General features: G+C 36.2%; 2 long non-coding RNA genes across 2 annotated transcripts; one reads left to right on the forward strand and one right to left on the reverse strand.

Annotated features, from left to right (window-relative positions):
• Nucleotides 1–36,229: 36,229 nt before the first annotated feature.
• LOC133228599 (uncharacterized) lies at nt 36,230–47,465 on the reverse strand. The gene is made up of 3 exons (XR_009730283.1): nt 47,183–47,465; nt 39,696–39,820; nt 36,230–37,156 (listed from the first exon to the last, which is right to left on the reverse strand). It is a non-coding gene; the product is annotated as an uncharacterized LOC133228599 (long non-coding RNA).
• LOC133228600 (uncharacterized) lies at nt 41,549–49,796 on the forward strand. Its single transcript, XR_009730284.1, has 3 exons — nt 41,549–41,849; nt 44,939–45,035; nt 49,637–49,796. It is a non-coding gene; the product is annotated as an uncharacterized LOC133228600 (long non-coding RNA).
• Nucleotides 49,797–72,089: the final 22,293 nt, after the last annotated feature.

Here is a 72,089-nt window from a genome sequence, read left to right on the forward strand (position 1 = left end):
TTCAATAATTTAGATAAAATATATTTTGAAAAGAATAGATCAAATTCAACTGTGGACATATTTGCTATGGTTTTAATGTCAATGTTAATCACTTTATCCATATGGTCCATGACATTTCAAATTTTGGTAGTTTATATTTAGGTAAACAATTTATTTAGATATTTCAATTATTTTTGTGTAGAATTGCATTATTTTTCTCTTATAATCCCTGGATTTCCATTTATTTTTAGCTTACCTTTATTTTCAATTTTGTAATTTTACCTACATTTTCTCATTTTTTACTACTGTTAGCTCATGAGGGCTTTACCTATTATAGTGATTGATTTAAAGAACATTTACTTTTGCAATAGTTGTGTTTTCTTTCTGTTACTTTTTAATTATCAATTTCAAGCTGTAGGACCTTCATCAAAATATTCAACAACTGAGCCCTGTCTCTTTATATTGAAATGGAAATAACAATGTTAAAACAAACAAATGTAGAAGCTAGAAAATACCTCTGCAATGTAGGATACAAAATAAGAACTCAACATTTGCTATTCCTTCCAACTTTTCTCATAAATACAAGGGATGTGATACAAATTTGGGAATATGTTATGTCACCAAAATTATCTCTATGTAAATTAAGCGAGAAGGAAGAATCACAGCAGATTAACAAACTATTTCAACAGTGTGATAACTATAACTCTCCCTAGTTTAGTTGTCTCTTATGTAGCACTCTTTGTCAAAATCTGAAATTGAACATAGAGAATATCATTTCTGTAAATCCTCTACATGACTATAAGCATCTTTTTCTATACTTTTGTTTTCAAAAAACTCCTTTACACACTATCTTCTGTATTTGCATACTATAAAATTTTACTTTGCTTGTGAATTTCCTTGAATACATATTTTATTGAATTTATGTACATGTCATATTTTCCTATTGCCCTCTTAAATTCTAAACCCCCCAGCTACCATAGCCACAACTGTGGCACGACCTCTGTACAATCCCTGTAAATAACACAAATGTTATGCGTGAATAGACCCAATCTTTTCTGAAGCAGATTCATGCTGCAGTTTTGCCCTACCCTGCGTAAGTGTAACTATCACTTTCATTACTTGTGTTAGGTAGGAAGTTAGGCACTAGACAAGGGGTGACCTAGCAAAAAAGATTCACACTGATCTCTAAACTCCACCCCAGACACACCCCAAAGCTGCCCAGGAGAGCTCAGGGATATGCTACAAAATAACCAGAGACTTCTCCAACTCCAGAACATGTGCTCTTGATGTACAGCCCTGTCCTCAAGCGATATTAGGCAGCCAAGAGCCCATTAAAGGTTCATAAATATTCTATATATACATACATCTGATTATAATAGACTGACTTATGGGAAAGGCATGTGCAATAGAGCCTGTTGTTATGTAACTTGCAGCTGTCAATCAAAACTGTCAATCCTCGACCACCTAAATGGATATGTAAAAGCTTTGTCTTTAAAAACCCCCATTCCTCATCATTCTGGCGCCAGTGCCTCTCTTGGCTCAGTCCACATCTCCCTTGAAGTGTTCTTTCTGTTCTTTCTTTAATACACTTGTTTTTGCCACAAGTAAGACCTCAGATTCTTCTTTGTGTCCTTACCAAGAACCGAGGCCCACAAGAGAGGATCCTCTTCTACCCTCCCCAGTTCGGTAGCACGAGGACACAGTCATTATTCATACAAGATATTTCAGCTGAGGGAGGGGAGATGTTTATACTCTTTTTTAAAACTAATTCAAAAATCTTCATTTATTCCTTCTTTGACACTCTTTATTCTTTATGTAGATCCAAATTTCTGACCTATATAATTTTCCTTCTCACTGACCTTCAACATTTCTGATAGGGCAATAAATCTCTCTCAATTTTTGTATGAGAAAGTCATTATTTCTCTTTCACTTACAAAGGAAAACTTTTCTGGATATAGAAGGCTCTACTGATTTTTGAAAATTTACACACTAATATTTATTCTCTTCTTGCTTGCATGGTTTCAAATGAGAAGTCTTTTGTAATTCTTATCCTTCTTCCTATATTAATAACGTTCTAGCCATCATTATCCATTCTTCCCCTTATTTCAGTAATTTCTCTTTTTACTCTTTTTCTACTCTTGGACTATTATATGCTTAGGTGTATTTTTGATGGTGTTGTACTTCCTGGTGTTCCTAAATTTTAGTGGATATTTGGTTTGGTGTCTGTTACTTCTTTGGGGAAGTTCTCAGCCCTGGTGGCTCAGGTGGTAAAGAATCCGCCTGCAATGTGGAAGACCAGTGTTCAGTCCTTGGGTGGGGAAGATACCCTGGAGGAGGACATCGCAACCCACTCCAGCATTCTTGCCTGGAGAATCCCATGGACCAAGGAGCCTGGCGGGCTACAGTCTTGGGGTCGCAAAGAGTCAGACACAACAGAGCAACTAAGAACACACAGCCATTACTACATCAGTACCTCTTCTTATCCATTCTTTCTTTCTTCTATTATTGCGTTCTATTTACATATGTGAATACTTTAAAAAAAATTCCCTAATTTCTTGGGTGTTCTATTCTGGTTTTCTCTTCATATTTTTTTCTCTTTTCATTTCAGAAATGTCTATTAACCTATGTTTAAGTTCACTGATTCATATTTTGACTGTGTGCAATCTATTGCCAAACCCATCAAAAGCATTCTTCATTTCTATTACAGGAAAACAATCTCTAGCACTTCCTTTTTAATTTTTAGGGTTTCCCACACTCTGCTTGCATTATTTATCTGATCTTACATATTGTCTACTATTTCCATTAGAGTCCTTAACATATTAATCAGAGTCATTTTAAGCCCTGTGTGATAACTCCAAAATCTCTGCCATATCTGAGTCTAGTTCTTATGCACATTTTGTCTCTGCAGACTGTGTTTTGTTTTGCCTTTTAGCATACTTGGTAACTTTTATTAGAAGTCAGATGTGTTGAGCAGGTATTAAAATTTTTAGTAAATAGGACTTTGGTGAGAAAAGTTAATATGGCAGAGAGTTAGATTGTTTTTAATACTGCTATAGTTGTAGGTACCTGAGGTTTCTATTTCCTCTAATGTGTTTGTGTATGCCTCCCTTGGTGACTCTGAGTTTGCTCAAGAATTCCTCCTTCAGGAGAGTCTGTGTCTTGTAGTTCTTCTGTCATACTGGGAGCCTGCTGGTGTGGTGCTAAGGATTGAGGAGCGAAAGTGTTTTACAGTCTTAAATTTCTCAGTCTTGTAGCGGGTCTATCTCCCTGGACTGCAAATTCACAAGTTTTTCTTAGCTTTCCTCTTCAGTGCTTCAAGTGAGGCCTGGAAAGGAACAAATGCCCTTTCCCACATGGGATAGGCTCTAGTAAAGTCTTTACCACTCAAGAGTAAGTTATTATTAGGGCAAATGTGCAAAGATTACTTCTGTCCTTCCACTTCTGGATTCAGGACAGGGTCTTTCTTTCATTAGGACTCTACTTGGTAGAGTACCTGGAGGTAAAAATCATAAAACTGTGCTTCTGCTGCTGCTAAGTCACTTCAGTCATGTCCGACTTTGTGGGACCCCATAGACGGCAGCCCACCAGGCTCCTCTGTCCCTGGGATTTTCCAGGCAAGAACACTAGAGTGGGTTGCCATTTCCTTTTCCAATGCATGCATGCATGCTAAGTCGCTTCAACTGTAGGACTTGTATAAAACAGTGGCCTCAGGAGTTTCTCACTCTCACATTAGTCTACATCCAGACCACAGCAGTTCTTCAAAATGACAATTTAATTATTCCTTCCTGTTTAATGGTACTGATGTCCTCTTTACCAGGCTTCCCCAAGTAGTGCCAGTGGTAAAGAATCCACCTGCCAACGCAGGAGACATGAGAGATGAGGCTGCAATCCCTGGATCAGGAAGATCCCCTGGAGGAGGTCATGGCAATCCACTCCTGTATTCTTGCCTGGAGAATCCCATGGACAGAGGAGCCTGGCGGACTACACAGTCCATGGGATCTCAAAGAGTTGGACACAGCTGAAGCAACCTAGCACTTACTCACACAACTTCTTTACCTAATAAACAGTTCTCAACTGTGACTCCCTGGATTCTTCTGTCTCCAGGATTCAGAGCCCTGATTTGTTCTGAAACCTCTATTTTTTGATGGATCCAAGACAAATCATCGATTTTCAGTTTGTTCAGATTTCTCTTGTGTGATTAGGAGTGACAGTCTCCAAGCTCTTTTATGAAAAGATGAGCCTGGAGAGTCCCTATACATTTTTGAAAACTAAATTTCTACATAAAAGAAATGTTTTGAAATTAAATGCATACGATATTTCGATATTTTAATCTATATTTAAAGGACAGTACTGCTATTCTACAAAAGTAATAATTACTTAAATTTATATCTATAACTGAAATAATTTTTTGGTAATTACATTTAGAAAAAAATAATTTTGTTCTCTTCATGAAACTTTTCAGATTAAGACTTTGGGCTTTGGAATAGTATGTCTATATATGTGAAAAGATATATATTTTATGTAATGTTTGTAAATTAAAGTTATGTTATAATCAAATATCATTATTCACTTATTTAGTTAGTCAACATTAATTTATGTGGCAGGGTAGAACTCCTCCCTGCTTCCCTAGCTGGTTTCAACTTTATCTCTTATATGCAAAAGGTAAGTGTGTACATGTGTACATGCATCTGGATGTGTGCATGCTTTAGCATGATGTGGCATCTATTAAGCCATGAGTTGTGCTGTGCTTAGTTACTCAGTCTTGTCCGATTCTGCAACCCCATGGACTGTAGCCCACCAGGCTCCTCTGTCCATGGGATTCTCCAGGCAAGACTACTGGAGTGGGTTGTTATGCCCTCCTCTAGGGGATCTTTTCAACCCAAGGACTGAATCCAGGTCTCCCAAATTGGAGGATTCTTTACTGACTGAGCCACCAGGGAAGCCATGAGTGGTAATATTATTATGAGAATGTCTTCTTTTTCACTTAGTAAAAAGTAAGAATTGTCCCTGACTTCCCAGGATAGAGCTAAGACACAGTTTTGGCACTTAGACACAAGAGGTTACTGGACCTCTTTGGCAAAAGCTGGAAACGGGGCTGCTCAGAGCCAGAACCTACAGGTTAGGCATCAAGGAAAGAGCAAGGGTAATAAGAAGAAACTCATTAGCATCCAAACAAGGAAACTAAAGCAAGGAAAAAAGATACATATTTTGTCCAGCATTGAATGCCCAGTGTACCTGTGATTAGGCAAGAGTAATGATGAGATTTTTAAAGAAAATATTTGTACTATAATACCATTTGAATTTGTAGCATGCAACAAAAAAGTGAAATTCACAGTGTTTAAAATGTCTCAGAACTGGGAATATATAGTATCTATTGACCAAGATGATTAAACATTCTCTCAGCTATACTAAACTTTAGACAGTTTTCTTCATGACTTTAGGACCCTTGACGTACCAAAGAACTGGAGTTTCAGCTTTAGCATCATTCCCTCCAAAGAAATCCCAGGGCTGATCTCCTTCAGAATGCACTGGTTGGATCTAATTGCAGTCCAAGGGACTCTCAAGAGTCTTCTCCAACACCACAGTTCAAAAGCATCAATTCTTTGGCACTCAGCCTTCTTCACAGTCCAACTCTCACATCCATACATGACCACAGGAAAAACCAGAGCCTTGACTAGACGAACCTTTGTTGGCAAAGTAATGTCTCTGCTTTTGAACATGCTATCTAGGTTGGTCATAACTTTCCTTCCAAGGAGTAAGCATCTTTTAATTTCATGGCTGCAGTCACCATCTGTAGTGATTTTGGAGCCCAGAAAAATTAACTCTGACACTGTTTCCACTGTTTCCCCATCTATTTCCCATGAAGTGATGGGACCGGATGCCATGATCTTCGTTTTCTGAATGTTGAGCTTTAAGCCAACTTTTTCACTCTCCACTTTCACTTTCATCAAGAGGTTTTTTAGTTCCTCTTCACTTTCTACCATAAGGGTGGTGTCATCTGCATATCTGAGGTTATTTATATTTCTCCCAGCAATCTTGATTCCAATTTGTGTTTCTTCCAGTCCAGCGTTTCTCATGATGTACTCTGCATATAAGTTAAATAAACAGGGTGACAATATAGAGCCGTGACGTACTCCTTTTCCTATTTGGAACCATTCTGTTGTTCCATGTCCAGTTCTAACTGTTGCTTCCTGACCTGCATACAAATTTCTCAAGAGGCAGATCAGGTGGTCTGGTATTCCCATCTCTTTCAGAATTTTCCACAGTTTATTGTGATCCACACAGTCAAAGGCTTTGGCATACTCAATAAAGCAGATAGATGTTTTTCTGGAACTCTCTTGCTTTTTCGATGATCCAGAGGATGTTGGCAATTTGATCTCTGGTTCCTCTGCCTTTTCTAAAACCAACTTGAACATCAGGAAGTTCACGGTTCAAATATTGCTGAAGCCTGGCTTGGAGAATTTTGAGCATTATTTTACTAGCATGTGAGATGAGTGCAATTGTACAGTAGTTTGAGCATTCTTTGGCATTTCCTTTCTTTGAGATTGGAATGAAAACTGACCTTTTCCTGTCCTGTGGCCACTGCTGAGTTTTCTAAATTTGCTGGCATATTGAGTGCAGCACTTTCACAGCATCATCTTTCAGGATTTGGAATAGCTCAACTGGAATTCTATCACCTCTACTAGCTTTGTTCGTAGTGATGCTTTCTAAGGCTCACTTGACTTCACATTCCAGGATGTCTGGCTCTAGGTCAGTGATTACACCATCGTGATTATCTGGGTCGTGAAGATCTTTTTTGTATAGTTCTTCTGTGTATTCTTGCCATCTCTTCTTAATATCTTCTGCTTCTGTTAGGTCCATACCATTTCTGTCCTCTATCGAGCCCATCTTTGCATGAAATGTTCCTTTGGTATCTCTGATTTTCTTGAACAGATCTCTATTCTTTCCCATTCTGTTGTTTTCCTCTATTTCTTTGCATTGATCGCTGAAGAAGGCTTTCTTATCTCTTCTTGCTCTTCTTTGGAACTCTGCATTCAGATGTTTATATCTTTCCTTTTCTCCTTTGCTTTTTGCTTCTCTTCTTTTCACAGCTATTTGGAAGGCCTCCTCAGACAGCCATTTTGCTTTTTTGCATTTCTTTTCCATGAGGATGGTCTTGATCCCTGTCTCCTGTACAATGTCACGAATCTCATTCCATAGTTCATTAGGCACTCTATCTATCAGATCTAGGCCCTTAAATCTATTTCTCACTTCCACTGTATAATCATAAGGGATTTGATTTAGGTCATACCTGAATGGTCTAGTGGTTTTCCCTACTTTCTTCAATTTAAGTCTGAATTTGGCAATAAGGAATTCATGGTCTGAACCACAGTCAGCTCCTGGTCTTGTTTTTGCTGACTGTATAGAGCTTCTCCATCTTTGGTTGCAAAGAATATAATCAGTCTGATTTCGGTGTTGACCATCTGGTGATGTCCATGTATAGAGTCTTCTCTTGTGTTGTTGGAAGAGGGTGTTTGTTATGACCAGTGCATTTTCTTGGCAAAACTCTATTAGTCTTTGCCCTGCTTCATTCCGTATTCCAAGGCCAAATTTGCCTGTTACTCCAGGTGTTTCTTGACTTCCTACTTTTGCATTCCAGTCCCCTATAATGAAAAGGACATTTTTTGGGGGTGTTAGTTCTAAAAGGTCTTGTAGGTCTTCATAGAACCATTCAACTTCAGCTTCTTCAGCATTACTGGTTGGGGCATAGACTTGGATTACTGTGATATTGAATGGTTTGCCTTGGAAATGAACAGAGATCATTCTGTTGTTTTTGAGATTGCATCCGAGTACTGCATTTCAGACTCTTTTGTTGACCATGATGGCCACTCCATTTCTTCTGAGGGATTCCTGCCCACAGTAGTAGATATAATGGTCATCTGAGTTAAATTCACCCATTCCAGTCCATTTCAGTTTGCTGATTCCTAGAATGTCGACATTCACTCTTGCCATCTCTTGTTTGACCACTTCCAATTTGCCTTGATTCATGGACCTGACATTCCAGGTTCCTATGCAATATTGCTCTTTACAGCATCGGACCTTGCTTCTATCACCAGTCACATCCACAGCTGGGTATTCTTTTTACTTTGGCTCCATCCCTTCATTCTTTCTGGAGTTATTTCTCCACCAATCTCCAGTAGCATATTGGGCACCTACTGACCTGGAGAGTTTCTCTTTCAGTATCCTATCATTTTGCCTTTTCATACTGTTCATGGGGTTCTCAAGGCAAGAATACTGAAGTGGTTTGCCATTCCCTTCTCCAGTGGACCACATTCTGTCAGATCTCTCCACCATGACCCGCCCATATTGGGTTGCCCCACGGGCATGGCTTAGTTTCATTGAGTTAGACAAGGCTGTGGTCCTAGTGTGATTAGATTGACTAGTTTTCTGTGAGTATGGTTTCAGTGTGTTTGCCCTCTGATGCCCTCTTGCAACACCTACGGTCTTACTCGGGTTTCTCTTACCTTGGGCGTGCGGTATCTCTTCACGGATGCTCCAGCAAAGCACAGCTATTGCTCCTTGTCTTGAATAAAGGTTATTTGCCTGTTTAACTTCATCTGGTATAATTTTTCTTTGACACTTTTAACTAGTTTTATATATAACCATCTCTGAAGGAAAAATATTTGACAGAAAAAAAAAGATGGAAATCTCATAATTATAAAACAATGAAATAAGCATAATCATAATGACATATACTGTATGTTATGGGAACACAGAAGGAGAATACCAATCATTGGTATGAATAATGAATGAAAGCTTTCTGGAAGTGAGATTAAAGTCAAGTTTCAAAAGGTAAATAGAGTATGACCATTCTAGCAGAGAAAAAAGCATAAGCAAAGACCTATGGGTGTTATGTGTAGTCAAGAAATTAGAAATTCATACTCATTTGAGATTAATATGCTAGCTCAAAATGGATGTTGAAAGGAACATAGAGACATATATAGGTAAGGTGGAGAATAAATTTAAGGAGGAAGCATTAGAGACAAAGGATTAGCCAAAAATTCCCAAGGAATAATGTAAGCCTGAATTAGAAAAATGTCATTTATATGGAAATTTGTGGATAGATTCAAACAATATAATAGAGATAAATCAGTGTGTAGTGTATAAATTTAATGAATTTGGTCATTAACAAAATAATAGAAAACAAAAAAAGCATATTTCACTTTCCTTTTCATGTTCTTTTATTGCATGACTGGTAAATAGTCATGTTAAAGAATTCTGACACAGCCCTCTGTTTTTTTCCTTTGTGCTCTCCCAACATTTCAGTGTTCTTAAATATCATCTATAGGTATTCAAAAGCATGAAAGCTGAAATAAATGTGAGAAAAAAATGAGTCACCGACAGTAATTTTTAGATTAATGAGTGCCCAGATGAGGAATAATAAGCATTAGAATTATGACAGTGGGGTCTGGCTTTAACAGGTGCATAAAACTAAAAGCTGTTTTAAGAATAAAAACTGATGGCATTTGATGTTGGAGAAAAGACTAAAACATTTATTAGATAGCTAATTGGAGAGGTAAGTCTTAAGCATATACTCTCATAACCAAAATCAGGGAAGTTATTATCAAGGCGATATTAAAAGCATGGTAATTGAAGGCCAATGAGTCACACACTGGACTATAAATGCCCAGTCGTCCACATAGTAACTGTGAAACTTTGGGTAGGCCACTTTATCTATTTCATGCCAAAGGCTTTTCCTCCACTCTGTATTATGTAATTTCCTTTTTCTGTATCTCCATAACTTCCTTTTCTGTTAATATGAGCTCTGGGCATAAAAAAAAAAAGATGTGCACTTAGAAAATTTGACCTGGCAGCTTAAGTAATTTGCCCAAGGTCATTTAGTGAATCAGAATAGATATAAGGGTAAGAAGCTATAATTCCTACTCCAATTTCCTGCCTGAACCATTAGATAGCTCCATCTGTTTTGATTCCATCATTAATATGAAGTCATATTTCTGTCTCTTAATAGAAATGAACTGATCAACTGGCTAAAAGTGGGGTGTGAAAAAGAATTCCCATAGCTTTAAATGTATTTTTATTCTTCACAAGTATAATTTCGAAGGTGGTCCTGTTAAATATTTAATTTTTAAAAGCCTTTATAAATAATACCTGTCTTTAATTATACCTGTGACAAAAGAAAGAAAAAAAAAAAAAAACTAAAGTTCTCATTAACATGAGTATCAAATGAACCTTTTTATGCCAAACATTAAGTTAAGCATTTGATATTTTAATAATATGTCATGACAACATTTTGAAATGATGAAATGTTCATTAAAGCCTTCTTCAGATAAAAGTAACACTACATTAATTTGATCCATTTAATGTTAGCACAATGCACAATGATACATTGATAATGACTGGCCACTTGTCTTAAGTGTTAACCACTAAATTATTATATAGTAAATGAATTGGATAGCTCCTGTAATGCCAATGATCATTATTAATTCAGTTAATTAAATGTGTGTTATACAAGCCATTAATAACTTGATAATTCCCCTCTCTTAGATATTATAAAATACATACAATACAATAAAACAGAAATTAAATTCACACATTTAAATGTTTCATGTCTGTGATACCTGTTTTCCATGACTAGGCAAAACAAAATTTCCTAATTTGTTTAGTGTATTGGGATAGGATGTATTTTAGATATTTGCAAAATTTTTAAATATTTTGAGTTTGCATTATTAACATTTGATATGTTAATCTTATTTACATAGTACTATTGTCAGACTTTTTCTGACAATTTTGGTCAAATCTTATCTTTCAATTTTGTGTGATGTACATAGGTCATCAAAACCAATTTCAATCTTGTTTCTCCAAATTGCTTAAATACACTGATAACATATTCCCCACATCATTATTTAATCTACCAATTGCCTGTAAATGTTACAAAAGTACCAGTGATATATGGATAGAAACTTTCAGAAAAACAAAATATAAAGATTTGCATTGTTTTCCAAAAATGGACTTCAAAATAGGCCATTGGAATCACGTCCATATTCCAGTAAAACTTACTTTAATTAAACAAATATTTATTGAGTTGCCTGCGATGTTTCAGGTACTTTTCTAGTTTTTTGGTGTTAATAAATCAGTAAAGCCCTTATCCTCATCAAACTTAAAAACTGAGGTGGGGGTGGCAAAATAGACTACAAACAACAAAGATTATAATCCCAAATGCCCTTTCACTGATAGAATGAATAAATAAATTGTCATATGTTGTACAATAAAAATTACACAACAGTGAAAAGTAAAACACTACCACTGCATCCAGCAACAGGGATGAGTTTCCCAAAAATACTACTGAGAAAAAGAAAGCACAGACACATTTACATGCATGCGCACACCTGCGTGCACACACACACACACACTTCTGTATATAAAGTTCAAAACCCACAAAATTTAAAGCATGAGAAATCAAGGCAGTAACAACATTTTCAGAGGAAAGAGAGAAGAGCAGTTGGAGAGGGCGTGAGAGTACTTCTGGACTGTTTGCAATGCTGATTTCTTAACCTCGGTGGCAATTACACAGCTTTGGGCTTGTGACCATTCTTTGAGCTGTACGTGTGTATTTATGTACTACTTCTTAAAATAGCGTGTTTCCATAGATGAATAAATAATTCAGACAATTTTATATTTGGTTGATGGCCATAATAGCTATGTAAAAAGAAAATGTAGAGTGGCAATGGGGCTCACAGTGTCTATGGTGGGTGATGATGAGAGTTTCAAAGCAGGTTGCAATACAAAATGGGAAAAATGTGTTGTTTGTTGTTTTAGTCGCTAAGTCATATCCAACTCTTTTGCAACCCCATGGACTGTAGCCTGCCAGGTTCCTCTGTCCATGGGATTTCCTAGGCAAGAATTCTGGTGTGGGTGGCCATTTCCTTCTCCCAGAGATCTTCCTGACCCTCTCCTGCCTTGGCAGGCATATTCTTTACCACTGCACCACCAGGGAAGCCCTAAATGGGATGAATACAGTAGAACTAATTATAGAAGCGAGATTTGAACAAAGACTGGGAAGGAGTGAGATAGTTAACCATGTGTACTTTGGAATACAAAACAAGAGGGAATACTTAGAGCAAAGACCTTAAGACTGTGCCTGGCAAGTTCAGAGGAGGAGAGAAAAAACTGATATGGCTGAAGGAGAGGGATAGATATGGTGGAGGAGAGGGATAGATTGCAGGGAAGACTTTGGAGACCTTACTAGGGCCAGGTCACATAAGGTCTTACAAGTCAACTTCAGTATTCTGAAATAGCATAAATGAAATAAGAATTCATTATAGAATTTAAGAAAGGGAGTGATGTATTCTCAGTTATAGCTTCCTCCAGTTTCTGTGTTTAAGAGTAAAATACAAGGAACAGTGGTAGAAAATCATTTTCAGAGGCTATTAAAGCAAACTAGGGAAGTGATGAAGGCCTGGATCAGTTTGGTAGCTGTGAAGTAGTGAAATGAAATTGGAAATAGTATATATTTTGAAAGCAGAGTCAATAGGATTTCTTAGATTATATGTAAATATGAGAAAGAGAGAAAAGTCCTCAAATACAAAAATATACTTTGGATTCTGAGCTTACGAAAGAGTTGGAAAATTTGTCACTTGATAAAGATAGGCACAATAAAGGACCTAACATTTTTTTGGCAAGGACCTAACAGAAGCAGAAGGGATTAAGAAAAGTTGGCAAGAATGCACAGAGAGAAAAGCTGGTAATAACCCAGATAATGATGATAGAGATAGCTTATGGTGAACAATGTCGGATTTGTGATCTCCAAAGAAGAAAATTTAGCTTCAGGACCAGGGACCAGGCTTGATCACTCAAGAGCTTTTGTGTAGCAGAGTTTTATTAAAGTATAAAAAGGGACAGAGAAAGCTTGTGACAGAGACATCAGAAGGGGGATGGAGAGTGTCCCACTCTCCAGTCTTAGCATGGCCTTATATACTTTTATCAGACCCACTCATACAACAAGCATCTTAAATTAGCATGATTAGAACTAACACTAGAAAGGTCTTACCAGACCCACTCCCACAGTATACAAGTTTTAAGATAACAGGATTAGACAGAAGGTTCTTGTTAAGGAGAAACATGTCCTTAAGCAAGATACATTGTTATATTAACTAAAACAAAGCAATGTAGAAAACAAAGTAGTCCTTTACTCCTTGAGAAACCCAGGCTCTTTTCTCCTCCTCAGTGACCCTGGACTTCTTATCAACCTGCCTAGGAACTGACTCTTTCAATAGCGTGGTCAGTCACCTAGAGCCAGACATCTTGGAGTGTGAAGTCAAGTGGGCCTTAGGAAGCATTACTATGAACAAAGCTAGTGTAGGTGATAGAATTATAGCTGAAATATTGAAAATCCTAAAAGATGATGCTGTGAAAGTGCTGTACTCATCATAGCAATACATTTGGAAAACTCAGCAGTGGCCACAGGACTGGAAAAGTTCTGTTTTTCATTTCAATCCCAAAGAAAGGCAATGCCAAAGAGTGTTCAAGTTATCATAAAATTGTACTAATTTCACATGCCAGCAAGATTATGCTCAAAATCCTTCAAGAAAGGCTTCAACAGTATGTGAACTAAGAATTTCTAGTTGTATAAGCTGGATTTAGAAAAGGCAGAGGAACCAGAGATCAAATTGCCAACATCTGCTGGATCATAGAAAAAGCAAGAGAATTCCAAAGAAAACATCTACTTCTGCTTCACTGACTATACTAAGGCCTTTGACTGTGTGGATCACAACAAACTGTGGAATATTCTTAATGATATGGGAATACTGGACCACATTACCTGTCTCCTGAGAAGCCTGAATGCAGGACAAGAAGCAACAGTTAGAGCTGGACATGGAATGATGGACTGGTTAAAAATCGGGGAAGGAGTATGACAAGGCTGTATGTATATTGTCACCCTGCTTATTTAACTTATATGCAGAGTACATCATGTGAAATGCCAGGCTGGATAAATCACAAGCTGGAATCAAGTTTTCCAGGAGAAATATCAACAACCTCAGATATCACTTTAATGGTAGAAAGTGAAGAGGAACTAAAGAGCCTCTTGATGATGGTGAAAGAGGAGAGAGAAAAAGTTGGTTCAAAACTCAATATTCAAGAAACTAAGATCATGGATTCCAGGCCTATCACTTCATGGCAAATTAATGGGGAAAATGTGGCAATGGTGTCAGATTTCATTTTCTTGGGCTCCAGAATCACTGCAGATGGTGATGGCAGCCATGATATGAAAAGACACTTGCTCCTTGGAATAATAGCTATCATAAACGTAGACAGTGTATTCAAAAGCAGAGACATCACTTTGCCAACAAAGTCTGTATAGTCAAAGCTATAGTTTTTCCAGTAGTCATGTGTGCACGTGAGAGTTGGACTATAAAGGAGACTGAGTGCTGAAGAATTACTGTTTTCAAACTGTGGTGTTGGAGAAGACTCTTGAGAACCCCTGGACATCAAGGAGATCAAGGAGATCAAACCAGTCAATCCAAAAGGAAATCAACCCTGAATATTCATTGGAAAGACTGGTGCTGAATCTGACACTCCAATACTTTGGCCACGTGATGCGAAGAGCTGACTCATTGGAAAAGACTGTTATGCTGGGAAGGACTGAGGACAAGAGGAGTAGGGGGCAACAGAGGATGAGATGATTGGATGGCATCACTGATTCAAGGGACATGAGTTTGAGCAAACTCTGGGAGATGGTGAAGGACAGGGAAACCTGGTGTGCTGCTGTCCAAGGGATCACAATGTGTCAGACATGACTTAGCAACTGAACAACAGCATGGGGAAGTCTGTTGAAAGAATATATTTGGTTGTGGGAAGATCAGGAATTTAGTTTGGTATAAGTTGAACTGAACTTGAGATGCCTAGTTAGACTTTCAAATGGGAAATCTACAGCAGGTAGATATATAAATCAGGAGCATGGTGGAGAAGTAGGTCTGAGCTGGATATTTAGATCTTGCCAGTATATACTTGGTGTGAGTGTGTCGTGTCACTTCAGTTGTGTCTGATTCTTTGAGACCCCGTGGACCCTGCCAGGCTCCTCTGTCCATGGGATTCTCCAGGCAAGAATACTGGAGTGGGTTGTCGTGACCCCTTCAGAGGCTCTTCCCAACCCAGGGATCTAACCCGCCTCTCTTACATCTTCTACGTTGGCAGGTGAGATCTTTACCATTAGCGCCACCTGGGAAGCCCATATACTACAGCCTATTCATGTTAGAATACACTGCGCTCATGTTTCATTAATAATTGCATCCTTCTCATATTCTTGGAAACTAATGTCTATTAGATGAACTCCAAGAAGGATGTATTGACAGACAGTATCATAATATGTAAGGTGAACTATAATACCTCTAGAGTTCACCACTCATAACTCTGTGTCCTCTTCAGAAGAGAGAGCAGAACAAACTTCATGATTCCTCTAATGTATTTCTATCACCATTGTAATTTTTTCTTTCTTTTTTTCTTTTTTGCTAAAAATACATTTCCTTCCAAAATGCAATCCCAGTTTGTTTGCAAACATACCTCTTTGGATTGGATTACTAGATGCAAAATACTCATGTTACAGATTACTAAATAAATCATGAACTCACTGCTTGAACATGCTTAAAATGTAGGCCCCCATCATGCAGTGTCAGTCAAAAGCATGCAACTTTTTAAGAATCAAACTTGACTTCATGTTCCATATTTTTTTTCTATGTAATATGAAATTGGTATGTATTTTATTGGTGTATAATTAATAAAAATTAGTACTAAATAGTAGGGAGAAAAAAAGCAGGTATACAAGACTCACCTTACACAGTGAAATGTGAGTAAAAGCTCTGGATCCTGAATTGAAATGATAATTGAATATACTCCATAGAGTAATTATTAGATGATTGCTAAGTGATTGGGGGGGATTACTCCAAATCTACTACAGCAGAATTTTTATTGATGTCTTTGAGGTTCTACACTTTTAACTATTTTATCAAGTGATCATCAAGCATGATAAAATTTGAGAATGACCATTCTAGAGATGTCTATGATAGTGTGATCACAAGCAGTATGATTAATTAAATGATACTCATGAAAATTACACTTGAAATTAATCAGTCAGCTTTCTGCTTGTTCTAGTGTCATACTTGATGAGGCTCAACTGCTTCTTCATTAATGAATGGGTTAAACAAATTCTTATTCTGTGCTTATTATGGGCTTCCCTGGTGACTCAGATGTTAAAGAATCCTCCTGTAATGCGGGAGATCTGGGTTTGATCCCTGGGTTGGGAAGGTACCCTGAAGGAGGGCATGGCAGCCCCACTCCAGTATTGTTGCCTGGAGAATCCCATGGACAGAGGAGCCTGGCGGGCTACAGTCCATGAGGTTGTAAAGAGGCAACAACTGGGCGACTAAGCACAGCATGACAGAGTACGGATAATAAATATATGCAAATATTACTAGATCTTGATAGACAGTGATGAGTTATTAAAAATGTGAAAAATAGGAAGCCAGACCCTTTACTAGAAATGCTTACTACCAAAAAATAAATAAATAAATAAAATAGAAGGCCAAAAAAAATACTCATTAGCTTGATCACATATATTCAGAATCCTACCTTGATTCCCAAAGTTATTCTCAGTCTCAAGGAAAAGAAGATACCTTTATAAGAGTGTGGGTTAAGAGATAATTTTACAGAGGGGATAAAAAAAAAAAATATTGTAAATATTCACAGAGAACTAGATGATACAGTTTTTGTCCCAGCAGCAAACCTTACAAGTTTTGAAATTTTGGGTTGACCTCACTTTCTTCATCTAAAACATGGAATCAATATTTCCTGTTTTGTTTATAGTTGTGGGTAATATAATTTATTTTTAAGCCAAATCTCAGTTAAGTAAATGTAAGAATTGAATAAGAATAAGTAAGACTACTTTTCTATAACTTCAGTTCTAACTCAAGTCATTATATAACTGTTAGCTAGTTAATATAAACTTAATATTTACACTGAATAGTTTTCATAGCCTTTTATAATTTTCTAACTCTCTGCTTCCTTGTCTATCTACTAGTATTGATGAAATGAAAATTCACACTTAAAGGCATGGAAAAGCTAAACATAAAAAATTTTCTCTACCCTTTGGCCTCCTCCTCTCCCTGTGTGAATGTATTTATACATATGTATATGTATGTGTGTATATATATGTGTGTGTGTGTATGATAGTCAGTCATGTCCATCTCTTTATGACCCCAGGGACTGTAGCCTGCCATGTTCCTTTGTCTATGGAATTCTCCAGGCAAGAATACTGGAGTGGGTTGCCATTCCCTTCTCCAGGGGATCTTCCTAACCCAGGTATCATACCAGGGTCTCCTGCATTGCAGGCAGATTCTTTATAGTCTGAGCCACCAGGCAAGCTTTGTTTTTATTTAGCTGCTAAGTCGTGTCCAACTCTTGTGCAATCCCAATGACTATAGCCTGAGAGGCTCCTCTGTCCATAGGCTTTCCCACTGGAGTGAGGGAGTGGGTTGCCATTTTCTCTGCCATATGTATGCATTTCCCTGTGCATTGCATTATTGTTAACCATCCTCCCCAGAGGCAGAAATACCTGCTCAACTCTAAAGATCAATGTTTCTTCTTCTGATGCTAGCCATATAATTCCTTAGAAGGTAATATTACTTTCCCAATTCTCTAAGGGGTTTGGTTCTTGCTTTACCAAATATGTGACTGATCCTCTGATAAAATTAATGATGATCTAAGTGACTTGAAACAATTGATCCAAAATATGGTTTTATAAGATGTCTGTTCCCTGTGACCAGCAGCAACCTTACACTGCCATGTGTGCTTGTTTGCACATATCTCCTTCAGCAAAATCACATATACACTGGCCTCCCCCTCAGAACAATTTTCAGAACTCTCTGAAAGACTGTCTCCTGGGTTATAATCCTCAGATTAGCTCAAATAAAATTTTCTGTTTCTTTCTTAGATTGACTATTAATTTTTTGTTGAGAAGATATAGGAATCTTTGGATCTATGTAGTTATTTTCTGTCCAATGGTGTTATATTTTAAGATGTCTATGCTCCCTCCATAAGCTTCCATTAAGAGTATCTGTTCCTTCTGGCATCTAGTAAGATACCCATAGACCCAACATCACATATATTCTATTTTGTGCCATCTGTGATTTGATCCTGCATCCTCTGGTTCTCTCCAGGAATACTTAGGCTCCTCTGTAGGATGACTATATGTTCTGTTTTTCCTGAACTGTATGGTTTATTCTGGCTTAATAATCATGCATGTTTTTTTTTTTTTCTTAGATGTTTCCCAGTCTGAATGATAAATGCTATCTTCTCATTTGAGTATTCTCCATAATTTGAGCCATAGGGACTGGGAGTTTTTTTTCAGGACTTCACTTAAATTTTTCCGGACACTGAGTCAACAACCCTACTGTTAGGGGGAACATAATGACTGAAACTGCCCACCATGGCCAGGTACCATAGTAACCATTTGCCTGAGTTATTTTATGACAAGAGATCCTATTAAGGAAAACGGAGCTAATAAGCCACCACCAATCAGAAGAGTTCAGGAAAGGTCAAAAGGAGACACCACATGTCCTACCACCTCCCAGAATCCTCCTCCCTGGAATCCATTTTGGCTGAACAATGCCTGCACCACTAGGAAGGACCCTGAGTCAAAATGATTGGCCAGAGACAATCCAGAAATTAATCCCATTACCAAAAGACCTGAGACTGCAATCCACATGGCAGAACAGTTCTCCGGGTTTCCCTTACCCTCCTGCCCTCTACCTGGTCACCCTTTCCTAATAAAGTCTCTGGCTTTGTCAGCACGTGTGTCTTCTCAGACAATTCATTTCCAAGTGTTAGACAAGAGTGCAGTCTTGGGCTTGGGAAGGGGTCCCTGTTCCTGCAACACTACCTCCACAGGATGTTGGCATGTGAGATTTTTCTACAAGTCTCTCCATTTCTCAGGCTATGAATGGCAAGTGAGATACAGCGCATTAGCAACTCTTTATTCAAACCAAACCCTATCTGCAGTTTTACTGTTTCCCACTGCCTAGGGAAGGAGTGTCTGATAGGTTTGAATCAATTTCTGAATTCATGTCAGCCAATGACTAATTGCTTTCCCCTATCTTTCTAGTTTTGCTTAGTAAGGAAATGGGGAGATTTGCTTTTCTTAAAAAAAGAAAAAAAACTATAGTGGCAGAAGCCCTAAGCCTTGATTCCTTTAAGGCTTTGCTTTTGATATGCAAAAACGAGCTTTCTAAATTCCAAAACCTTTTCTCTCTCAAAAAGATTTGCCCTTGCAAATCAAAACCCTGCTATTCAAGGCTATTTAGATACTTATAAGTATGTAATTTGACACTATTCTTTGTATCTTGCTACAGAATTCTCCATCTGAGGCAATAGCCCCAGACACTTTAGCCCAGAGGAATGTTTTATAGGGACCAATGCAACAGATTAAAACACACAAACACACACATCACATCCTATATGTGCATGTACACATGTGTATTTTTTTCTTTTCTTAACATATCAGATGAAGATTAAGTAGCTGAAAAAGCAGTCTGCATAAAACTAGTCATGAAGGGATTAAACAGCAGATCCAGAGCCATCATTATTGATGAAGGGTTATTTAATTTATTAGAAAGGACATGCTGTGGAGCTGGGTAAGAACTGGGTAATTATTTTCAGCTCTTAAGCTAAATAAAGACTTGCTTCCAGCACAAAGGATTAAAAATATTGCTCACACATTCATAAAAAGCAGAAGGCAAGTTGTGGATGTAAGAATGCAGCTGGCAGATAAAATTCCATCAATCACTATGATTTAGAATGTTCAGGTTAGAGACAGAGGCTGAGATACAGCCTCACCATTGAATAGTCAAACAGGAAGCCAGCATTGTGTGGACTCTATTGGGAGGAAGCAAAGTTGTCTACAGAAGACAACTGAAAAAGATGTCTTTAAAGACCATACTTTGACCGTTGTATAAAACAAGGATGGAGATCCCTGAGTCAGACATTCAGCCTTGATAGCAAAGCACAAGAACTTTACTTGAATTTTCACAAAAGAATCCTCCAAACTTGAAAAAAAAGTATCAAGAACAAATTAGAAATTAAATTATTCAGATAGTTACACCAGAATATTAGGGAGAAAAATTGGAGCAGGGTACCAGAACATACTGAATACCTTTTTCATTAAAAAAAAAAAAGATATTTAAAAATGTGTGTTTCACATTACAAATAGTTCAGTCACTTCAATAAATTATTTTGCAGTTTTTCTGAAAATTAACAGCATTCAGCTAATACTACGCATAGATATTTGGGTGAAGGGATTTTTCCTGGCTCTAATAATAAAGACTTTTTTTCACCTAACATAGGCAATGTCCACTAATTAGCAATTGCTATCTAAAGCAGATTATATATTTTCTGTGCTTTACTGCTGTAAGTATAAAATACTAAAGAAATAATAATCTAATAGCATAAAATGATAATCACATTCAAATATCTCAATATGGCCCCGTTTAATGTATGCAACAAATTTTACTTCCAAATCCTACTTCACAGAGTCCCTTCCAAAACTGTTCAATGGCACAAACCTTATTAGAGCAAAATCCATGAAACCTATGCCAGCGGAGCATTCTTCTTTCTTCCATTCAGTCCCCCTGCATTTTGAGTATCCTATGATGAAGCTCTAACTAGACTACCCTTCTTCCTGAACTCTCGACCTCATATCCTTTAAGTGAATACCGTATTAGTGCATCAATATTTTATTGAAATCCTATAATAACCAACATATGCATTACATTTCTAGGATAAGAAGAAGATCATTTTAGTAACAGGAATTAGCACTCTATTGGATAGGAGATGACATTTGACTCCTTGGGTCATTCTTCATAAGTCAAAATTCATTTAGTAATAGTAAAGGAGAAGAATGTGGGTAAGAGATCAATAAATAATGTACTCTATTCTGGCTATAGGAGACACAAATAGGATTAAATCAATCACAATGAAGTTTATGTTTATAATATATTCTAATTTATTTTTAAAATGCAATACCTGAAATGTTAATGGTAGTAGTGTGGCAGGAAAGCTCAAGAGGTGATGTGACTTCACTGGGTATGACTTTGCATATCTATGACTGTGGATGGCAGAGGTGATGTTACTTTTTAAAACTAGGGGATTTGCAATGCTTTAATAATTCTGTAGACATCGTCCAGGAATACCATCCTCCTTGTCCTTTACAGAACATATTCAGTTTTCAGGAAAAAGCTCAAGTCCTGCTTCCTTCAAGACATTATATTTGTTTTGTCTCTTCTGACCTCTAGTGATCACATTGTTCTTTAAGCTCCTATGTTTCAGGATCAACCATTTGTTCTTTGTTTCTACAATTTTAATTTTTGGCCAAAATAGCATAACATAAATTTGCAGTCTCATGTACATAACCATAGGATTTTGAAATCTGTAAACAGGTCTTACATGGTCTTTTATCCTACAAAACAATGAGTGCTCCAAAGAAGTTGAACAATAAATATGTAACAGAAATAGCTCAGATGGTAAAGAATCCGCCTGAATGAGGGATACCTGGGTCTGACCCCTGGGTTGGGAAGATGCCCTGGAAGAGGGCATGGTAACCCACTCCAGTACGCCTGCCTGGAGAATCCCCATGGGCAGAGGGGCCTGGTGGGCTATAGTCCATGGTGTTGCAAAGAGTCGGACACGACTGAGCAACTAAGCCTAGCACAGAAATTATTAGACTGTATAAAACAAATTATATATGACTAGAAGTTAGGAGAACATTGGGTTAAAGTTCGGTTTCACAGATGCCCCTGGCAATACTTTTTACCTTTTTGAGGAAGATAATTGTCTCCTTGATTAGCATTAATATAAGAAATAGCACTAGATCAACCTTGTCAATAATGTCATTTCTTTGATGACATAGCTCAAACACAGCTAGTGGTAAGACGCCTCCTGAAAGGGAAAGTTGCCCAGTCGTGTCTGACTTTTTGCAACCGCATTGACTATATAGTCCATGGAATTCTCCAGGCCAGAATACTGGAAGGGGTACCTGTTCCCTTCTGCAGGGGACATTCCCCACCCAGGGATTGAACACAGGTCTCCTGTATTGCAGGCGGATTCTTTACAAGCTGAACCACCAATCAGGGAAGCCCAAGAATACTGGAGTGAGGAGCCTATCCCTTCTCCAGGAGATCTTCCCAATCCAGCAACTGAACAGGATCTCCTGCATTGCATGTGAAACCCAAGAAACCCCTTGAAGTATATTAATTCAGGAGCCCTACAACTTCATAAATAGCTCATGAGGAGCAACCACAAATGGGGAGCCATATTTTGTGCAAGGTATTTAAAATGGTATCCATAAAGGGTACATTTATGGCTATCACAGTTTACTGAGGACTAAATATATTAAATAATTGCTATGAGCAAAGTGTATATAATTCAGTGAAAAAATCAGTGGACCTATTTCTAAATTTTTTGTCCAAGAATATCTCTAGGAGAAAACAACATTTAAACCACGGCTTGAAGAAATAGATGGAGCTGGACAAAAAGGAGAAATGAAAAGTAATATGCAAAGAAAGGGTTTTCCAAATTTGCTGGCATATTGAGTGCAGCACTTTCACAGCATCATCTTTCAGGATTTGAAATAGCTCAACTGGAATTATGCGAGGGTACAATAAAGGAGTTGTCTTAAATTGGAAGATCAGTAAAAGTTTCCCTAAGAGAAATTCTTAAACTGAGCTTGAAATTAAAAAGGAGACCTAGTATGAAAAGGGAGATACAGAGGAAAAAGGACTTGTAAGCATATTCAAGTGGTCAGGAAGACTCCCTGGTGAAGGTAATGGCTACCCCTTCTGGTATTCTGGCCTAGAGAATTCTGTGGACAGAGGAGCCTGGCGGGCTACAGTTCACGGGGTCACAAAGAGTCAGACATGACTGAGCGACTAATAGCATAACATTTCCAAGAAATCATTAGGTCAGTGTGGCTGAGTGTAGCAAATAAGGGAAAGGACGCCCTGGGAGCCAGACTATGCAAAAGATTTATATATGTATGACATATATTCATATAATTTATATGTATTACATAATCCTTGGAATAGAGGGAAGTCATAGGAGTATTTTAAGCAGGAGCAATGATATGATCAAATGTGCATTTTGAAAAGAGCATTAGAACTTTCTATGACAAGCAGAGAGGAAAAAATGCTCTGAGCTTATTGGAGCTTTACCACCAGAGTGGCACAGAAGGACAAGAGGGAAAAAATGTGACCAAAAAACCATATTTTATATGAAGTCTGCCTGAGGTAAAGAAGGATATGAAGGAGATTCGTTTTAGAAGTGGGGTTGATCTCAGAGAGGAAACTCTGTCATTGGCTTCCTCCATCCCAGGAGTTCAATGAGCAAGGGATTAGTACTGCTTTTAAAATTCAGGACTAGGATGGGAACTCAGTCACCTTCAAAAATGGGGATAATTTTTAAGGTGATGGTACAAGGGTATGTCTTTACTAGTGTGCATAAAAAAACAACATTTCCAGTATCAGTGAAATTTAAACAACATTGCCAGTTTAAGAAAATGAAGAGACTCACTTCTATGTGACAAGTTCTGGGGTAGGGGGTGAGGGGGCGGACAAAAATTCACAGAGTCTCGGAAGAAAACCAAATAAAGAGTATACTTGCTTAGCTTCTTGAAAGATGAAAGAGAAGAGGTAGTCTAAGAGAACCCAAGAGTTCAGTGTCCCAAGGTCCCAGGAAGTGTAGGAGGAAATAAGGAATGTGCTTAATTTGTATTCCTTCATGAAAGGAACAAAAGGGTTGAGAGAAAAACTGATGCCTGAAATAACATGTAAAATGAGGATACTGTATATATGAATCAGTAACTGGATGCCACAGTGGGATCCCAGATAATCCAGTGCCACATGCAAGAAATGCAAGAGCTTGTTGATGCCATGGACATCATCCCAGAGAGGACTTTTTCTAGAGAATAATCACAGACCAGATGCCTTACCCTGACGATATGATGTGGCTGCTCCTAGAATATAGTAGACATTCTCTAAAAAAGGAAATCCTGAATAAAACAAAAGAAATTTGGAAAAAGTTTCTATTTTTTTTTTCACAACTAAAAACATGATTGAATGATTATAATTATTATCTGTAAGAGCCTAAGGGGATGTATAGCATTTTCGTATGAACAAACATTTTTCCCAGTGATTTCCTATCATATTAACCCTTCACCTTTCAGGCAGCATGAGGACTTTCTTCAAACGGAAAAAGGATATCACTCTTTGTTATTGTCCAGTTGCTCAGTCACGTCTGAATCTTTGTGATCCCATGAAGTGCAGCATGCCAGACTTCCCTAACCTTCGCTATCTCCCAAAGTTTACTCAAACTCATTCCGTTGAGTCAGTGATGCTCACTGACTCAATGAAATAATGCTCACCAACCCTCAATCTTTCCCAGTATCAGGGTCTTTTCCAAACAGTAGGCTCTGCACATCAGGTGGCCAAAGGGTTGGAGCTGCAGCTTCAACATCACTCCTTCCAGTGAATATTCAGGGTTGATTTCATTTAGGATTGACTGGTTTAATCTCCTTGTAGTCCAAGGGACTCTTGAGTCTTCTCCAGCACCACAATTGAAAAGCATCAATTCTTCGGTGCTCAGCCTTCTCCATTGTCCGGCTCTCATATCTGTATATGACATTGGAAAAACCATAGCTTTGAATACAAGATGTCACTCTTGAAGAATAAAAAATACGAGTGGATTTATTTTAAGAACTAAATATGTACAGAGGAGAAAGTATGCCAGTATTACCAAGAAGTAATAAAGTAACATGTAGTTTAGTTGCAGCTTTGCAAGTAAGCAGTTAGCACGCTAAGTGAAAAGCAAGGAGGATGGGTGCACTCCCTGGGATCTGGAAGGGAGTTTGTGGAGACAGTTTGTGTCCTTGGGAGAGCAGTGTCTTAGATCACAGCTAGCCTGAGACAACCCCACAGAGACAGAGCTAGGTGGAAATATCCTGATCTCTCATACCTATTCCCTCTACCCTTCTGTTGCAACTCCCTCTTAGGGAGTTCAACAGGAAACCAGAAGGCATGGGAAATAGTACATATGTAACCTAGAGGTCATCCTTCTGGACAAAGCTGGGAGAGGAAATTGGGGAAATTTTCTACAGGGGCAAACTCACAGGCATACTCGGCTTTGTTCATCTCTTGATGGCCAAAGGGAAAGATCCAGCACAAACTGCCTGCATCAGTAGTTGACAGAGCATGTATGCCAAGCATCTTAACATAGAGATCTCTAAATAGGAATCTTTGAAGTTTTGTGCAGAAACAACAAGTTGAGGGATAACAAAATCTGGCTTTGAATGCCGAAGAAATGTTTATGCCATAAACAATAGATATGGGAAGAATGTTTGACCATATGAAATAATCTTCACATTCTAGACTTGATAAAGCATCTATGTACTAAGGATGATAAAGAGGATTTGACATTATGACAGACCCTGTACCTTCCACATCTTAACAACCATTAAGCAGGAATATCGGTGTACCTTTTTAATCTCAGGGATCCATGAGTGCCCTAATGCTGCCCTTTAGAACTGGAAGTATCAGAGGGTGGCTACTGCCACAGGCAACATTGTGTGCAGGCAAGAGAATAGTGAGAGATGCACCTGAAGTCAGCCAGGGAGGGAATGATGTTGTTATTGTTCAGTCACCAGGGCTTGTCTGACTGTTTGCAACCCCACGGACTGCAGCACACTAGGCTTCCCTGTCCTTCACTCTCTCTCAGAATTTGTTCTGATTTATGTCCATTGAATCAGTAATGATTCCTAATCATCTCATCCTCTACTGTCCCTTCTCCTTTTGTCTTCACTCTTTCCCAGCATCAGGGTCTTTTCCAATGAGTCGGCTCTTTGCATCAGTGGCCTAAGCATTGGAGTTTCATCTTTAACATCAGTCCTTCCAATGAATATTCAGGAGTGATTTCCTTTAGGATTGACTGGTTTGATCTCCCTAAAGTGCAAGGGACTCTCAAGAATCTTCTCCAGCACCACAATTCAAAAGCACCAATTCTTTGGCACTCAACCTTCTTTATGGTCCAACATCCATACATGACTACAGGAAAAACTATAGTTTTGACTATACGGACCTTTGTCAGCAAAGGGATGTCTCTCCTTTTTAATATGCTGTCTAGGTTTGCCATAGCTTCCCCTTGAAGCAGCAAGTGTCTTTTACTTTCATGGCTACAGTCACTGTAGCAATTTTGGAATCCAAGAAAATGAAATCTGACACTGTTTCCACTTTTTTCCCCATCTATTTGCCATTAAGTGATGGGACCAGATGCCATGATCTTAGTGTTTTGAATGTTGAGTTTTAAGCCAGCTTTTCCACTTTCCTTTTTCACCTTCATCAAGAGGCTCTTTAGTTCTTCTTCATTTTCTGTCATAGAGTGGTATTATCTGCACTTCTGAGGTTGTTGATATTTCTCCCAGCAGTCTGGATTCCAGATTGTGATTCTACCAGCATGGCATTTCGCATGATGTATTCTGCATATAAATTAAATAAGCAGGGTGATAACATACAACCTTGTTTTACTCCCTTCCCAATTTGGAAACAGTCTATTTTTCAATGTCCAGTTCTAACTATTGCTTCTTGACCTTCATACAGGTTTCTCAGAAGACAGGTAAGGTGGTCTAGTAATCCTAAATCTTTAAAAATATTCCACAATTTGTTGTGATCCACACTGCCAAAGGCTTTTGTATAGTCAATGAAGAAGAAGTAGATGTTTTTTCTGGAATTCCCTGGAGTTTTTCTGGAATTCTCCATGATCCAATGAATGTTGGCAATTTGATCTCTGGTTCTTCTGCCCTTTCTAAATCCAACTTGTACATCTGGAAGTTCTCAGTTCAGGTACTGCTGAAGCCTAGCTTGAAGGATTATGAGCTTTACCTGTGAGCATGTGAAATGAGTACAACTGTGCGGTAGTTTGGACATTCTTTGGCACTGCTCTTCTTTGGGATTGGAATGAAAACTAGCCTTTTCCAGTCTTGTGGCCACTCCTGAGTTTTCCAAATTTATTGGCATAATAAGTGCAGCACTTTATCAGGATCATCTTTCAGGATTTGAAATAGCTCAGCTGGAATTCCATCACTTCCATTAACTTTGTTCATAGCAATGCTTCTTAAGGCCCACTTGATATGACCTAAAACCTTTTGGAAAACTAAGAGTTTTGCCAACATACTAAATTTCAAAGCTAATCTAGAGGATTTTAGAGAAATTATACGGAAATACAAGAAAAGATAAAAAAGAAAAAGAAACCTACAAATCACACAAAAATTAGAATATTTTATCTAACACACAAAAATTCTGTAGAAGTGTAGGTACTCAGTGATTTTTAGGTGAAAAATACTTAAAAGTTGGTCATGAATAATATTAAGTTGTATACTACCTTGGGCTTCTCAGCTGGCACTAGTGGTAAAGAACCTGCCTGCCAGTGCAGGAGACATAAGAGACGTGGGTTCAGTCCCTGGGTTGGGAGGATCCTCTGGAGGAGGGCATGGCAACCTACTCCAGTATTCTGGCCTAGAGAATCCCATGGACAGAGGAGCCTGGAAGTCTACAGTCCATTGGGTCACAAAGAGTCATACACACGTAAGCAACTTAACATGCACACAAGCATATACTGCCTTAGAATATAATGACTACAAATGTAAATTTGAAATCAATTTCAACATAAACATAAAAATTTTATTTCTCCTAAATAAAATTTAGGAGAAAGCATTAAGATTTGAAGACATAAATTTTCTCATGAGAAGAAAGCAAAGGAATTATGTGGTTTGTTTAAGAAACAAACACCCTTGTCAATAGGAAAACAGGGTTGTTGAAATGCCTGACATTAAGTATATGATAAAGGCAACCATCCACTATATAATACAGATGTATGGTGAAAATTAAAAGGAAGAAATAAATGAAATTGGAGAGATACTTCTGGATTCATTTCTTCTCTCAACTTCTATGACTCAGTAAGTAAGCTTTTTTGTTGTAGCAAAACATTATTTGCCCTATTAATCATGGTCACCTCTTAAAATGAAGTAGTTCTGTTCATGTTGTTATTGTTAAAAAGATTTAATTCTAACACTATTGGTGATGTGGAGACAAAACAACTTTGAGAGAAACAGAAAATATTTCTACGTAAGTAAAAAATATTTGATGAGGTAGTAACTTAGGCATAGTCAAGCATGATCTTAGACACCTTTACTTTCAACTTTTGACTGACTAGCAAGACAAAATAGAAATTGAAATATCTTCACTGATGAGAAATTAGAATCTTTACAGCCACAAAATTCACAGATAATTGTAATTTAACACATTTTAAAAAATAAAATATGGACTTTTATATATTTATTCATTTAAATATATTCATACACTTCTCACATTGTAAAGATTTTTTGCATATTCAGCATTATACTGAATAATAACACACTGTTGGTAAGTATTGTTGAGACTACAGCTTGCTTTCTGATTAAGGAATTACAAAAGCATAAGTATGGCAATGCCTCACTTTGTAAGAGTTCCTTAGAGGGTAAATTTTGAGAGAGGACTATTTTACGTTAAAGAATTTAAGTGTTTTTCTAATTATAGTCATTTAATTACTTTTTAAATTTATAATTTAATTATAAAGTAGATAATCAAATAATTTCAGGCTGTTTGAGTTCAATATGCATACACCAAAAAGATTTAACTGACATTCAACCAATCCATTTGCTTTGTTCTACATATTGTTGTGAGCCTGATAGTTCCTTCTTACATGAAGCTAGAACTCTAGTAAGAGAAGGTGGACAATGAACAAGCAAATGAAGATAATATGTAGGAAGTGATGAAACTATGGAAATATAATGAAAGAAGGCAACAGAGAAACAGGATATGAGTCATGGGAGACCTTTCTATGAAGGCATTTTGAGCACAGACCATCAGAAAGAGGGAAAAATCTTGCACATATATGTGGTGGAAAATTCTAGGGATAAGGCAGAGTAAAACAAAAAATGTAGGTGCAGTCACATCCAGGGACTTACGCCAGAAAGTGTGAAGGTCATTATGGTGGGAGTGAGCTTTGAAATGAATAGTAAAAATGATTCAAAAATATATACTCATATTCCATATGGATATTATATATATGGGGTGGAGAGGGGCATGGGAGGGTGTTGGTTTCAGGATTGAGGGGACACATGTATAGCTGCGGTCAATTTACAATGGTGTATGGCAAAAGCCATTAGAATACTGTAAAGCAATTATCCTCCAATTAAAATAAATAAATAAAATTTTAAAAAAGATTACCCATAAATGCAATCTATATGTTTAATATCCAAATTTAGTTTGGCAACTAATCATATGACAAAGACAATTAACTAGTAGACATGAAGGATATTGTAAAATTGTAATACGTGAACTTAAAAATCCAGAGAAATAAATGCTCTCAGTCTTAAGAAAAGAAAAGTAAATAAATAAATAAAAACATGGAGAACCATTGCTTTGATGCCAAGAATTCAGCCCAACAGCAAAAAAGGAACTGAGCCACAATGACTAGTATTAAAATGTTCTTTACTATTATAGCCTTGGTGTGTCTCACATGGACTGTTCTTCTTATAGACGGGATTCAAAATATTTTCTTTTCCTTTTGGAAAGAGCAACTCATGATATATGAATTTCAGAAAATATTTCAAAGTCATTCAATTCCATTTATTTCAAATACCACTGCCTCGAGAGTAATAAATATGCAACTGCCCATAGACACAATGAAGTATTTAATCTTGAGCAGAAGGTTGTTGAGTTGTTAAACATGAAAGCCACAGAATGTGTTTCTCTGCTCTGAGGAAAATAAAATTTTATTCTGGATATCTGTGTCCAAAAATGAACAAGGAGATTAAGGCCAAATGTGGACATAGGAAGATTAAATGGATTTATTGTATCCTGTAATTTTTTTTTTAGGCTGACCCTATAAAAAGAAATTCAATATTTTTCAGAAAGGAAATTGGTTGGAAGAAATAGATACAGGGCAATGTAACTTTACAAATGCTCATATTCACATGAATCTTAAGATGAGAGGTTAAAAGTAGGATAAAATATGAATAATACAAATATTAGGGGAATAGATAGTATTTTTCACTTCATTCCCTTGAGTCCTGCCCAAATGAAGACTGACAAGTTCAATAAAGTCTAGAAGAAAAATTACCTACATTGAGTTTCATATATGAAATGCTCACAAAAATCAGCACATTTCTTAAAAAGCCTGCTTTCAAACATTACTCTCAAGTGAATACTACATCTTTAAAACTACTTACAGGAAATATTCTTTGTTTCTTTTACTTAATTAGTGTCAGTGTTAGTTGCTCAGTCACCTCGGACTCTTTGCAACCTCATGGACTGCCAGTCTCCTCTATCCATGGGATTCTCCAGGCAAGAATATTGGAGTGGATTGCCATTTCCTTCTCCAGGGGATCTTCCCAACCCAGGGAGCGAACCCCAGTCTCCTGCATTGCAGGCAAACTCATTACCATTTGAGCTACAGGGAAGACCTTTTCTATTACTTGGTTGACCTAAAAAAATTCAGTACAATGATGATGAACCATTAAGGTAAATTTCCTTCCCTCGTTTTATTTTGCTTTGTAATCTCTAAGTCCCCAACTCTAGTCAATGACAAAGTCCACCAGACAAAAACAAGTCCAGGGCACCTATTAGAGAATGTTTACCTGGACAATGACAAATGAATATCATAAGAGAAACTTGTTCTGAGGAATAGTGTACGTTTTTTAATCATTCACTATGAGAAATAAGACATTATTAGATTCCTTATATTCATTGGTAATGTGCATTTAAACATACAATATTGAAATATCATCAAATAGGAGATGTGATGAAACTACAGGCACAGAAGACTAATGAAAAAAGAACCTTTCCTATGCTAATGTAGGCTAGTTCCATACCATAAAGTAAATACATTATATTTTCTTCCAAATTATATTTTGACTATGCTAATATACACATAATATTATGATAGTTGCAGGTATTAATAATTCTATTTTCTAAAAACTGGACATCATTATAGTAAAATCAAATAATGTGTGTGTATGTTGCTTCAGTCATGTGTGATTCTGTGCGATCTTATGGATTGTAGCCCATCAGGTTCTTCTGTCCAAGGGGCTCTCCAGGCAAGAATACTGGAGTGGTTTGCCATGCCCTCCTTCAAGGGGATCTTCCTGACCCAGGGACCAAACCAGCATCTTTTTATGTCTCCTGCCCACTAGCTGACAGATTCTTTATCACTAGCACCACCCAGGAAGCCCAAATCGAATAATAATGATGATTAAATAAAACAATCTTATGATTTACAATTCAGTGGCTTAAGAAGGGACTAGTAAGGTCTAACAGGATTGCTTTCTAACTAGAGAGAAGCCTTATCTATTACCTGTATTCAAGCTGCATAGTTTGTACATGCTCTGGACTCCAAGCAAAAAATCATCCTGAGATGTTTATATCATATTATAGATTTTGTTTAGTGAAACTTTTTATAAAGTTTGTAGAAAGAGTACACTTCTTGGCTATTTATAAATAGTAAGTATTTTACATTTTGCACTTCTATGGTCTCTGTCTCAGCTACTCAACTCTGCTAATATAATGAGAAGGCACTCTTCGACAATACATAAATGAGTATGTTCAATAAGTAAATGAATAAATGCATTAAATTGACCTTTATTTACAAAAATAGGCAGTGAGCCAAATTTAATCTGAGAGCTGTTGGCCAATTCCTGTTCTGAATAAATCCTTACAACAAGGTCCAAAAAATTAGTACAAGATACATAAATGGCAACTACCAACTGAATTATATATAAAATAGCCAGATAATAAAATGTATTTCTCTTTTGAAACTTGGTTGATTGTCAAAGAATAAGTTTACCATGTACCTTCTATCTCACCCAAAATACAACTAAACTTACATTAACAATTAGAATATCGGTAAAATGAGTCTTTTTGAAATAGTAAAAATGGCAGGGGATCCATTAATGTTATGTTTAAGCTTTTACTAGACTTATCCTGGAGTGTGAAGAAATAAAACTGATTAAGGAGAGGAGTCAAGTATCAAAAAAGAAAAGAAAAAAGGAAATGACTTGGACTAGCTTAACTGTTGTTTACTGAGTTTTAAGCTTTAAAGAAGATCTCTCATGTTGATTTAAACCATGATCTAAAGTGCAGTACAGTACTATATATAAAATGGATAAACAAGGAACTGCTGTATAGCACAGGGAACTATATTAAATATCTTGTAATAACCTATAATGGAAAAACATGTGAAAAAGAATACACATATATAGGGCTTCCCTGATGGCTCAGATGGTAAAGAATCCGCCTGCAATGTGGGAGACCTGTGTTTGATTCCTGGGTTGGGAAGATCTCCCTGAGAAGGGAACGACTACCCACTCCAGTATTCTGGCCTGGAGAATTTCATGGACAGAGGAACCTGGCAGGCTACAGTCCATGGGGTTGCAAAGAGTCAAACATGACTGAGCAACTTTCACTCTGCTTCCCTTGTGGCTCAGCTGGTAAAGAATCCGCCTGCAATGCGGGAAACCTGGGTTCTATCTCTGGGTTGGGAAGATCCCCTGGAGAAGGGAAAGGCTACCCACTTCAGTATTCTGGATTGGAGAATTCCATAGACTCTTTAGTCCATGGAATCACAAAGAGTCAGACACAAATGAGTGACTTTCACTTTCAAACATATATGTACATATAACTGAATCACTTTGTTATTTAATTGAATAGCAAAATGTTGAAATATAATACAAAATATTGAAATTTCAATACAATAGTTGAAATATTGTAAATCAACTCTAATTTTTTTTTTTAAGTGCAGTACTTGCAGTCACAAAAAGCAAAGACAGAGTTTGGGCTGATGACAGTGGTTATAAAATAAAATATGAATCTGATAGGAGAGTGAACCAAAGGGAAGAAGCCCCAAATTCTATATATAAACATTTCTGAATCTCTGACTTACCTATGAACTGTGCATGCTGGAGACAAACTTCAGACAGAGAGAAAAGAGCTAACCTAGGATTCCTTAGTTTTCCTAAGAGAGAGTTTTCATTTGAATATGACAAAGTTAAATGCCTACTAAAACGTACAAACCAAAATGTCAACAATATTTGGACGAATGTAACTTTCACAGTGTTCAGGATGTAACCCAATTACTCTACATACAAAGAACTAAGAAGGCATGACATATCTCATAAAAATAATGATTGATTTATGGAACGAATAAGCAAAAAATTGGTAAGATATGGAGATTTGAACAGCACCACTAATCACCTATTTGATTTTTATACAAATCTACACCACCAACAACAAAAAAATAAATCCCAAGACAACCAATAAATGAAGTGCAGAAATCAATAAAATAGAAAACAGATAACCACTAGAATATCTCTACAGAGAAAATTTCTTTTGTTAAAAGTTGTAAAGATTAACACATTTTATGAACTTCTGAGTTGATTGATCTAGAAAAGGGACAGTAAGAACACAAATTACCACTATTAATAATTAAAGGGTGGTTATCAGTACTAGTACAGTTCGGTAAAATTCTGTCTCTCAGTCATGTCTGACTCTTTGTGACCCCATTGACTGCAGCATGTCAGACTTCCCTATCTATCACCAACACCTGGAGCTTGCAGAATCTCATGCCCATTGAATCAGTGATGCCATGCAATCATCCTCTGTTGTCCCCTTCTTCTTCTGCCTTCAATCTTTTCCAGCATCAGAGTCTTTTCAAATGAGTCAGTTCTTCACATCAGGTGACCAAAGTATTGGAGGTTAAGCATCATCCTTCCAATGAATATTCAGCAGTGATTTCCTTTAGGATTGAGTAGTTTGATCTCCTTGAAGTCCAAGGGACTCTCAAGAGTCTTTTCCAACACCAAAGTTCTAAAGCATCAATTCTTCAGTGCTCAGCTTTCTTTACAGTCCAACTCTCACATCCATACCTGACTACTGGAAAAACCATAGCTTTGACTAGATTGACCTTTGTTGGTAAAGTAATGTCTCTGTTTTTAAAATGCTCTCTAGATTGGTCATAGTTTTTCTTCCAAGGAGCAAGCATCTTTTAAATTTCATGGCTGCAGTCACCATCTGCAGTGATATGGGAGCCCAAGAAAATAAAGTCTGTCACTGTTTTCATTGTTTACCCATCTATTTCTCATGAATTGATGGAACGGATGCCATGATCTTAGTTTTTTGAATGTTGAGTTTTAAGCCAGCTTTTTCAGTCTCCTCTTTCACTTTCATCAAGAGGCTCCTTAGCTTCTCTCTGCTTTCTGTTGTAAGGGTGGTATCATCAGTATATATGAGGTTATTGATATTTCTCCTGGCAATCTTGATTCCAGCTTGTGCTTCATCCAGCCTGGCATTTCTCATGATGTACTCTGCATATAAGTTAAATAAGCAGGGTGACAATATACAGCCTTGAAGTACTCCTTTCCCAATTTGGAACCAGTCCCTTGTTCTATGTCGTGTTCTAACTGTTGATTCTTGACCTGCATACATATTTCTCAAGAAGCAGGTAAGGTGATCTGGTATTCCCATCTCTTGAAGAAGTTTCCATACTTTGTTGTTATCCACACAGTCAAAGACTTTGGCATAATCACTGAAGCAGAAGCAGTTGTGTTTTTGTTTTTTTTTTTTTAATTCTCTTGCACTTTCCATGATCTAACAGATGTTTTCAATTTGATCTCTGGTTCCTCTGCTTTTTCTAAGTCCAGCTTGAACATCTGGAAGTTCTCAGTTCATGTACTGTTAAAGCCTCACTTGGAGAATTTTGAGCATTATTTTGCTAGCATGTGAGATGAGTGTAATTCTGCAGTAGTTTTATCATTCTTTGGCATTGCCTTTCTTTGGGATTGGAATGAAAACTGACATTTTCCAGTCCTGTGGCCACTGCTGAGCTTCCCAAATTTGCTGGCATGTTGAGTGCAGCACTTTAACTGCATCATCTTTTAGGATTTGAACTAGCTCAGCTGGAATTCCATCACCTCCACTAGCTTTGTTCATAGTGATGCTTCCTAAGGACCACTTGACTTCACACGCCAGGTATCTAACTCTAGGTGAGTGATTACACCATCATGTTATCTGGTTCTTTAAGATCTTTTATGTATAGTTCTTCATGTATTCTTGCCACTTCTTCTTAATATCTTCTGCCTCCATTAGGTCTAACAAGTAGCACAGGTACATACAAGTAATACTGGTACATACAAAATAAGAGATTATGAACAGTTTTCTGTCAACAACTACAACAATTTAAACCAAATAGACAATTTTCTTGTAAAACATAACTTACTGAAATGTACAGGAAACAAAGGGCAAAATTTGAACAGCTATGTGTCTTGTATATAAATTGAATCCATTCTCATAAACTTTCCAACAAGAAAACTCTAGGACCAGGTGATACCATTGGTCAATTCTTTTAAGCATTTAAGGAAGAAATAACACGATCTTTCACAAATTCACAATATAGAGGAGAAGGAGGGTAATTTCAAAATAAAAATATATATTAGAAGGAACTAATAACTGGAGGCTAATATATGTCTATAAACCTACATGCAAACTTGACTAATAGTATTTTAGAAAATCAGATATAGCAATATGTAAAAGGGTAATGTGTTGCAGCCAATAAATTTTGTCACAGGAATGTAAGATTGATTGAAATTTACAAAATCAACTGATGTAGCCCATTTTGTAAAAATGAAAAAGTACAAATTAAGTTTTAATAAATGATAAAAAACATTTGATAAAATTTGACATTCCTTCAAAATTAAAACTTGTAGCAATTTAGTAATAAAAGGAAATTCCCTCTACCTGAAAAAGGACATTCATGAAAAACCTAAGGCTAACTTCACATTTAACACTGCAGATTTGAATTCCTTCTTTGTAGTAGGGAACAAGAAAAAAATATCCATTCTCACCACATCTACAGGGTTCTTGGCCACTACGGAAAGTTAGAAATCAAGACATAAAGATAAGAGAGTATAAGAATACCTATTTGCAGAAGGCATGTTGTTTACATATAATATCATCAGAAATCTACAGTATAATTAACAGAACTAATCAGTGAATTCAGTAAAAAATCAAAATTCATAATTATGAAATAGAAAGTAATGATCTTTTTTATAGTATCAACAGTTTTTTTTTTAAACCTCCACACTTAATGAAGATTTGAATAAATAATAAGAAAAGTCACTGTCATGGACTGAGAGACTCCATATTGCTAAGATGTCGGTTCCTCTCAAATTGATATACAGATTGCACACAAAGTCAAATCAAATCTCAGCAAGTTTTCTGTAGTAACTGACAGTTTGATTCTAAGATGTGTGGAAAAGCAAAGAACCTAAAATACTGAAAGCCATTTTGAAAAACAAAATTGGAGTATTTAGACTACCAGTTTTCAAACCTTGTTTTAAATATACAGTAATCAAGAGAATGCAGCTTTGGCATAAGAATACATTACACATTAATAAAACAAAATAGCCCAGAAATAAACCAACATGTATATTATTTAATTTTCAACTTATGTTTCAGAGAAAAGTGGTAAAGCAAAAAAAGACTTTCAACAAATATTACTAGAATTTCTGGATATGTATATGAGCATTATAATAGTCACCCTGATACCTACCTTGCATTCTATAAAACTTTTAAATTGAGATAGAACATAAACATGTATATAAAACTTAAAACTATTGAGGAAACATGAATATGTTTCTTTGACTTGGATGGTCTGGTAAATATTTCCTTGATAACTCACACAAATATTAATAAATGATATTAAAATTATAATTTATATCTAATTAAAAATTATAACCTATAGAATAAAACATTAAGAAAATAAATAGTCCAAGTGAAAGTATTTACAAAAACATTTTTTTGACAAAATACTGGTATCTAAGTATCATGTTATTGTTTAGTTGCTAATTCATGTCCAAATCCCTTGCGACCGCATGGACTGTAAACTGCCAGGCTCCTCTGTCCATGGGAGTTCCCAGGCAAGAACACTGGAGTGGGCTGTCATTTCCTTCTGCAGGGGATCTTCATGACAGGGATTGAACCTCTGTCTCCTGCATCTCCTGCAAAGGCAGACAGATTCTTTACCATTGAACTATCTGGGGAGCATAAAACTCATTAATAAAAATAACAAACAGTCCAGTAATAAAAATGGGCAAAATATTTGAATAAACACTTTGCAAAAGAAGATATGAAAACAACCAATAACAAAAAGAAAAGGTGTCAACAGTTCAGTATCATGAGCTATCAATAAAATGCAAATAAAAACCACAAAGCTACCGCTACACATGCACTCAAAGTGACTAAAACAAAATAGACACACAACACCAAACAGTGACAAATATGAAGAATAACCAGGAGTTCCATACATTCTTGGTGGAATTTCAAAATCCTGTACCATGAAATGGCAACCCACTCGAGTATTCTTGCCATGGACAGAGGAGCTTGGCAGGCTACTGTCTATGAGGTCACAAGAGTCAGACACTACCAAGCAAATAAACCACCACAACCATGCTGCTACTCATCAACTCTAATCCTAGACATTTATCCAAAAGGAATGAAAGTAAGTGTCATAAAATTTCATATGAGAATTTTCATATTAGCTCTTTCATAGTAATAAAGAACTGGAAACAGCTGCCACATCCACTAATAAGAAAACTAATAAACTATATTATATTCACAAATGATACATTTTTATTCAGCAATGAAAAGAGAATAAACTGCCTGTACACTCAACAATATGAATAAACTTTGAAAGTTTTATAATAAATGAAAAATGTCTATTAAGAATGTACATACTGCATGATTACTCTATTAACTTCTAGAAGAGGTTAACTGAATATACAGTGGAATACAACCATAGCAGTTTTTATCTGAGGATGTGAAGTGATTGATCAGGAAAGGACAAGAGGCAACTTCTGGGGGGTGGTGATGATAATATTCTATATTGCTAGAGAGTTACAGTACCTAGAGGAATGGCAAGATTCAGAGAATGTGCATTAAAAATGAGTGGATTCCATTTTATATATATTTTACATCATAACAAAAGTTAAACCAAGATTAAAGTCTAGTTAATAATACATAAGCTGACATCCTAAGGGGAAAGTATCTACAATTTATTTTCAAATGCACCAGGAAAAAATATAAATTTGGCCAATTGAGAGATACCGACATGAATACGTGGATAAATATATGACAAATCAAATATAGTATAATGATACTGGCAGAACTTAAATGATGTATATATACAGCATCTCTATAAAAATTTTTTGAATGAAAAATTTTATAATGAAATTATAAAATACAATAAAATGTTAAACTACTGAGACTTTATTTCATGATTTCAATTTGTTTTAACAACCTAAGATGTTGTCCTGCTTCAAAAATTGTTAGTCTGAGCATGTTGGGAGGAGATGAATTAACAACAGAATAGTAGAACCTGCTGTGCAATGGCTCCAGCAAGACATTTTGTAGCTGTAGCTTATTTTTGTTTTTATGGCAAGAAACCCAGCATGAAGTCTCATTTGTACACGTGCAAAGTCAGTAGATATTTACTGTCCGGTGTAACTGAATCATTCATGATTTGATGAAAGTTATATCATTCCTATCACCTATTGGCATGTATTGGTATATGGAAGATAGGATGCGTTTGAATATGCTTTAGGAATTTCACTGAGACACACTGCAACTGTTCTCCTTTGACAACTCATTTTATCGGAACACTTTGAAAGGTAGAGATGATTTATTTCCACCTGAAGTTTACCTCTGGCTTGAAAATACATGAAGGGTTCTAAAGGAAAGTTTCCCTAAATGAAGCTGCAATCTGGGCTAGTAATATCACACCAAGAGCTCACAGTTTTGTGAGTATTCTAGTCTCATGTACAATACAGGGACAGGTCTAGAAATATCTCCAGATAAAATGCCCTACTTTAATGATAAAGTATATGAAGGTGAACTAAAATTGTTCAAACTTTGGAATATGGTATCAGCTTGCAAATTATGAAATGAAGTGGACATGTGGAGTTTGTGTAAGGATTCTTTAGGAAGGCTGTTCCATGGTGATCTACTAAGGCAGCAATGAAATGATAGGTACTGGAAGACAAAGGTTTTTTTTTTTTTAAATTTCTTTATTTTTTAATTGAGGGATAATTGCTTTACAGAATTTTGTTGTTTTCTGTAAAACCTCAACATGAATCAGTCATGCTGCTGCTGCTAAGTCACTTCAGTCGTGTCCGACTCTGTGTGACCCCATAGACAGCAGCCCACCAGGCTCCTCTGTCCCTGGGATTCTCCAGGCAAGAACACTGGAGTGGGTTGCCATTTCCTTCTCCAATGCATGAAATCAGCCATAGGTATACATATATCCCTTCCCTTTTGAACCTCCCTCCCGTCTCCCTCCCCATCCCATCCCTCTAGGTTGATACAGAGTCCCTGTTTGAATTTCCTGAGCCATACAGCAAATTCCTGCTGGCTAACTGTATTTTACATATGGTAATGTAAGTTTCCATGTTTCTTTTTCCATACATCTCACCCTCTCCTTCCCTCTCCCCATGTCCGTAAGTCTATTCTCTATGGAAGACAGAGATTTTTAAAATAATTTACCTGCTTTATATCTGTTGTTAGAAAGATACATCAATCTCTTTGACATTCAAATTCTTGATTCTCTGATCCTTTAGAGTTGAGGTGGGAGGGACAGGCACTTCACAAGTAAGATTACATCCCATGATCTATAAATAAGTTATGAAAAAATTCAGATCTTTTCATAAACAAACATTAAGTAATTCTGGTTACATTTCAGGGTCCTAGGAAAATTTCCCTCATAATCACAGGACTTCAAGCTATTTTCCAACCCAGAAATTTTGAAGCTTGAAGTTCTATCTAAGAAAGTGGGTGAAACTTTTTCTTCCATATTCATAACGTTCATTTTGAGGAAATTATAAGGGTACAAAGAAGAGGTAACCACAGAATCTTCATGAATGACAGTAGTTTTATTCCTCCTTATTTGTTGGCTAACCATATCTGCCTGGCTAATGAAGAGCTAAGAGGGTTATCTGGTTTAAGTTTGGGGGTATCATCCCATCTCTCTCCTACTTCTATTTTCTCCATATACAAGTGCACATTTGTTTCAAGTAATGATAGACTCTTACTAAAATAAATATGAGTAATGTAATTTCCAAACTGAACTAATAATTATAAATCAATACTGTATTATCCATCTAGAGAGTTCCCTACTTCTATTGGTTAACTATTTTGCCAAATAAATATTTGCTTTCAAATTTCTATTTTAACACAGAGAATTTGAATTAAATAACATGAGTTAAATATCACAGTTTGAGTATTGAAATGGAAAAGGATAAAAGAGACTTTTTTTTTAATACATTTTTCTTCTCTAAGAGAAGTCCCTTCTGAGGTTTCAGAAGCTCCATATTGTCTAGCATTTGTAAACAAATGGGAATTAAATGCCAGATCCTTGCCACATTATATTAGCTGAAACTAAAGTCAGTTTAATTTTTTTCCAATTGAGTTCAGTCTTTGTGACCCTTTGTCCTTCAGTTTTAACAAGGAGAATAGAGTTCATTTAGAGCAAAGAAACTTCAGAGGAACTTAAGAGGATCAGAAAAATAACAGACCCCTGTATCCATTGAGCCAATATACTAAGTCAGACTGATCAAAGCTGATAGCTTTATAATAGCCTGTTTGCTGAATTTCAATTGAATTAAAAAATCTATGCATAATATATCTTCACAGATGAGATAGCTAATTTATGTGAAATAGAATTATAATGTGGCTTTCTTGGAGATTGTGAAAAAAAATTGACCAAGACCAAGTACCAAGTCCAAAAACAGTAAATAGTGTTTCTATAATCACAATTAAGAGAACAAGACATAAAACATATCATGTTCCATTAAAAAGTTATACATTAACCATAAGAATATGGCAATTTCATGACTTAGTTATCCTCTTCTTACTTGCTAGGATTTTGATTGTTAAAATGAGTGATATTTAGTATATTAATATCCCAACTTGTATTATCATGAAATTAGACTATATATATGTATGTGTGTATGTGTGTATGTGTGTGTGTGTGCAACATATATTACCAATGTTAAATAAGGTCATTATTTAATTAACTGAGTTTAAGGACTGGCTATATTGAAAGCCTGAGAGGTTAAGTGGAGATAAAAGAAGCTATAGTAGTAAGACTTACCAGAAATTCAAAAGTGATGAAATTATTGAACACAAATCAAATAACATTAAGACTAAGGAGCCTCTGAATCATGTATCTTGAAATGTTATCAACAACCCAATGCATATAATTATTTTAGCCAAACCTCAATGTAAAATATTTTTTTCCAATAGACTGTAAGGAACAGTACTTCAGTCTTTTTTTTTTCTAACATGCTTGACTGAAATTGGTGCTCTTTTGTAGAGGACTGTAGTTTTATTACCTTGATTTATATAATTTTATGTTAAAAAATAAGTTCAGGTCTTCTGTTACTACTATGATAAGTAGAACTCTGTTTAGTTGCTAAGTTGTGTCTGACTCTTTGTGACCCCATGGACTGTAGCCCACTAGGTTCTTCTGTCCATGGAATTCTCCAGGCAAGAATAATGAAGTGGGCTGCCATTTCCTTCTCCAAAGTAGAACTTTACATATGATAATTTATAAGATACTTGATTGCTCCAAGTCTTTATTATTTTCTGACCAGATTGAATATGGACCAATTCTGCTAGCAGTGAATTAATTGCTCTCTGGTAACATTCTGGATCAGCACACCCATCCCACTACCCGCTTCCCTTAACGTCTTTAAATTATATGAAATTTGTGCTAGATAATCTCACTTTTTCCTGATACCCAGTTGCACACTCTTTCTTTGTAATGGAACCCTCCTACCCAGATGAAGGTGGTCATGTGACCATGTTCTAGGTAGAGATATATAATCAGAACTGTGGAGTATGAAATTTAGAAAGTGTTCTTAAAGGGAGGCACTTTTATTCTTCTTCTCCTTCTTATTTAATCCTTCTTTCATGTTTCTTTTTACAGAAGAGATATGAGGACAAAAGTTCAAGAAGCTGTGTTGGATAGATCATAGAAGCCATCTAGGATCTCACGGTTTCTGAGTCAGGAATTTGGGCATGGTTGAAGTTAGCCCTCTGCTCAGGGTCTCAGAAAACTGTAATCAAGGTGTCAGCTGGGACTGTGGGCTCCTCTGATGCTTGAGATCCCCTTTGAAGCTTTTGTGGTTGTTGGCAGAATTCCATTCCTGGCAGGTGCAGGACTGAGGCGCTCAATTCCTAAAGGCTGCTGCCATTCCCTACTGTGTGAGCCCTTCTCTACAATATGCCAGTTTGCTCCTTTGAGGATAACAGGAGAATGTCTCTGCTCTTTAAGTCTATAACTTAGGGAAAGTCTGGGATCTCTTTCAAAGGGCTCACCTAATTGTCAGACCCAAAAAGGACGTTTCCTTTTGAATTGCAAAATTCCCTTACCTTTCCCATATTCTAATGGTTAGAATAATGTCACGGTTTCTGCCTACACAAAAAATTATATAGGATGTGTACTCTAATGGACAAGATTCGAGGGATCATGATAGAATTCAGTCTACCACACTGACAATTTTGGAAAGCCACAAAGTAAATTATTAGAATAGTTCATGGCTGCTGAAATGTGGCTTTCTCCTGCACGTGAAATTTTATATCGTACTTATACTGCTGATCTTCATGTTTTGAACATGTAGTCCAATCTAATTCTAGCAAATACAGTGATCATTCTCCCTGTTTGTTACAGAGAGTAGACAATAACCCCCACACAGCTGTTCGCCTGTGGCTCTTTATTTTCTCCTGGTCCCTCTTCCTCTGTTCATCTTGAATTCTCCCCGCTATGACTCTGTTAGCTGTTTGTTGGATAAGTCATCTAAGTTGGATAATTCATATCTTTTTTCGTCTCTTGGCTATGGAACTAATTGCTAGCTTGGAATTGGCCTTATGAAAATATTTTATAATTTGTTTTGTCTTGGCTTTAAGTCATGGAAAATTGGCATTTGCCATAGATACATAGGAAAAATAATACTTATATTATGCTTCCCCTACCCCACTTCAGTTTGCTTTTTCTCACTTTATTTCCTATTGGTAAAGAATAAGATTATTGGCCACAATATATGTAAGACATGGATTTGGAATATTATTTGGGGAGAGAGAGTTCTGGCTTATCTCTCCTTTAGTACTTCTAGAACAATACACTGTTTAATTCACAAAAAGTAAAATGAAATTTAAGCATTATAGAAGATAAGATTAAGCTGAGAATTTAATTTCCTAGAAGATTTTTGCACACCTTTCTAAAAAGATGGAAAAAGATGGACAGTCTCCCTATTTTAACTTCCTTCATTGCCTGTGCTGGGACCTTCTGATTATATTTTTTTGAGTCCCTCAGTTTATCAGGGACCTTAACTGTGAACTCAATTTCCAGATATTTCAGAATGTATCATTATGAACACTGTCTCTAAGAAATTCTCATTCATGAGCTTGAATTTCTCTAAAAGCCATATTACGTAAGCGGATACCAGCTTTGAATTTGAAAAGTTTAAGTAAATATATGGTTAAGGCAATCTCACAAACTGATATCACATCATTCTACTGTTTCTATTAGCTCCACAAGTCCCCAGACTTTGATAGTCAGCAGTATTCTCAGGAAATTATGTATCACATTTCCTTATAAATGAACAGTACATATACATTTGGCTGGTAAGAAGCAGGAAGTAAGATTTGGGAAAATTTGAATGATATCTCCTAACCTTCTCCCTCCCCCAAAAAATCATGAAACAATACTTTTGGAAAATTATATTAAAAATACTCAGTTTGTGCTTAGAAACCAAGAGAAATTTGGATTCCTCAGTGAATTCATGTCAGATGAGTTCTGATACTCTTTCAAATACAGACATTGAGATACTAGTAAGTTTTCTTTAAATTTACTTTTATTCAAAATTTTTCTTCTTTAGTTAGCTTACATGAATATCAATTTCAAAGTTTCTTTTTATATATCTGCTACTTAAATTTAAGTAAAATTTTAAAGATAAGGCAAAGTCCAGAAATTTATAATAATGCGAAATCAAGAATACATGAATTTAACACTACTTTCAAGATTAAATATATTTGGGAATTCTGGATTGTATCTAATAATTTTATGGGATCAATGAAATTGAAGATATATGGGCATTTTCTTTATTTTTAACTATTACGTATGTATTATCCATGAAGCTTTTAAAATATGCTAGCTCTGATGCACAGCTTCACCAATTATGTCTGTTAGGATTTCAACAAGAAAGCATGATCATTAATAGATATTAGAAAATCAAGAAGTTACTACTCCAAAGTTAGTTGCTACACAATTGTTGGAGGAATTGAAGAATTAAAAGGACTAGAAAGGAGAAGGAAAAAGTCACCAAATAGCCCTGATGTAGATGAAATAGTCAGAGCTGGCAGGAGGCTGCTAGGGTAGAATCACAAAGAGGGCAGGATAGATGACCATGGGAAGTTGTTGGCTCTCCATTGCAATCGCTCAGCATCTAGTTGCTCAGTAGAGTCAGAATTTGATGACAAGAGCTGGGCAAGTAGCAAATTGAGAACAAGCTAGAATTCTGCATTTATCCCTACTGCTTCAACCGATGACAACTTTCAAAGTACAATGGCTTTTATTTCACCTTCTTCCCCCAACTTCAAACAAATACCTCTTGTGACCAGTCTTTACCTGAGACCATTCAAGGAAGAAAATTCTGGAAAGTATCATGTATTTCCAGCTTAAACTGACACAATACAAGATTATCAACTAACCCTGTTTTATCTTTTAGGGTGAAAACCTCCTCGATCTCACTTGCATGGTGAACATTTGGAAATCAGCGTCTCTGACTCTGGCTGCACAAATGAGGAAATAAAGTGCCTGAGAGGGTAAGCCAATTTCCCAAGGACACACAGAGAGTTAATGTGTTTTTAAAAAGTTCATTATTTTAACTCCCAGGGCAAGCTACTTCCTTTTCTAACATGACAGTGATAGCTTTCTTCACATAGGGAAGGGATTTTACATTGTGTCATTGTAAAAATGGTAGAGAAAAAAATAGTAGTAAATAAGGTAATTTGCAGACATATGGAGATAAATTCTATATAAATTTTCTTATTAACTACTCTATCTTCTAAAAGAAAAAGTTAAATATCCTCTTTTCTTCCATCAAGTTTCCATTTATAATAGACCATTACTAGAACTTTCTTTTAAGTCATTTTAAGGTATCTCATCATTTTATATTATCCTTGTCCATATTGTACTCCATGAATTATTAAAGATTAATGCATCTATATTTTGAATGACCAACCATGCCTGATGGTTTTTAAATATCAAGCTGTTCTTTTTTCCTGGTGTAATGATAAATTTACATTATAATTAACAGCCAAAGAATTCCTTTTTATGCCATATAATGATGCCTTTCTTCAGCTTTGCTTTTCAGACAGTACATCATAAATCACAGGGGAAATATCTTTATTTTTAATATTCACATTTATGCATTTAATGAACATTATTGAATTTTTCAAGTACTTATTGGGAATGGAGTTGAAATATTTGTGCACTATTATTTTATTTCAGTCTTAGAGAATGCAGCCTTTGGCTGATACTGGAATGTTAATAATTAGCACCTCTATTAGAAGTCAGCTCCAGGTTTTCAAGCAGCATTATGCTAGGAAGCTATGTTTCCCAAGTGAATGAAGAATTATACAGTTTTATTAAAGAGGAGCCTTTCCTTTGAATACAATTTTAAGAAAATCTTCAAAGGAACAAATTTAAAGCCTCAAATCAGAGCACAGCACTAATTAGTGTGTAACAATGATTTAGGCAGAGAGCACCAGGCCTTGTTAATTTTCCAGGCCCATTCTGTAGTCTCTTTGCTGTATATTTCTTTTGATGAGTCAATTTCATCTAGGTGCAGCTTTTTATAGTTTAACTACTGTCATAACACTTCTAAAGTTTTAGAAAATGGTACATACTGATGCTGAAATCTGGCAATTATCTTCTAATTCTGCATTCCAACAACTGATTTTATGGCTCAGCTTAAAATGCTTAATTCAATTTCAAGTATTTTGCATTTATAATATTGCTTTAAGTGGCATGTCTCTGAATAAAACAATGTAACTACCTATTTATTTATGTAACCTTCACACTTAGAAATAAAAATGTGCATCAGTCATCAATTATAAATCAAGTTATTGAAGATTCAAGGATGTCAGGTACATAAGTTCCCTTGATCACATATTATCTTGCAATGCCTATTAGGAGTTAGAAAAGCTAAAATATCAGCTTTGTAATTTTAAAATGTTATGTACTACAAATGTGTTATCAGAATAAATTGTTTTCTTCACTTAGTAAATAGTGAGGTATTGATCTGAGAATGTCGTGGGAAATTAGAAAGCAGTAAGACCAGAACGGCATATAACTGTAATTTATGACTTCAGGAATATGAAGTAGGAATTGATTACTATTAAGGTCAATATCAAGATTCATCGACTCAGATATTCATTGTGACTAAGGCCAAATTGAGAATCAATATTTGCATTAAGAAAACATATATCTTCCTATGGATAAAAATATGCCAATATATCCTGCCATCCTGTTATCACCTATTATGAGAATTCAATCTCTGGAGCATGATAAACATTTTGCAATTTTAAAACCATCTACTGTTGCCTCTAACTCTTGGTGTCTGCATCATTAATGACAGAATATTAGATTATTTCAATCAACAATTGATATTTATATCAAATAAAAATGAATCATAACTACAGTCCACTTCAGAATTTTTGAGTGATCCAAACACCTTGCACAGTACCCCGAGGAAGACATTATCACAAAACCCATAGCAGCAGTGCAAACAACTGTACATCCATTCCATAACAGCTTAGGAAATGGGTCCAGATGAATGAATAAATTACTAAATAGATTAAGAAACTCTTATCTGAGTTAAACATAAAAGACATAAGGCAGACATGGTAGAAAACAAATATAATGTGTACCAATTTGAAGAACTGAGTTAATTTATATCCCAACTTACCTAACATGTTCAAGTAAAATTCCGAATAATTCCAGCCCTCTTCACAACTTGTCCCAGCTTTTTTTTTTTTTTGTCCCAAAGTCTTTTCCCACATTTCTTTGCTAGTTTTTTTGTGTTTTTTGTTCTGTTTGTGATTGTTTTCACTTTAAATTCACTCAGTATACTAGTCTTTTAAGGATTGGTCACATGACTTGCAGATAGAGCATATTATTTGAAACTCTAGCTAGACTTGAATATTTTATAAAATATTTACTGGGGCAGCTGTTATTAAGACACTCAAAACAGAGCATATGATGACATCATATCTGGCATACTAAGAAAAACAAGCAGCAGCAGCTACAACATAGAAGGAAAAGAGGAACAGATAAAACTATTACTTAATGAGTTATTTTTAAACTGTAGCAGTAGAATCAACAAGGTCCAAGGACACCTTAGGAACTACCAGGGTTAGGGGCTAGGCAGGAAGGGTACAGCTCGGTGATAAGCATTCACGGCACTCCCTCTTGTATCAGCTGTGTACTGCATCAAACAGAAATGTGAAAACAAGTGATCGCAATAAATAGTACTACTCTACTATTTTACTCCTAAATACAGATCAGTAAGTTGTCACATATAACTAATTTTTTAGTTTATATATTTAGTGTCTTCAAAAAACCAACTCAGATTATTGTGTTGACAACAAACTCAGTAAGACTGTGTGTGTGTGTGTGTGTGTGTGTGTGTGTTTTCTGGTTCATATCAAAATACAAAGGAGGAAAAGAAGGAACAGGAAAAAAACCAGAATAGACTCTAGTGCCTAATATAATATTGAATTATTGAACTGCCGGATAAGTCTGCTTCAAGGATAATATGAGTAAAACATGTTGTTATATCAACAAAATGTGTGTTTATACATGCATGCATACACATGTACATACATATATATGGAGAGAGATAGAAAGATTTAGAGATTTTAGGGGATGGGGTCAAGCAATTGTGGAGGTGTGGAGAGAGAGCAAATTAGCCAAGAAGGTGTGTTCAGGCTCTCTCACCCCACGTTTTGTAAACAATGACTATGTAACAGCTGAGATCATTTATACCATTGCTCATGCACGTCACGAGGTACCTGCTTGGTCACAGGTTACTGTGCGTGGGTACACTTGTATGAGCTTCACCATGAAAGTCCTGGCTGCTGCTGTACTGGGGCTACACTGGAGTGACACCATGGCTATGTTATATGAGGTTATGTTATGGCTCCATTATAGCTCTGTATGGTTATGTTGTGGCTGTTTCTACAGCTGCTGCATCAGCCAGGAGAGAGGCTGTGTTATGGCTGCCATACCAGCCAGGAGAGAATAAAGGTGTCTGCAGTTCCTGTGGATCCTAACATCTCCTTCCAGCCTCTTAGTTTGCTTCTTGTCTACCCTGGGTTCAGGCAACAGTGCGCATAGCGAGATTCAGGAAGACAATTGGTGTCATAAACAGGATCAGGGGATACGGAAGGCTTGATTGGTTTTGGTTTTAGATGTAAAGTCGTGTCTGACTTTTTTGTGACCCCATGGACCGTAGCCTGCCAGGCTCCTCTGTCTATTGGACTGCCCAGGCCCAGAATACTGGAGTGGGTTGCCATTTCCTTCTCCAGGGGATCTTCCTGACCCAGGAATTGAACCCATCTCTCCTGCATTGGCAAATGGATTTTTTTTTTAACCACTGAGCTACCTGGTAAGCCCTTTTGCATTACAGGGCACACTATAATTCTTCTTAACAGTTCAATATAAGACTTGCAAAAACAGTCATAATGATTTCGTTGTTAAGCACTAAGAAAAATATATGATATATATCAAAGGGAAAGAATGGAAGATAAAGAAAAACACGTGGAAGTGTTAGTAGTATCAACTTTTCATGGCCCCATGGATCCACCAGGCTCCGCTGTCCATGGAATTCTCCAGGCAAGAATACTGGACTGGGTAGCCATTCTCTTCTCCAGGGGACATTCCAGACCCATGGATTGAACTTGGGTCTCCTGCATTGCAAGTGGATTATTTTCATTCTGGGCCAAAAACACATATCTGTGAACATAGTGTTAAGTATAAAACTTATAAATTTCTTTCAAAATTAAAGTGTTTATCATGAAAATTATGGAATATAATTAGACTATTATCTATAAGTCATATTTGGACATATAAATTTCAAAATATCTATTGAATTGGACTGTAGGTTGAAACAAGTTACCTATTTTAAAAATGGTAAATGAAACCTAAGAAACAATAATAATATAAAACTATTTTTTCTTCAGTTAAGTTGCTCAGTCAGGTCGGACTCTTTGCAACCCCATCAACTGCAGCATGCCAGGCTTCCCTGTCCATCACCAACTCCCCGCAGCTTGCTCAAACTCATGCCCATTGACTCGGTGATGCCATCCGACCGTCTCAACTTTTGTTGTACCTTTCTCATCCCGCCTTCAATCTCTCCCAGCACCAGGGTTTTTCCAACGAGTCAGCTCTCCGCATCAGGTGGCCAAAGTACTGGAGTTTCAGCTTCAACATCTGTCCTTTCAATGAACACCCAGGACTGATCTTCTTTAGGATGGACTGGTTGGATCTCCTTGCATTCCAAGGGACTCTCAAGAGTCTTCTCCAACACCACAGTTCAAAAGCATCAATTCAATAAATTCTTTTATATTTCAATTTTTTCATATGGCTAAATTATAATTTAAATTAATTAGAATTAGCATGATAGTAAGAAATATAGAGGTCTTCCCAAGGGTTCGGTGGTAAAAAAATCCATCCGCTAAGGTAGGAGATGTGGGTTTGATCCTTGAGTTTGGAAGACCCCTCCTGAAGTAAGAAATGGCAACTCACTCCAGTATTCCTGCCTGGAAAATCCCATGGAACAGAGGGGCCTAGTGGGCTACAGTTGGCCAGAGTCGGATAGGACTGAACAACTGAGCCCACGCAGCATAAGACTCTATGGAAAGAAGTATAAACTCTCGAAAACTTCTCAAATACATACAGCTAATTCATTTTTTTTTGTACAGCAGAAACTACCACAACATTGTAAAGCAATTATGCTCCAGTAAAAAGAGAAAAGAAAAAAATTCACTATTACCAATCAATATAATACAGACAATTTCCAAAGTATTTAGAAAGTAAAATAAACAAAGTATAGCAACACAAAACAATATAATACAAAGAGAGCTACTGCTAAGGATTAGTGGACAACTAGATAAGCAAGTGTATGTGAGTAGTTGAAAATGCTAATAATTTTCATTCCTTAGCAGTGACAGGTTGACATATCCTTTTCCCTCACATTTTACCTGACAGTCCCTAAAACTATTTCTACTGTTATTTCATATCAAACTCTTATTGTTTTCCCTACTAGTCCCCAAAGCTCTGGTGCCTTCCTTCTCTCCTATCCTAATAGTGAATGGGGTCCCATTCATGTTCTTTTCTACTCTTAATAAAGGGCAATGGGAAATAGCAACAAAGTTATGCACTTGAGAAAATCATATTAGAATGGTCATGGCACAGCAGGTTGTAATTTGCTTGTACAGTGGGCATACTGTGTCTTTGTTTTGTGCCCAAGTTTAGTGGCTCTTAGCCAAGGAATTCCATAAACAGTTAAATGGAATGTTGGTTTAAAAAAAAATCACAAAGTAGGAAAGTATTATCATCTCATCCATTGATTTTGCACTCACTGAAAATATTCATAATTTATATTTCAGTACCAGGATTCCAAAAGTACATCATGAGGCAAAGGATAATAATACAATTTAATTTTGAGTGATTATTGCTAAATAAAACTTCTGGTAAAATAAATGTTATTACTCAGGGTGAAAAAAAGAACATTTTGTGTTTGAAATATGAGAACAAATTAAGAAAAATTGGAGCAAGTGCACTTACAATTACATTTCTAAAACTATGCTTAACTTCATTACAAATACTATTAGCAGCTGCATCAGAAGTGTGCAGCTTTGCTAATAAATGTGCTCTCGTTTTGGTTTGGATTGACAGTGTTTGAGAAATAGGAATAATGGATGGCAAATTTACACTAAAGTATGTCACAAAGATTTGTAGGACAATGATGTATGGATTGAACATTCAAATGTGGAAGCTATCAGCAGGTAACCTCAGTTCATTTCTTGGAGAATGCTTGGCATGGCAGAGAAAAATTCCAATATCCTTTGACCATGGAGGCACAGGAATTGCATACAGCAAGTGTCCTTCCCACGCAAGTTTTAGAGTTGCCAGAATCACCAGCGGACAACTCTCCAAGATCCAATACAAATTTAGACTCTAAACTGTAGCACAATATGTCATTGTAAATTATTTAAAACTTCCAGTGAATTCACTGCAGTGTGCATTCACATCTGTCTTGATAAATAACGTGCTTTTTCTTCATGTACTGAATTATAAAAGCCATAACCAGTTCATCTTGTACAACCCCGTCCTTCTTTCTGACATATTATTCAGCCACATTATTTTGGAGAGATCAACTTACATATCACCCAGAAATATTCAGGCCCTGGAGATAATATTAGCAAGAAAACATTCCATTAGCAAATCCTGCCCACTCAGATACAGATATTCTACCTTCAACATGTTAAAACTTGTTTACATCAGAATATAATTTCATCTCTCAGAAAACAATACTTCTTCCACAGTTTTTCAAGGCATTTAGATTGTTGACCTGGAAATGCCTTTCAATGTAATAATCACAGAAAATAATTTTATATTTATAACCTGGCCATCCTTAAAGGGCTTTAGTTAATTAGCTTAGATGATTAGTTTAGTTATAGCCTATGGGAGAAAAAAAGCTAAAATATTGTTTTGCTTTTGAGCTTTTCTCACTGAGCTCTATTTCTAAAATTTTTTGTTCTTGTAGAGAAATACTTCAACTCACTGTCTGATGTGTGAACTTTGAATGTTAGCCAAGCACTAAGAAATATAATGAAACAGGTGACCTTTTCATTCCTCAGTGATAGCTGTATGTGATCCCAGGCCTCCAGGACACATGTTTAGTACACAGAGTTACAGCTAATCTTGCTTAGCATGTCTAGGCATGTGATTGGCTTCAGAAAGGCAGCAACTGTTTTTATTTAATTAACTAATCAATGAAATACTGATCTATGTTGAAAAGTAATACCATATTGCTAATAAAGTAGAAATAAATTCAACAAAATGGAAAAATTATACTGATCTCAATTATATTGGTGCCTCACTTACATTGCTGCATATATATGAATCACCTATGTGACATAAATAATGCATATGACATGTGCATTTTCAGGCTTCATAATTATTTCCAGAAAATACTCTATCAACAGCATTCAGATCAGATCAAATCAGATCAGTCGCTCAGTCATGTCCGACTCTCCGCGACCCCATGAACCACAGCATGCCAGGCCTCCCTGTCCATCACCAACTCCTGGAGTTCACTGAGACTTACATCCATCGAGTCAGCGATGCCATCCAGCCATCTCATCCTCTGTCGTCCCCTTCTCCTCTTGCCCCCAATCCCTCCCAGCATCAGAGTCTTTTCCAATGAGTCAACTCTTCGCATGAGGTGGCCAAAGTATAATGATCATACAATTGTCAGAGTTTTATACTTTAAGCAACAGAGAATATTTCCCAAAGCAGAATTACTAACCAGTAATTTGCTGTCACTTTTTAAGTCTTTGTTTATTAAACTTTTAGCTAGTCCCTTCTCAATGGGATCTTCCCAACCCAGGGATCAAAGCCAGGTCTCCCGCATTGCAAGCAGATTCTTTACCAGCTGAGTCACCGGGGAAGCCCTTAAACATTTAAAGCAAGACATAAAATAAAATTTCTCCTTTAAAAAACTTTTTTATTTTTAAAAAATGTATATATTGATATATGTATAACTGAATCACTTTGCTATATAGCAGAAATTACACAACATCATAAACCAACTATACTTCAATTAAAAAATCAAAGTAATAAAAAACTTTTATACTTTCAATCCACCAATATTAAAACATAGTAGTAATGTATATTTAAGGTAATAATAAAATGTTATTGCGTACATACCATATATGGCTGGTTATGATTAGGTTTGTTTGAATGATTCATTTTGATTGCTTTTCTAAGTTAAAAAATGAAATATGTAATCTAAGATCAATAAATATAATTCAAATTTAATTTTCCTGTCACTGAATTACATTCAAACTTTGCCAATAGTGTAAAATAATGAAGTTATATAATTAAGTCTTCCAAATAGACATTAGTCCTATGAAAAATACATTGCATGTTATGATCAGTTCTTTAGTAATAAAAATACCAGTGTAAGTAGATAACTCTTATTATTGCTAAGAAACGAAAAGTTATATCACAACATGGCAAATGATTACTCAGGCTGTTTACTCCATGGGCTATACTAGTTACACATATTCTATATTTTCTTATGAAAATGTGCTTATTTGTATGGTGTGTTGGAATCATTTGTTAACAATTATGTATTTGCTATAAAGTAAGCTTGCCCTGAAACATTATTATGAATTTATAGGATTTAGTAAGAATTCTACTATAGAGAACTATAACCAAAGGAAAACCTCCTATGTATCATATAAAATCAAAAAACGATATACTAATATGCATATGTACAATATGTTCTCCTACACTCCAAGGCTGATTCTTTATATTTCTGTGGTACTAAGATGTCTGTACATGTTTTTAGACTATACTATGCATTGGTACTCAGAGTAGCAGTAGGTGGCAACTAGGAGATATTTTTGTCCTTTCTTCCTGATTAAAGAAAGTGAATTAAGATAATAAAGGGACATACATACTCAAGGTCACAGAACTAAGAAGCTGTGAAGCTGGGGTAGAATACAGGCCATCAAACTCACATAAGGAAACTTTTCCAACCAAAATCTGCTGCCATCACAATATTCATACAAAGAAAACTGCTAGAATTGATAAAATAGAATATTCTTTTACTTTGGCATAAATATTCCTTTACTTCACCCAGTGATTCACCCATCTAAGGAGGTTATTCCTGGTTAAATCTAACATTTACTGTGGGGATACATAGAGTAGTATTTAAGACATGTCCCTATAGGAGACTCCAAAAAACTCCAAATGCCAATTTGATGCTAATGACAGCCACACAAACACAAGTACATACACATCATTCTCTTAAACAAAAGGTTTAAAATATGAGAGATGTATTTTCCTCTTGATGAAATGAATTCATTAAGGGGGTTTATTACTTGCACAAAGAAATTGCCAGAAATACACCCTAAGTGGAAGAAAAAAGAAACCGGGAGTAGAAATGATCAGATAGATAAAGACATTAAGTGTATGCAGAAACAGATTCAACTCTTATATTTTATATGCAGTGTTTCAAAGACCTCTGTTCCTCTTACATTTTGCCCTTTCCCTTTCTTTTAAGAAGGATTATATTAGCACTCCTTTTATATTCTTTTCTTTTTTGTTTTCTCTTCTTACCAATCAGATTTTGTTTGCATTATTTCACTAGCATCTTAAACCTAAGACTCTCTTTGTGGTCTTGAATCTTGCACTAATGTACTTCCTTCTACTAACCACCCTCCTTAAACTATGAAGAAGAGAATGAGGACAGCCTGAGAGAAAGGATCTAAGTTATATCATGTACAACTAGGAAATTCTAATACCGCCATATGCAGACTCATGCTGTACAAAAAGCATGAGGAATAAATGACGAGACAAGGTGGTTCTATCCCCAAAAGGAAAATTCTGAAGTTAGAAAAATAGTAATAAAACTGAGCAGCCTCATAGACAGTAGATTTATGCTTTATAGCTGTTAAAGCCCCACTCTTAACCAGCCAGTGGGGCACAAGCATTCCCACGGATCATAAATCACAGGTTTTTCTACAGTACTCAGTGTTCACCTTCATCTTACTACTAAGACAAATACTACCTTGTAGTTCAACAAAATTTGCCTTATGTGGTAGAATTATATGAATTGCCAATCCAGTTCTCTGGAGTGCCTGCAGATTGTCATAAAATAACAAAAGCAACACTATATTATGGAATTGCTGCTCACAGCACTATTCTTGATGGTAAGCCAAAGTACTGGAGAGCTTTAGAGTTTAGTTAGAGCTTTAGAGTTCAGTCATAAAAACACATTTGAGCAAGATATGGCTATTTGAAAAGCTTGTGTTCATTTTTCTACAGACCAAATGTGGAAATAACGTCAAACACAAAATCCCAGCAATTCCTAGTAGCCAGTCTCACAGAAAATCTCCCAAATTATAAGAAACAATGGACTTTAGAAAGTAAATTACTACCAAATTTTTATCAATAGATAAAAGGCATAGAATTAGCCCTTTTATAGATATCAGCAACCAAAAATACCTGCAGTTAAAAAATTAAAGTGAACAATATAAGATTCAGTTTTCTACTTACATTTGTTCAAGGACCTGCCTTATAATAACCAATGACTACCCTCATGGCCCCATGAGAACCATTGTATAATTAATATGGTTCCATAATCAATGAACAAGGATATTAACTTACACGTGTTAAATAAATCATTTTACCTAGTATAAAACAGATTTTATGGTATGAAATAAGGATTGCTTATAAAAATTGGCAATTAATGGGGCTATATCTTCACTGGAGTTAGAAATACTGAGCTCCTGTTAAAAATATTGAGAAATTGAAAAGAATATTGCTGCTGCCACTGCTAAGTCATGTCAGTTGTGTTTGACTCTGTGTGACCCCATAGACAGCAGCCCACCAGGCTCCCTCGTCCCTGGGATTCTCCAGGCAAGAACACTGGAGTGGGTTGCCATTTCCTTCTCCAATGCATGAAAGTGAAAAGTGAAAGTGAAGTTGCTCAGTCGTGTCCGACTCTTTGCGACCCCATGGACTGCGGCCTACCAAGCTCCTCCGTCCATGGGATTTTCCAGGCAAGAGTGCTGGAGTGGGTTGCCATTGCCTTCTCTGAAAGAATATTGACTGCTAAGTTAAACATATGCTATGCTATGCTATGCTAAGTCACTTCAGTCGTGTCCGACTCTGTGTGACCCCATAGACAGCAGCCCACCAGGCTCCCTCGTCCCTGGGATTCTCCAGGCAAGAACACTGGAGTGGGTTGCCATTTCCTTCTCCAATGCATGAAAGTGAAAAGTGAAAGTGAAGTCGCTCAGTCATGTCCGACTCTCAGCGACCCCATGGACTGCAGCCTACCAGGCTCCTCCATCCATGGGATTTTCCAAGCAAGAGTACCGGAGTGGGGTACCATTGCCTTCTCCAAGTTAAACATAAAATCTCATAAAATTTTTATATTCAAAAGAAATTAAATGGAAACAATTTGTAGAGTATCTTCATGGTTGAAAGAAAAATCTCACTTGTCATATATTCTTTGAGTAATATTTACATCATTGATACTTTGAAAATATACATTATTAATTTGAAGTGTTATTTGTTGGATGGAGTATATACTAAGATGAAATATTTGAAAGAGCTTCCATGTTTTTTATTAAAAATGATGCCTAGACACACATATCTTCACATCTTCCTGCCAAATTTAATTGGAATTGGAGCAGCATGTTCAAATAGCCAAAATAACCTTGAGGTATAAGCATCTAAAGGAGCTGAGAATGGCTTGAAAAAGAAGCAGGAGAGAGTAGGAGAGGAGAATATGACATTCATAATACTGAGAAGGACTGAATTGATTTGGAAAACTTTCTTCCCCATGAAGCTTCCAGAAAGTTCCAGACTTGGAGGGTCTTTTTGTAATGGCAATGAGATATAGGAAAATACTCACAGTAATTGCATTTGGAACAACTGGGCCAGCTTACTACCATGACCATCATCACCACAGAGAATAGCAGAAAAAACAGATTTTGCATTTTAAAGAGTTGCCAGAATTTAGCAGAGTCCTAGTGGGAATGTTAGGGTAAGAGAGAAAACCTTTCTGAGCATAGTGCATGTGTTCTGTTACAGGAGTTTGTGTGGTGACTCCCGCCTGCTAACACTGCTTACATAGGTACTGAATGCTCAGTCAGCCATCCCATTCAGAGAAGCTGACAAAAATAAATCTACCCAAAAAGAGATTAACCAATCTTCTCATTCACTCACAAATATAAACCAATAACCAAGTATGGCCAAATTGAAGACAGAAAATAAAAGTACAAAGAAAATAAAAATTAGCTTTGGAAAAAATGATGATCATTCAGAGAGTAAGTGAAGAAAATTCTACTCAGTACTTTCAGATTGATTAGAGAAAATATTTGCATCTAAAACTTAAGAAAATAGAGCTACCTAAAAATGAATACTCAAAAGACAAAAAAAAAATTCTTGGTAATGAAAATGTAATGATAGAAAACGTAAGATGAATGTAACACCGAGGAAACTTTCCAGAACATAAAGCTGAAAGACTAAGATATAAAAAGAGAAAAGATAAGAGGATGCAGTATAAATTCAGAAGGCTAAATTTTGCTCTATGCTGTGCTGTGCTCAGTTGCTCAGTCATGTCCAACTCTTTGTGACTCCATGGACCGTAGCACGCTAGGCTCCTCTGTCCTTGGGATTTTCCAGGCAAGAATATTGGAGTGTGTTGCTATTTCCTTCTCCAAGGAATCTTCCCAACCCAGAGATCAAACCTATGTCTTCTGCATTTGCAGGCAGATTCTTTACCACTGTGCCACCTGGGAAGCCCGAATTTTGCTCTGCTGCTGCTGCTGCTAAGTTGCTTCAGTCATGTCCGACTTTGTGCAGCCCCATAGACGGCAGCCCATCAGGCTCCACCAATTTTGCTCTACTGGGAAGTAAATAAATAGAAATAAAAGGAAATAAAGAATGGGAAGGAGTACTCATAGATATAGTGAAAGAAAAAGCTCCATGTCTCAAAAGGATTTTGAAGTGATACAACCTCTGTCAGGCAAAAAAAAAAAGACAAAAGAAAGAAGCAAATATATCTAAACAAAACCTTTTCTTTTTAGAACAGGTAGCCACAGAACTCTGAATAAAATTTAAGAAATTAATAATGGGTACATGATCTGGTAGCTTAGCTGGTAAAGAATCTGCCTGCAATGCAGGAGACCCCAGTTCAATTCCCAGAATGGGAAGATCTGCTAGAGAAGGGATCAGCTACCCACTCCAGTATTCTTGGGCTTCCTTGATGGCTCAGCTGGTAAAGAATCCATCTGCAATGTGGGAGAACTGGGTTTGATCCCTGGGTTGGGAAGATCCCCTGGTGAAGGGAACAGCTACCCACTCCAGTATTCTGGCCTGGAGAATTCCATGGGCTGTATAGTCCATAGGGTCACAAAGAGTAGGACACGACTGAATGACTTTCACATGATAAAACAGGGTATGATGATATTTGTGAGAGATGGAAGGCAAATGTCTCTTACATGAGCAGAAAAGGCCAAAATAGATCAACAAATATTTGAGTGTCTGCTATGAGTTAGGCATCATTTTAAGTGCTAGAGCAATACAAGCTATACATAGGCATAGAAAGACAGACACTGGAATTTACCAGATTTATCCTTGGAGCTGTAAGGAAGCCATGTGACTAGAGACGAATTGTAGGTAAAAGAGTTTAGTATCACTTGCTCATGGGATGGCACAAGTACAAGCCTTGAACCTGGCTCTTCAGACCAGAGTTCCTAGTGTGAAATCACTGCGACAGCACCTCAGCTTGAGGACAATGTGCAGAAGAATTGAGCACAGCATTTAGCATCTAATTGAGCATCCAATTCAAGATGGTGGCACTGGGCTGCACGCAGTGAAGGAGGAGGTGCAGACAGCATCTGGGTGTGAGCAGCACAGTTGTGCCCCACCTGTCTCCCAGAACACCATCCCCTCCCCACTGAAAAGATCCCTATAATACAGTCTTAGTCACTGCCTCTCAGGGACAGCATCTGCTCTAGATTCCAGGTTCAAACATCTTCATATTCTGAGCAGAGAATGAAAGTTTCCTTTGTTTCTGACTTGCAAAAAAAAAAAGATAAACATCTTCTTGATGTTTATATTCTAAGTAAAGGAAAATAAATAGTTAAACAAAAAATAAGGTGATACATGCTATAAAGAAAATCTATGTAAGAGCATAAAAATTGATCAGGGTACACTATAGACAAGTTAGTAATTTCAGAACTGGGAACTTGGGGAAAAAATCTGCAGAGGTAAATCGGTTCCAAGTAGGAAGCAAGCTGAAACTTGGCATGATGTTGAATCTTCAGAGGCCCTAAGTTTATATCCCACCAGTAAATGTTCATTGTTCTGCATATGAAGCAGAAAGACATAGAAGTGATACTAAGAATCTTTTAAAAAATGCTTTTAATGGTGGTAGTGAAATTACTGTGATATCAGAAAACCAGAGTTCCCTTATCTATTAAGGAAGGTTTGGATTTTCCTGTCTTAAACGTTGTCTGTCCAAAAATTCTGTGATATTGCAAAACACTCAAAAGTTTAAAAGGCATTTAAGCTAAACCATGTAAGATACATCTAAATATGGTTCAGTTCAGTTGCTCAGTTGTGCCTGATGCTTGGCAGCCCCATGAATTGCAGCACGCCAGGCCTCCCTGTCCATCATCAACTCCCAAAATTTACCCAAACTCATGTCCATTGAGTCGGTGATGCCATCCAGCCATCTCATCCTCTGTTGTCCCCTTCTCCTCCTGCCCCCAATCCCTCCCAGTATCAGGGTCTTTTCCAATGAGTCAACTCTTCATATCAGGTGGCCAAAGTATTGGAGTTTCAGCTTCAGCATCAGTCCTTCCAATGAATACCCAGGATTTATCTCCTTTAGGACGGACTGGTTGGATCTCCTTGCAGTCCAAGGGACTCTCAAGAGTCTTCTCCAACACCACAGTTCAAAAGCATCAATTCTTTGGCACTCAGCAAATAAGGTTAGCTCTATATAAATGGGTCATTAAAACACCACTGAATCACAGAAAATTTGAAACAATATATCCATCCATGAATAGTGGATTGTTTAAGAACTATGTTATTTCCTGTTAATGACATATGTAAGCAGTCTTTAAAAGAATGAGAAGCATTGCACAGTATGCTGCTGCTGCTGCTGCTAAGTCGCTTCAGTCGTGTCCAACTCTGTGTGACCCCATAGACGGCAGCCCACCAGGCTCCCCCATCCCTGGGATTCTCCAGGCAAGAACACTGGAATGGGTTGCCATTTCCTTCCCCATTGCATGAAAGTGAAAGGTGAAAGTGAAGTCACTCAGTCGTGTCCAACTCTTAGCGACCCCATGGACTGCAGCCTACCAGGCTCCTCTGTACATGGGATTTTCCAGGCAAGAGTACTGGAGTACTGTGCCATTGCCATATTTTTTATCTAATATCAAGTTAAAATGTAATATAATGTCATCTTATACTAGAAATACACAAAACAGTAACGGTGAAAGAGAAGGTTGTTATATAATATATTGTATAGGTCTTACCATAGCTTTCTTGTTTTTCTTTACCATATACAATTGCTATTTTTAAAATAATTTAAGCAACTAATTAAATGAAATTATCTGTATAAAATAAAAGGTATCCAAGGAAGGCAACTTTAAGTTTTAAAGGCCTTCTTAAAAGTATGAGAGTGTAATTTCAATTGTAAGAAATCACAAAAGAACACAAGAGCCATGTAGCTTACAAATATACAAACAAAAACATTTCTTTAAAGATAAGAAATATAAAATACAAATTGCATACACAAAACTGTTATTTGCAAAGATCTCTGAGAGAACTTTAGAATCTAGATTGAGGGAAGGAGAGAAAAAAATGAAAAATAACTAGCCATTCAATCATTTCTGTATCTTTAATTATTTTAAAAGAACATATTACTTCTATAAAAGTAAAGGATAATATACATGTGTGTTTATACATGTATAAACAACTGAATACATATACAACTTTTTCAAAACATTTAACTCTGCTTTAAGAAGTTAAGCAAATTGGAATTTTACTGATTAATTATAATAAGTCTGTGTTTGGTTGTCTATAAGGGAGATTTATTATAACATTTTCATGGAGATACCTATCTATGGGTAATATAAATATAGTCATTTACAAATACATTGTGTAGAAATTTTTGGATACAAATTTGATTAGAAACCAACTAACAGTAATGATTTGGGAAATTTTCACTTATTTATGTAGGTGAATGTTCTTCACTGTAATTTATAGCACAATAGATTATTTAGCTGAAGAATGCTAAATTTTTAATTTATCTTAGTACTGTTCTGTCCACCCTACAATATTGCCTTTAAAATATATGGACAGATCGTGGGAATCAATTTAAATTTTTTAAAAATAAAATGGATATGCAAAAATATGCAAGACAGAAAAAGGTACTGATTTCATTATTCCCCCAAACTATAACCACATATTAAGAAAGGCTGTTGGCTCCCTTCTGAACACTGAAAGACGATGAAATGCATTTTTGTGATACTTGGATTTACTGTATTTTGGTCCACTTTCTTAGACTAGATCAGCCTGCACTTTAACCAATAAATCCCAAAACAAAGCATAGTTGTCAGTTATCTGAAAAAAGAAAAGGAATGGCATATCCCCTAAATTTAGTCCTAAACTTGGGTAATTTAGAAATAAAGGGCATTTTATACTAAAATTTTAAGACACACTCTTAAGAGCACTGTCCATACCAACAGATTCGTTGAATGTCTCCTTGTTCTTTGGTCTTCAGTAAAAACTTTTGCCCCAATTTAATGCAATTCAGCAAGCATTTAATTCAATTTAATTGCTTTTGAAATCCAGAAAGCACAACTCTGACAAAATAAACTTGAAAAATTAGCTACTGGTCATGCATGGGCTCCAAAAAAAAAATGCATATTTTCTCAGTTTCTTTAGTAATGATATTTTTAAATAATGTAATTTATTCATATTCATCTTTTATATAAAACTCAGTGAATTCTCCTATTCACTTTAATGACAAATATGACATTAGCCCAAATTATAAAATTTTATTAATCTAAAGCTGTTCATGATGTAGACTTACCCAAGGAAATCTCTTCATGATACAAACAGAAATCTCTTTAAATTGGTTGGATAATAGTAGTAAAATTTTCCATTTTAAAATATTTAATGCTGATTAATGTGCCATGCCATACACTGCTCCCTTTTATATTTTCTAACTTGTGTTTCTGAACAAAAATTGAATGAGAAAACTATCTAACTTTAAATTTTTCACTGCAATATTTTTTACTGTGTAAAATTCAGCCCAAATGTCTACAGGAATAGCCTATAAAAATCAGTAATATGCAAATACAAACAAAAATAGAGTCTATATAATCAAAACCATTAGCGTCACCTGATAATCAATTAAATTAGACTATCCAAAGAGTGGTGTATCTTCACAGACCTACCATCGAGCTGAAAGGTGTTAGGGACAAAGGTGAAAATACCCAGACTTCAGGAAGTCATCTGCAAATGGCTCACAGGCACAGTTGTCTCCAGCCTTGGGTATGCCAGCCATCATTGATTTTTACCCAGACTCATTCAGCAGCCATCCTGCTGATTTCCTCTTCAGTTTGCTTCCTTAGAGTTTTTACAGCATCTCAACTCACCAGTGGAAATAGTTCTTATGAAACAGAATGCAATCTTTTAAAAGCATAAAACCAAAATCTTCCTAAGACTTCTCGTTACAACCCCAATAAAATTCTACCTCTGTAGGACTGGACAAAGGTTCCCACTTGATAAGGCCCTGCTTATCATTTCTGATTTCATCCCATTCTGCAACACTCTGCCTCTCCCTGCCTACTATTTCTCATTCTCTTAGGTAAGCCACCCTCATTCATTTTCCGGAGCTTCTTATACTTGCTGATCTAATATGCTCTGTTAGAGATTCCACAGGGCAACCCTCTTCCCATATTTATTTTTTGAAGTCAAGTGTCATTCATAATATTGACCATCTTAAATAACTCAGCAAATATTCATCTAAACACCATCATTGTCTATCACATTATGGTTTTTATCTTCTAATTTAGTATCTGAATATGCCTGGAATTATCTAATTTATTTTTTCAATGACGATTCACTGTCTGCTCCTTCTATGGAAGGGTCTCCCTGGTCATCATTTTGTCACTAGTGTGTAATTCATTGACTAGAAAAAAGTAGGTGCTTAAATACCTGTGAGCTGGCAGACGAAATGTCATCTCTGGTTTCACTACATCTCCATCTAGAACTCCTATTTGAGCAATAAATATTGAAACTGCTAGATATTCCTACTATTCCTCTTAACTTGTTATTTTTGCTTCTTTGCCTGGAGAATCCCAGGGACGGGGGAGCCTCGTGGGCTGCCGTCTACGGGGTCGCACAGAGTCGGACACGACTGAAGCGACTCAGCGGCAGCAGCAGCAGCATCTGTCCTTTAACTCTTTGTGCTAGGAAATACCCCTTATTTAACTTTAATTAGGGTCTATTTTCCTATTTTTCATATGTTTTTTTAAAGGGGAAGAAGATTATATTTTAGGTTTAAAAGAACAGATACGATTTCTTTTTCATAGCATTTATTTCTGTTTAAAAGATAGATGCCATTTCTACTAGTTATAGTCATATTTTTCACACAAATATTAAAATCTTGCCTGTTTGTTTTATTACTCCTATTTCTTTGAATACCAGATTCTGCTATTGCATTTAGTATCTCTGAAAACTTTGCTGATATTTTTGAACTCTATTGATTTCCTCAAATTTTTATTACACCTATTATTAATATATTATTATTAATATTATAAAGTTGCCTTAAGTGTATCAGCAACAGTTTAGAAATTGAAAATTCAGGCATATTTTGAGGAATAATTTTATATTTTTAGTGAGATATTGAATAAATAACCTCTCTATTACATGGAGAGATGAGATATAAAAGAGTTGCAATAAATACTCAGTTTAAAATAATTTGCAGCTGTCCTAATTATATCATATGATATGAGTCAAATGCTTTCTATATGAAGGTAATACAGTCTGATGTTCCATTTAAAAAAAAGTTCAGTAAAGCAGATTAACTGATCTATCCATTATGTTTCTGTCCATGAAATTAGCATATATGAAAGTGAAAACTTTGTTTATGATGTACTCTATTCCAAAAACATTGCACAGTAAAAAAAAAAAAATTTAACTGTCATGTTCTTCTATTATTTTACTTTACACTTCATTTGTTTCATTTGTTTCTGTTACATAGCCTTGTACTTCATTATTACTCATTGTTACTAACAGGCACATTCGATTTGGTTCCAATAGAAGCTTCTGTCATCTATTGAACTATGAAACTAATGAATGTAACATGTAACAGGTTTAATTTGATTCTAAAATGTTTATCTCCTTATTTGTTTCCTAAAAATAATGTGGTTAGCTCAATTTATAATTTATTGATGAGTTAAGTTAATCTTGCAAAAGGAAATCTTTTAATGTCTACAGGTGATGTGTTTAACATAATTCATGTTATTTTGTACTTGGAAAGCACGTAACATTATTTCACAATCAAAACAAGATTCACCCTTTTCTTCTGACATTCAGAGTTCTTTTGGCCTTCTGAGTTCTTTTAAGAGTAACTAATAAAATATTAGTTAGATAATTTATTAAACCTTTTTAGTATTTGTGTGACTATTTCTATGATAACTGATGAAAGGAATTTACCAATGACTGTGTCTCTTTCTCTCACACACACAAAACTCTAGGTATGAAGATATAATTTTTGTTACTTTTCTGTTCTGCAATTTATTTATTCTAACCATCTGGATATTCTAGCTGAAATGCCTATTCAGTTCTATTAGATCTTCTGTCATACACCTGAAGAGGCAGTTTGTTCTTACTTTTATCTATCTATCTACCTATTCACCTATTAGTAAATTTTATAACTAGTAAGTTTTTACTTAATAAATTGAGAGCTTGAGAGCTCATAACCATGTCTATGACTCACCTAAAGCAAGTAAGCATCTTAGTATCATTCTCAAATCCACTTTAAAACCACACTTGGTTTGTCTTTCTTTTACTTCTTTTTACCCTACAGAGTTATGTCCTGCATTGGTAAAGAATATTGGTAAACTAATTAAGTTATATGCACACACACATAAACACACATACACTCCTTTATCTACTTCTGCTTCTCTCCTAGTTCAGTACCAATACTCTAATCCCATTCTCATCATATCTCTTGAGATTTTGCCATAGCCTTAAACTTCCTGAGTTGTCACTTCATCTGTATTTACTTATTTCTAATACAAGTGAAATTCCATCCCTACTTAAATTAACTTTACTGGATACTCCAACAATGGAGTATTTGCAGCTGCCAAATTTTTCATCCTTATGGCAGAAAATGAAGAAGAGCTAAAGAGGCTCTTGATGAAAGTGAAAGAGGAGAGTGAAAAAGTTGGCTTAAAGCTCAACATTCAGAAAACTAAGATCATGGCATCTGGTCCCATCACTTCATGACATATAGATGGGGAAACAGTGGAAACAGTGACAGACTTTATTTTGGGAGGCTCCAAAATCACTGCAGATGCGACTGCCTAGACAGCATATTAAAAAGCAGAGACATTATTTTGCCAACAAAGGTTTGTCTAGTCAAAGCAATGGTTTTTCCAGTAGTCATGTATGGATGTGAGAGTTGGACTATAAAGAAAGCTGAGTGCTAAAGAGTTGATGCTTTTGAACTGTGGTGTTGGAGAAGACTCTTGAGAGTCCCTTGGACTTCAAGGAGATCCAACCAGTCCATCCTAAAGGAAATTAGTCCTGAATATTCATTGGAAGAACTAATGCTGAAACTGAAACTCTAATACTTTGGCCACCTGATGCGGAGAGCTGACTCATTTGAAAAGACCCTGATGCTGGGAAAGATTTAAGGCAGGAGGAGAAGGGGACAACAGAAGATGGGATGGTTGGATGGCATCACTGACTCAATGGACATGAGTTTGAGTAAACTCCTGGAGTTGGTGATGGACAAGGAGGCCTTGCGTGCTGCAGTCCAAGGGGTTGCAAAGAGTCGGAGAAGACTGAGAGACCGAACTGAACTAAAATTTTGCATTATTTGGCCTTTTTAACTTCTTCAACTTCATTGATGTCAATCTTCCTGTTATCTCAATGCTTAACTGCAGTCTTACTGATCTTCCTATTTTACAAGACCTTTCTCTGTCTTGGCCTCCCCTCCTTTGCCACACTCAAAACTTTCATATATGCTCATCCATGCTAACCTCTCTGGTCCCCCATCCTGCCAAACTTCTAAATTAAATATTACTCCCTGGAAAATGGCTTTCCTGAATTGAGTAAAATTAGGTCTGCAATTGTAATGTCCTATAACAACCTTAGTTTATTTCATAGCAGACAATTCGTAATCTTTGAGATCATGCATTGTTAAAGGTTATTTGTCTTTTCTTTTCCCTATTAATTCACAAGCTTCCTGTGTCAAAGGGCATGCATGTTTGATTGAATCATTGACTCTAGTGCCTCGCCCTGATCTTCTGTCATATAGATACAATAATCATTTGATTATAAATGAAAAACATTTTTCTCAAAATTCTAAATGAAATAAGGATAATATATAAATATTCTAAGGAGTAAAGTCTATAAAAATTTGGGCATATTTATAGATATAATGTTTTGAATATGTATCATATTCTTATAAGCCTTTCCATTTACTCTGAGTAAATAATCCAATAATGTGAATATTGACCCTATGTCTCTATTGATGCTTCACGCATTTCAACATTTGGAACATACATTCCTTTCAGGACCAGGCCATATTGTGCTTTTATATGTTAACTCTAAATGCAGTTAGGCAATTGACCCTGAACTGAATAGAATACAACTAGCATACACTCACATAGTTTAACAGTGTTTTTTAGTTTCAGATGTACAGTAAAGTGATTCAGTTATACATTTACACATATTCAGTCATTTTTTACATTCTTTTCTCACACAAGTAACATACCGAGTAGAATTCTCTGTGCTATACAGTAGATCCTTGTTGTTTATATATCATATGTATAGTAGTGTGATTATGTTCATTCCAAGTTCCTAATTTATCCTTCTGCCTCATTTTTAAACAACACTTTAAATGGTATCCATTGAATACACTAGTTCAGCTGAAAATAGGAAGCATTTCCCTCTTATAAGAAAAAAGGAGTATTAGTTTTTCCCCACAAATTTTCTAATAAAAATAAAACCCCCTGGAAAATAATGCAATTTTAATTCTTGACAAGTCCCACAATTACTGCATGCAAGTAGTTGTAATATATATGTTAATCTCTGTTATTCATGTGAATCTATTAAAGTTGAATGTGATGTGAGATTTTTTGCAGTCAAAAGACAAAGTCCCCTTATGTATGTCGCTTTATTGTCTAACCTGAAAAGTCCAAATCTGTATAATCCATAAAATTAGCATTGTACTATACTTTAGTAATTAGTAACTGACAATGAATCAAATTTATCAAAAGGCCCTGATCCCATAGCTGGCAAATAGTTAAGTAATCTCAAATAAATCTCTCCATCCTGGGGCCTGTAGGAAATGGCTTCTTCAAACATGGTAGTGGAAAAGCGAAAGGCTAGGGAGTCTCCCAATCTGTCACTCTCATTAGTACAGTTATTTGAATAATTGATCTCAGATTCTGATTAAAAATAATTGCCATGGAGTCCCAGTACTGCCCACTTCAAACTTTAGAAGAAATGTATGTGAACACTAGGTCTGAGACATTTTATATATAAAAATAAAATTTAATTAAAATTTAAAAATATAATCTAGATAAGATTTTTAAATTTATATCTACATTCTGAAGAGAAAGTAGAAAATATATAAAGAAAATATTAAATTGCCTTGAAAGTAGCTAACTTCTTCCTTTGATAACCCCCAATAATGTTTTGGAGAAGGAAATGGCAACCAACTCCAATACTCTTGCTTGGAAAATTCCATGGATGGAAGAACCTGGTAGGCTACAGTCATGGGGTCACAGAGTCAGAAACGACTGAGTGACTTAACTTTCACTTTCAATAATGTTTAGGGTTTAGCAAGCATTCCATAAATGTAGTCGGTGGCAATCAATTATCTATTTCTTGACTTTTAGTGTATAAGGTGTTCACAATGTTTGTAATATGTCAGAACTGTTGATCTTTTAAATCTGATGCTCAGAATAGATATATCTTTGGGATCATTTTTGAACCAGCCAGTTACAGAGTATCAGTCAGTTCAGTTCAGTTCGGTCACTAAGTCGTGTCAGACTCTTTGTGACCCCATGAATCACAGCATGCCAGGCCTCCCTGTCCATCACCAACTCTCAGAGTTTACACAAACTCACATCCATTGAGTCAGTGATGCCATCCAGCCATCTCATCCTCTGTTGTCCCCTTTTCCTCCTGCCCCCAATCCCTCCCAGCATCAGGGTCTTTTCCAATGAGTCAACTCTTCGCATGAGGTGGCCAAAGTATTGGAGTTTCAGCTTCAGCACCAGTCCTTCCAATGAACACCCAGGACTGATCTCCTTTAGGATGGACTGGTTGGATCTCCTTGCAGTCCAAGGGACTCTCAAGAGTCTTCTCCAACACCACAGTTCAAAAGCATCAATTCTTTGGTGCTCAGCTTTCTTCACAGTCCAACTCTTATATCCATACATGACCACTGGAAAAATCATAGCCTTAACTAGTTGGACCTTTGTTGGCAAAGTAATGTCTCTGCTTTTGAATATGCTATCTAGGTTGGTCATAACTTTCCTTCCAAGGAGTAAGTGTCCTTTAATTTCATGGCTGCAATCACCATCTGCTTGGCAACCCACTCCAGTACTCTTGCCTGGAGAATCCCATGGAGGGAGGAGCCTGGTAGGCTACAGTCCATGGGGTCGCAAAGAGTCAGACACGACTGAGTGATTTCACTCTCACTTTCTAATCACCATCTGCAGTGATTTTGGAGCCCCCAAAAATAAAGTCTGACACTATTTCCACTCTTTCCCCATCTATTTCCCATGAAATGATAGGACCAGATGCCATGATCTTAGTTTTCTGAACGTTGAGCTTTAAGCCAACCTTTTCATTCTCCTCTTTCACTTTCATTAAGAGGCTTTTTAGTTTCTCTTCACTTTCTGCCATAAGGGTGGTGTCATCTGCATATCTGAGGTTATTCATATTTCTCCCAGCAATCTTGATTCCAGCTTGTGCTTCTTCCAGCCCAGCGTTTCTCATGATGTACTCTGTATATAAGTTAAATAAGCAGGGTGACAATACACAGCCTTGATGTACTCCTTTTCCTATTTGGAACCAGTCTGTTGTTCCATGTCCAGTTCTAACTGTTGCTTCCTGACCTGCATATAGGTTTCTCAAGAGGCAGGTCAGGTGGTCTGGTATTCCCATCTCTTGAAGAATTTTCCACAGTTTATTGTGATCCACACAGTCAAGTTACAGAGTATAAAGCTGTATAAAGCTACAGTTTCAATATTCGTTTAGCTGTGCATGCTAATTGGAGATTACAAATCACTCTCATCCCCAATTAAAAGAAAAAGATCTGTGTTTGAAGTACTAAAGTAACATAAGTATTTAGGTTTTTACAAAATTGTTTGGAAATTGTAGCTATATGCATAAAGTAAATATTCAAGGATTATCTTAAGTGTATCACTTAAAACAATGGGATATGAATTCTTTTTCAATGTAAAAAATGTTTTATGTATATTGAAAAAGGTGTATAGCTATAAATTGAGTTTTCTTCTTTAAGTTTTTCAGGATATGTTGAATTTTTTATAAAAATATAAAGAATTGTGAGGGTACTTTTGTCCAAAATATTTAATTCATAGTTGATAAGCATTTTATTTTTCATATTTAAATGAGTGGATTATTATACAAAATCAACTAACAGTTATGTATGATAATATTATTTTGCACTTCTACTTAATTTGCACTTTTAGTCACATTTTTAAGATAATTTTTATTAAAATATTTATTTATACATTTAAAAATAATGCACACAGAATTCTGTCAGTTATAAGAAACTGGTGAGTAAATTTACTCTCTCATTGAATACCTACAAGAAACAACAAATAATTCTGAACAAATGGATTTTAAGAATTAAACTAGTAAAATGCTAATGCTTCAAGTGTAACAGAATAATGTTGAGTTCACCATGTTTACAAAATGTTGTAATCCATAGTCTTGTGAAAACACCTTTTTAATTCTGAGTTTACACTAGCAATACAATACTGTGTTCAAATTTTGCATGAATAACAAGGTTTTACCAATATTGAAATTCCTATAATGTGCTTGATTATTACTGACATATTTTAAAACATCTCATCCTGAAATGATTCATAACATTAGTTGATATATTTCTGTTATCAAGAGGCCTTGAAATCTTGCTCATCTTGATCATTCACACTTACTCCGTCCATCAACTTTTCATGTGATTGCACTGTGTGCCAGATAATGTTTGGTTGCTGGGGAAAGAGAAGAGAAGAAAAATATTCCCATTGTCAGGGATAAGACAGACTATGAGTAGATAAATAAATACACATATAGAGGGATGTCATAAACAGCTTTGAAAAAAACTAAACAAGTTAAAGGAATCAAAAGTAACAAGGATTGGTATCTTAGACAATAGGTTCAGGAAAGACTTCAAAGAAAAATATTTGAGTTGAAATCAGTATGAAGAAGGAAGCAGGCAAACGGGACAGGAGATGTGAAGGTCTGGATGTAGGCATATACTTGATGTGTTTGTGAAACACAGAGGGAGCAGGTATGTCCAGAAATCAAGAGAGTGGAGAGGAAAATTGGTAAGAAGGAGGGTCTAAGATGAACCAGGATTCAGGTTACAGAATTTGTAGGGCAGATTAAGGACTGAATCCTATTCTAAAAGTGCCCTTGGGCTTCCCTGGTGGCTCAGTGCTGAAGAATCTGCCTGCCAACGCAGTAGACACAGGTTTCATCTCCGACTGGGAAGATCCCACATGCCATGCCATAGAGCAGCTAAGCTGTGCACCACAGCTAGAGTCGGAGAGCCCAAACTACTGAAGCCTATGCACCCTAGAGCTTGAAACTCACAAGCAGAGAAGCCACCACAATGAGAAGCCCTCACACCACAGCTACAGAGTAGTCCCTGTTAGCCACAATTACAGAAAAGCCCAAGCAGCAACGAAGACCTAGCACCACCAAACATAAACATAAATAAATAAAATCCTTTTTAAAAGTGCCCTTGTAGGAGGACACAATTCTGTTTCCATTTAAAGGGTGAGGTTGGAAACAGAAAACCAGACCAGTTGGTGAGCACTGAGGTGGCTGTCCTGGCAAGAGCTGATGGGGACTTTGACTTGTTGCTAACGGTAAAAGTGGCACTAAAATTTTGCCTAAGATATATTTGAAAAGTAAAACAGAACTAGCTGATGGATCAGCCATAAATAGTTTGAGAGAAAAAAAGGCATGAGGATTTTTTACAGTCTGCTCATTCAAAATATTTATATTAAAAATACCCTATTGTTCCCTTCATATAAAAAACTGTGGAATTTGGGAGGGTACACAGAGAAATCACTTTGCCTGAAAGAAAACACCAGGATAAAGTCAGCCAGTAGCATGTCAATGCCAAGGCAGAGTCTGAAATCACTAGTTCCCGTTTTTATGATACATAAACAGGCATTTTTTAGTTTGTGAAATTTTTCAGTCTCCTGTGTGAAAAAAAACATAAAAGATGGAACCAGGCTTGAGTAATTTCACTGGAAATTTCCAGCATCATTAAAATGTAAATATTGTTCTTATGTCAACATTTTTCTTTGAATGCTCACATAGGTTTATTCATTATTATAAACTGACAAAAATCTATGAGAATTCTCAGTTGATCTGGTCAAATCTAATTGCCTCCTGTCACTAATTCAACTGGCCTAATGCACAATTGGTCTTAATACTGCCAACTTCAATCATGGCAAGGAAAAAGGAATATATTAAAGTTGCAGAAAAGGTGAGCTATTTTAATAGTAAAATGCTATCTCAGCCTTTTCACT

Source organism: Bos javanicus, chromosome 17 (genome assembly GCF_032452875.1).
Source record: "Bos javanicus breed banteng chromosome 17, ARS-OSU_banteng_1.0, whole genome shotgun sequence".
Lineage (NCBI taxonomy): Eukaryota > Metazoa > Chordata > Mammalia > Artiodactyla > Bovidae > Bos > Bos javanicus.